The 72089-nt window shown below is 31.9% G+C and overlaps 4 protein-coding genes and 1 pseudogene across 27 annotated transcripts; 3 read left to right on the top strand and 2 right to left on the bottom strand.

The window, feature by feature from the left end:
• The first annotated feature begins 28138 nt into the window (after window positions 1-28138).
• On the top strand, window positions 28139-29741 carry LOC112289498 (PLAT domain-containing protein 1). Of its 6 annotated transcripts, none has more exons than XM_024534745.2 (3): window positions 28139-28467; window positions 28648-28811; window positions 29169-29741. In XM_024534745.2, the coding sequence occupies exons 1-3, from the start codon at window positions 28272-28274 to the stop codon at window positions 29535-29537; spliced, it is 729 nt and encodes a 242-aa protein (XP_024390513.1). In that variant the 5' UTR covers window positions 28139-28271; the 3' UTR covers window positions 29538-29741. The 6 variants fall into 6 exon arrangements, with proteins under 6 accessions (XP_024390513.1, XP_073394036.1, XP_024390511.1 ...); XM_073537935.1 differs by having other exon boundaries at window positions 28648-28829; XM_024534743.2 differs by having other exon boundaries at window positions 28139-28482.
• A 2433-nt stretch (window positions 29742-32174) lies between these two features.
• On the top strand, window positions 32175-36443 carry LOC112289622 (elongation factor G, chloroplastic). 2 transcript variants are annotated; one of them, XM_024534975.3, is made up of 8 exons: window positions 32175-32276; window positions 32607-32903; window positions 33099-33262; window positions 33404-33727; window positions 33960-34105; window positions 34336-34838; window positions 35089-35771; window positions 35913-36443. In XM_024534975.3, the coding sequence occupies exons 2-8, from the start codon at window positions 32636-32638 to the stop codon at window positions 36183-36185; spliced, it is 2361 nt and encodes a 786-aa protein (XP_024390743.1). In that variant the 5' UTR covers window positions 32175-32276; window positions 32607-32635; the 3' UTR covers window positions 36186-36443. The 2 variants fall into 2 exon arrangements, with proteins under 2 accessions (XP_024390743.1, XP_024390742.1); XM_024534974.3 differs by having other exon boundaries at window positions 32175-32305.
• A 6638-nt stretch (window positions 36444-43081) lies between these two features.
• On the bottom strand, window positions 43082-48021 carry LOC112290060 (uncharacterized). Of its 11 annotated transcripts, none has more exons than XM_090254775.1 (5): window positions 46758-47744; window positions 46307-46544; window positions 45984-46119; window positions 45693-45868; window positions 43082-45181 (listed from the first exon to the last, which is right to left on the bottom strand). In XM_090254775.1, the coding sequence occupies exons 3-5, from the start codon at window positions 46048-46050 to the stop codon at window positions 45170-45172; spliced, it is 255 nt and encodes an 84-aa protein (XP_090110901.1). In that variant the 5' UTR covers window positions 46051-46119; window positions 46307-46544; window positions 46758-47744; the 3' UTR covers window positions 43082-45169. The 11 variants fall into 11 exon arrangements, 10 of the variants coding, with proteins under 10 accessions (XP_090110901.1, XP_090110900.1, XP_090110897.1 ...); XM_090254774.1 differs by having other exon boundaries at window positions 45587-45868; window positions 45984-46544; window positions 46758-46871; window positions 47192-47744; XM_090254771.1 differs by adding an exon at window positions 47778-48021 and having other exon boundaries at window positions 45587-45868; window positions 45984-46871.
• LOC112290059 (ammonium transporter 3 member 2 pseudogene) lies at window positions 43728-45271 on the top strand (annotated as a pseudogene).
• Window positions 48022-65041: 17020 nt separating the features above from the next.
• LOC112289922 (uric acid-xanthine permease) lies at window positions 65042-69292 on the bottom strand. 8 transcript variants are annotated; one of them, XM_024535662.3, is made up of 8 exons: window positions 69061-69292; window positions 67992-68277; window positions 67767-67833; window positions 67263-67546; window positions 66754-67157; window positions 65937-66586; window positions 65711-65822; window positions 65042-65555 (listed from the first exon to the last, which is right to left on the bottom strand). In XM_024535662.3, the coding sequence occupies exons 2-8, from the start codon at window positions 68166-68168 to the stop codon at window positions 65498-65500; spliced, it is 1752 nt and encodes a 583-aa protein (XP_024391430.1). In that variant the 5' UTR covers window positions 68169-68277; window positions 69061-69292; the 3' UTR covers window positions 65042-65497. The 8 variants fall into 8 exon arrangements, with proteins under 8 accessions (XP_024391430.1, XP_024391432.1, XP_024391433.1 ...); XM_024535664.3 differs by having other exon boundaries at window positions 67992-68274; XM_024535665.3 differs by having other exon boundaries at window positions 69258-69292.
• Between the last annotated feature and the right edge of the window lie 2797 nt (window positions 69293-72089).

Below are 72089 nucleotides of genomic sequence, written 5' to 3'. Positions count from 1 at the left end.
CTCAAGAAAGAATACGTGAAATATGAGGTGGATCTTTATAGATTTTAATAGATATAATCAATAAGTAACGTAATTGATTTATTCACTAATAGAAAAAGATTCAAACTTGCAATAGTCTAACTTGTTACAAAGATGAGTAGTCTTCATATTGCAACAAAGTAATCATACCATATCACTTACATTAAATTGTGGTTGTTTCTTGCAATAGGCATCTGCAATAATTTTTTGTTGTTCTTGAGCTTCTTTTAATTGTGCCTTTGTTGTTGCATATAGCTCTGATAAATAATTTGCCAAATCTTTCATCTTAGGATTATCAACTTTTGAAAAGTTAAAAGTATCAAGTCATAGATGATAATCATAGTTGACAAGAAAATGTATTTATTGAGTAGAAGAATGTACCAAATTATTGTACATAAATTCTACCAATGGTAAAATAGTTATATAATCATCTTGATGATAGTTGATGGTACACATTAAGTATTGCTCCAAAACTTGATTCATCCATTTTTTTCATCTATCAATTTAAAGATGAAAAGCTGAAGAGAGCTTTATATCCACCTTTAAAATCTTAAATTTTTTTTTTCTAAAATCTTGATATAAATTGAATCCTCCTATCCAATATAATATCTTTAGGCAATCTGTGATAATGATAGATGTTATTGAAAAAAAAACTTAGCCATTTCTTTACTTGTGATAGATTTTGTACATGGTACAAAATGTATAATTTTAATAAAATAATTTGCTACTACAAATATAGAATCATATAAACGAGAGACTTGAAGATCTATGATAAAATCCATAGAAATAAAAGACCATGATTGCTTTGAAATAGATAAAGATTGAAGAATCCCATAAGGTCAATGGTGAGGAGTTTTGAATCTTAAAAAAATATCACATGATTGTACAAAGTCTTTGGCTATTTTTTATATTTGATATTTGCTCCAGAGTCTTGTTGTATCCAAAATATCCAATTATTGGAAAGTCATGACAAGTTTGAAGAATATGTAATTATGCCCCATCTTTTGGAATATATGATCATTTCTTGAAATAAAGTAGGTTGTTTCTGAACTCAAACCACAAAGTCTCATGAGATTTAGAAGAATTATTCTTAATATCATGGACAAGAAAATCAGAGGACATACTTGATTGAATTTTCTTGATAAAGTTGAATCAACAATCAATATTAATTTTGTTACTCAAAGATGAAAAGTCTTTGGCTTCAAGAAATTTTTTCTTTATTAATCAAAAGATGTATTTTTTTTTTTGGTATAAGACAAGAACATTGTCGTATTACATGTTGTCTTGTTTAGAAATGCACTAGGTACCTTATTATAGAAGGTGAAGTAGTATTTCACAAGTATTTAAGAAATTCTAATAGGTTTCATATATATGAAAAGAATATAATCCAAATTTTAATTCAAAAGTCCTAAAAAAGATTCTTTTTAGTAGCTTTAATTACACATAAATCCCAATTATCTTATTATTTTCATATTTAAGCAATTTAGATTTTTGGTGTAAGCCCTAATTCTAATTAGTGAGCTTTGACAAGCTATAACTTCTAATTTAATTGTATACTTGACGTGAAATTTTGCATGCAATTGGCAATATAAGTCTTCTATACACTCAAGAACTTTTAATTTAATCCAACTTACAAATTATAAAAAAAATTCCAAAAACTAAACTGATGTAACTTGGCTGCCAACTTGAAAGGTGATGTAGAAGTTCCAGTGGTGATTTTTCCTTTTCAAACCATTAACTTTAATTCAAAACTAGTATATAGCTTGATCTTCAAGTCTTCCAACACCATGTAAAATTTTACCTTGATCTGACAAATAGATCTCTAGATATCATAGAAATCCTACTAAATCCCAAATTGCCAACTTCTAATATGTTCTTGTATCAAAACCTAGATATCTCTCAATTACACCATTGAATTATTATAAAATTTTATATAAATTTTAAAAACCTAATTAATCAAGCATTATCAAAATTTGGACTATCGATGTGATACCAATTGTACGAACTAGCTGAGAGTCCTAGCCCTAATTTCATTGCATAAATCCCAAGTTGCCAATAAAAATATTGATTTTCAACAATAATTGCCAAGTTCCAACAAATCATACCAAAACTAGCCTTATGTCTTTGAAAGAAGCTCTAATCTACTTATCAAATCTTAATCTCTAATCTTCAAATAAAAACCTATTTTATCCTAGGCTATCATTTTAGTGGCTAGAGATCTAATTTCAACCTTGGCTCACAAATGGTCGATCTTTGAATATCAATTTAACCTATTCTAAGGATTTTTTAGTCCAATCCTATCCTTAACTTAATTCTAGTATCAATCAAACTAATTATTTATTTCTTCTAATATGATTTTATCAATTTATGGTCTTTCTAATGTAGTAAAAGAGTCTCTATAGCCTAAAAGATAAAAGTATTAACTGACCTTCAATCTATTAACTATTAAGATAAGAAAATAACCTAAGAGAATTTTATAAAAGCCATGTTTAGATACCTTGAATTATTATTGAATGAAGATAATTAGATATCAATTAAAAATTTAATTTTGATTATAATTTTATTATATAATCATATTACATTACAACAACATCTAAAAAAGGTGTTTAACAAACCTTATTATTTTTGAGATCAATTAGTAATCTTAAAATCAAATTTTCATAAAGACATGCTCTAATGAACTTGGCAACAATTTAAAACACATGCTGACATGAAATATTTAAGGTTCTTGTCATTTATATATATGGTAATTGGATTCAAGATGCTTTCTAAATAATAATACCATTCTTGAAATAAATCCATGATTACAAAGATTTTTTTTTTATGGATCTCATAATTAATCTTTGCTGTTGAATTGTTTTGAAATGAAAGCTATTAGATGGAATTTTTTATCTATTCTCATTAGTGATAATACTATACTTAAGACAAAGTTTGATGCATTAGTTTCCATAAACAATGCCTTAGAAAATTTAAAACGATATAAGATTGGTGTAGAAGTAAACTCTTTTTTTAAAGCATCAAATGATGTTTTAGCTTCTATACTCCACTCAAGTTAGTTTTTACTAGTCAAATGTATAAGTGGAGGTGCAACTTAAAAATAATTTTTAATAAATATCTAATAATAATTAGTAAAGTCTAAAAAGTATTCCATGTCTCTTACTATTCTTTAAATCTTCCAATCCATGATTGGCTAGATCTTCTTTGGATCCATTATTAGTCTTTCATTGAAAATGATGTATAATAGGAAGTCAATTTAAGTAATGTAGAATACACACTTTTCTAACTTGCCATGTACTTTGATATCTCTAAGTTTTTGTAATTCATGTCAAACATGAACTTCATATTATTTTGTATTCTTGGAATAGATTAAGATGTTGTCTAAATAATAGATAACAAATTTATCAAGAAACTCATAAAAGACATCATTTATTAGATGTTGAAAAGTAGCTGGTGCATTTGTGAGTCCAAGAAGCATGACATTATATTCAAAAAGCCCACATGTGGTTCAAAATGTAGTTTTTTATTCATCTCTTTCTTTAATTCGTACTAGATTATATGTTCTTCATAGATCTATTTTTATATAGATCTTTGCTTGATTGAATTAATCAATAAGTTCTAAAATCAAAGGTAGAAGATACCTATTCTTGATGGTGATCTTGTTGAGTCCTTCATAGTCTACATATATCCGCAAAGATTTGTCTTTTTTCTTCAAAAATAAGATAGGAGCTCTGATTGGAGATTTAGAATGACATTGTCGGGATAGATAGAATTTGCCTCATAAATACACTAGGCTTTTGGTTGCCACTAATTGTTCAATCAAGCTCCAAAATAAGGAAAGCCCTAATTTTATATATAATTTTTTTTTTGAGTAATTATACCAAATACATAAGCCTCAAGTAACCAACAACACTCAAAATATGATAAAATATTCTAAAACCTTGTGTATCCTTATATGGAAGTTTTTTCAAACTTCAACACTTCATATTTTCTAATTCGACCGTCCAAACAAACTCAAATTTTATATGAAGTATTGGTGTATTTTTATTAACTTTTACAACAAATTTCAATGGCAAATTTGTTGCGGATCTTTAGATATCTTGAAAATCCTAACAGATGCTTTAAACCCTTATCTTTAAATAGTTATGCCCAATTTTCTTCATATCTCACAAAATATAAGTTTAAATGCTACGAAATTTATATGTTTAGCTTTTTAACACAAAATGTTATATTTTCTAAAAAATTTGATCCAAAAATTCGTCCAAAAACTCAAGTTATGGCTCCAACCATTACTATAAACAAAACCACTCATTTACTGCCTTCGATTTGGAAGCGCCATCTTCAACTTCCTATAACTTCTTTATATGAACTCCAAAAGCAACAATTCTTTCATAAAAGATGTAGGTCTTAAAATTAGTATTCCAGTCGCATCTTTTGATCTTCAAAAGCTACTGTACAATTCTTTGTATTCTCAAAAGAGTAACAATATGTCTTAAATTAATACCTTAACTTCAAATGGCTATAACTTCTTCACTTTAAGTCCAAATCCTCTAATTTTTATATATAAATTATAATCCAAATCTTAAACTTTATAATTCTAGCTTCTAATTTTTAAATGCTTTTTTTTAAGTTGCCAAAATCCTTGTTAAGGTTGGGCAGCCTCCTCAAAGCCCATTCACCATGGTATTTGACCAATTGGGATGAAATTCTCCATTCTTTACCTTTATCTCACCATGCCTTGGTTTCATCCCTTCCAATTAACTTTCTACTAGTTTAGATTTTCATCCTAAGGCTTCCACCTTCTCCCAAGGCTTCATACTAAATATTTAGGTCATATTTCTTTTTAATGCCAAAATCAAAATAAGTAAAAAAAACAAAGTAAATTTTCTTATACCAACTCTTTTTAATTTAATCTACTAATCACTCTAATACACATCTAGCTTTATTAATATATAATATATTTTAGCTAATTTTTACATAATATAAGTATTTATAATATGATAACATATGTAATTTTTAGCCAAGTTTTCATTATTGTATTTTTTGAATGCAACTAATTCATTTTGTGATAGGCTATAGATTGGTCCAATTTTTGGTTAAGCTCATTGATGAAGATTGACGGCAAGGATGATATTCTAAAAGAATATTTATATTTTTTTTTAAAAAAAATATCTAAAAAATCTTCATATTGGCTAAGAATATCACTTGATATCTTATCACCATCAAAAATGAGATTGGTATATAAAGCTAAAGATAATCCTTCTTTTGCGACATACATAAAAACTCTCACATCTACCAGTAAGGATTTGGATGTATCAAACTTATGTATTTTTATTTGATTAATGGAATTTTGGATTAAACTATAAAAAAAAAATTAAGATTACAAGAAATTCAATCTATTTGAGAATTATACTTTTACAACTATAATAATGTAAGATAAAGTAGTTGGATTAGATAGAGATCTTATTATGTTAAATATTTCTATGCTATTATGATCTTTAATTGCTACATCTAAAAGAATAGTCTCATGTCTAACATCCGTAGAAGATAGCAAAAAACCATCTATGATTTCTACATGTATATATTTAGTTTTTTTACTAATGATATCTCTTATTTTTTGACAAAACCTTCATCTATGAAAGAGGTTGAAACTCTTGAATCTAACAAATCTGAGACCTCGTGATTTTTTAGTCCTAAATAAACTTCTATTATAAAACAAGGTAAAGGATTTGAAGAAAAAATAAGACCTTTATTAGGAGTTATACAAGATTCGAGCCGCACACTCCCTATTATACTTGAAGAAACTTATTTTTTCACACCTCTTCTTCTTTGGCAACCTTGCTTTTCATTTTAAGATTGCATTGTTTCTTTGGACAATATTGAGTAGTGTATTTAGCTTCTCTACAATATAAGTATAAGCCTTTTTGATATCATTGAGTCTTTTCTTGCTTTGTAAGGAGTTTAAAATATATTGTATCAATTTGCATTGGTTCTAGCCTCAATTAATAAGTTTCTAAAAACTTAGGAGCTTCTATCATTATTTGATTTGTTTCCTTCAGTCGAATCTTTCTTGATGATGTCCTTCAAATAATTAGTTATTGCATGTAATCTCTTGAGCAATAAATTATTCTAAAGATTTTGCCTTTGACATCGTTGATAACAAATCTTTAATATTATCCTTCAACTCATATCAAAATTGATTGATAAGGGCTTTATCATTCTAATCCAGGTTTTGGAATTCAGCAGCATATATGGTGGTTGATTGTGATCCTTGCTAAAAAGATTAAAGCTTGGTCTTTGCTATTCTTTCTTGATTACTTTCTCCAAATGTGGCTATAAACCTTTCTAAGAATGATTTCAAACCATAAAAGAGTTGTGAATCTTTTTCCATTATAGGATAAACTAAGAGAGAACACTTCATGATAGAAATGTGTTTATGAATTCAACTTGAGTAAATCCATCCAGATATCAAAAATGATGCAACTTTAAATAGAGCTTAACTTGTTACAAAAATCCTCAAAATTTTGATCTTATTCTATCAAACTTCTTAGACATAGCAATTCTTGTGTCTATCATACTTTTTGAAACAAAATTCATTGGATTTAGTTGTAAGGTTGATATACTTGCTTCCTTCAACTATACAACATCTTGTCGTTGTCATATAATGTGTTGTCTTATTTAAGAATGCACTAGGTACCTAGCTGTGGAAGGTGAGGTTGTGTTTCACAAATATCTAATAAACCCTAATAGGTTTCACCCATATGAGAAGAATATAATCCAAAATTCAATTCAAAAGTGCTAAAAAATACTCTTCTTAGTAGCCTCAATCACACATAAATCTCAATTACCTTGTTACTTTCATATTTAAGAAATTTAGATTTTTCTTATAAGCTCTAATTCTAATCAGTGAGCTTTAACAAGCTGTAACATCGAATCTGACCGTCACCTTGATGTAAAATTTTGAATGAAATTGTCAATGTAAGACTTCTATATGCTCAAGAATTTTCAGCCCAATCCAACTTACAAGTTGTGACAAAACCTCCAAAAATTGCATTGATGTTACTCGTTTGTCAACTTGAAAAGTGAAGCAAAAATCCCAGGAGTAATTTCTCCTTCTTCAATTATTAAATTTGACTCAAAATTGGTTTGCAGCTTGATCTTCAAGTCCTTTGACACCGTGCCAAATTTCATCTTGATCCAACTAATAGATCTTTAGATATCACAAAAACTCTACTCAACTCCAAATTGCCAACTTCCAAAATCTTCTTGTACTACAAACTAGATATCTCTAAAGTACATCGTTAGATTATCACAAATTTTTTTTTATACTTAGCACATCCAATAATCCAAACAATAAATTTTTTTGAACCGTAGATGTTGCATCAATTGCATGAATTAGCCAAAATTTCTAGCCTTAATTATATTATATAAAATCCAAATCACCAATACAAACCTTGACTTTAAACAACAATTGCTAAGTCTTCAAAAAACCTACAAAAACCACCTTTGTGTTTTTGAAAAGAACTTGAAGCTATCTTTCAAAATCTAATCTCCAATCTTCAAATAAAACCCTAATTTTTCCTAGGCGGTCGTTTTAGTGACCAAAGGTCTGATTTCAACCATGTTTCACAAATGGTCGACCCCTCAATATCAATCTAATCTATCCTAAGGATTTTTTTGCCCAATCCTATCCTCAACTTGATCCTAGTATCAACTATACTAACCATTTATCTCTTCTACTTTGATTTTATTAATTTATGGCCTTTCTAAGGCTTTAAAAGAGTTTTTATATCCTAGAAGATAAAAATAGTGACTAACTTTTATCTACTTGCTATTAAGACAAGAAAATATGCTCAGAAGCTTTCATAAAAGTCTTATTAAAATGTTTTTAATTCTTATTGAATTAATATAATAGAGTATTAATTAAAAAAATCATTTTTAGTCATATTTTTATCATATAATCGTATCACAACATGACATTGTAGACTTTGAACTTCTTCTTTAGGCGTTGTCATGTTGTAACATAATTATATGGTAAAAATATGACTAAAAATTATTTTTTTATTTAATACTCTATTATATTAGTTCAATTAGAATTCAAAATATTTTAATAAGGCTTTTATGAAAGCTTCTTTGCCTATTTTCTTGTCTTAATAGCAAGTAGATAAAAGTTAATTAGTATTTTTACCTTCTAAGATATAAAAACTCTTTTAAAGTCTTAGAAAGGCCATTAATATCATGGACATATATATTACCTCAATAGTTACTTATATGATTAAATAGAAGTAGATAAAATAGAATAATTTCATAAAGTCTTTTAGAAAAGCTTCGTAGAAGCTTTATAGACGCGGTTTTGACTTTAGATGTGTTTGTAGATTAGAAACTTGGCCAAAAAGCTAACAATGTATTGGTAGCTTGTGGAACAAGTTATCTCCATATAGTAGCTTGTGGAACAAGCCAACTACGTGGTATACACATAGATAACTTACCTTGCAAGATAAGACATGTGGCTAGCAAAGTCAACACATTGGAAGTCCTATAGGACATCGCCACATAGCTCTTAGTTAGATAGTATATATGGAGACAAGAGACTTTGGGAGACTTTTTAGTTGTCTTCAGTGATAGAAGAGTATATTGAGGATTTTCTTTCTTTGAGATTCATGTCCTTAACAATTAATTAATAAAATAAAGTTAGAAGAGGTAAATAGTTAGTATAGTTGATACTAGGATTAAATTGAGGATAGAATTGGACTAAAAAATCCTTAGGATAGGTTAGATTGATACCTGGGGATTGACTGTTTGTAAGAGAGGGTCGAAATCAAACCTCTAGCCACTAAAACAACCGCCTAGGATAAAATGGGATTTCATTTGAAGATCGGAGATTAGTATTTGAGAGCTAAGTTAGAGTTTGTTCTAAGGACATAAGGTTGATTTTGGTAGGGTTTGAGAACAGTTAGCAATTGTTATTAGAAGTTAAGATTTATATTGGCAACTTAGGATTTATGCAATGAAATTAGGGTTAGTACTCTCAGCTAGTTTGTAAAATTAGTATTACATCTAGAATTCAAATTTTGGTAGTACTTGGATAATTAGGTGTTCTAAGTGTATGTAAAATTTTGTGGTAATCCAATAGTGCAATTGAGAGATATCTGGATTTTGGTATAAGTACATATCAGAATTTGGCAGTTTTGAATTGAGTAGTATTTGTATGATATCTGGAGATCTATCAATCAGATCAAGGTGAAATTTGGCATAGTGTTGAAAGACTTGAAGATCAAGCTATAAACCAATTTTGAGTCAAAGTTCATGGTTGAAAAAGGAGAAATCATTGCTGGAATTTTTGCTTCACCTTTTAATTTGGTGGCCAAGTGACATTAGGCAGTTTTTTGAGGTTTTCTCATAGTTTGTAAGTTGGATTGGACTAAAAATTCTTGTGCATATAGAAGACTTACATTGACAATTACATGCAAAATTTCACATCATGTGGACATTCAGATTAGAACTTACAGTTTGTCAAAGCTCATTGATTAAGGTTGGGACTTACAAGAAAAATCTAAATTTCTTAAATATAAAAGTAACAAGGTAATTGAGGTTTATGTATAAATGAGGGTACTAAAAAGAGTGTTTTTTAGCATTTTTGAATCACTATTTGGATTATATTCTTCTTGTATGGATGAAACCTATTAGGATTTCTTAGATATTTGTGAAACTCAACCTCATCTTCCATAGCTAGATACCCGATGCATTTCCAAGCAAGACAAAAAGTAATACGACACCATAGGCATAATACTTCTATGATTCACATTAGCAATATGTGGGATTTTTCACTCTTAGAGTGTTGATAAGCTCATGAAGATGTACAATAGTTGCAAATCTATTCTTACTACGAGTGAAAGTAGCATCCATAATCTTTCCTTCCATAGATAATTCAAAAAAATTCAAAAAATTAAATTAAAAGAAAATAATCTACAATCTTTAATACCAAATAAAATTTTCTACAAAGAGAGATAATCTACTTTTTTTAAAGAAAAGATCAGTGTTAAAAAATAAGATTTTTTATTTAAAGATAGATAGTCTGCAACCTTTAAAATACAAAAATAGAAATAAAATAATTCATTCATTTTTAAAATAAAGATAAAATAATAAGTTAGCACTCTTGTTAAATTTTCAAGGATATAAAACTTGAAGAAAAAAATCCTCTATATACTCTTGTGTCACTAAAAGGAACTAAAAAGTTACTAAAAGATGATATAATATTGAACTAGAATGGCTATTGATAAAAATAAGAAGACTAGAAAGTCTTCAAATAAGACTATGGACTAAAAAGGCATTCACAAGAGTAAAGAAGACTTCACTCTTGCCTCCATATATATTCCTAACTAGAAGCTGTGTAGCGATGTCCTATAAGACCTCTAAAATATATTGAATTTGCAAGACATGTATCTTAATTTGCAAGATAAGTTGTCTACATGTGCACCACATAATAAGCTTATTCTGTAAGCTATCAACACATGGTTAACTTGTTGACTAAGTTTCGAGCCTATCAATCATCTACAAATATATGTTAAGTCAAAGTAGTATTTATAAAGCTTCTAGGAAGCTTTTTTTAGAAGGTATTATAAAATTGACCTACTTTTATCTATTTTTATATATTTTTATTTAAACATATAGGTATTTATTAGAATATATTATCATGGTAGAGAGAATTTACCTTAAAAAAGCTTTGGCTTCTAGCTATCACTAATTGCTCAATCAAGGCTTTTAATAAAAAAAATATTAAGTCTACATATAAAATTGTTCCTATAGGAGAATTTATATCAATATATAAGTCCTAAATACCAAAGGTCACCAAAAATGTGATAAAAATATTATAAAACCTTATATATCCTTAAGGTGAATTTTTTTTCAAACTTCAACAACTCATATCTCATGATTGGACTGTCAGGCCAAATCAAAAATTTATATGAAGTATTGATGTATTTTTAACAACTAGCACAACAAATTTAACTACAAATTTTTTACAAATCTTGAGATATTTCTTAAATCCTAATAGTATCTTCAAACCTTTGCTTACATATATCCTTATGTAAATTTCTTCATATCTCATAAATTAAGTATTTTGTATACAGCTTTTTAACCTAATAACATACTTTTAAAAATTTTGAGTTAAAAGTTCATCTAGAAATTTAAGATATGGCTTTCAATATGACTATCAACAAAATGACTTACTTACTGCTTTTGAATTACATATGTTCAATCATGTATGTCTTCCAATTTTCTTATTTATGATATTGAAAATAATCTATTTAAATTTTATAATACTTCAAAATTTAAATTTTAAAAAAAACTACTTTATTTTGAGGGATGCCTATATATTCTAAAAAATAAAACTCAATTATATACTATTCCTACTTGTTATGACTTTCTAATTGTAGAAACTTTTAGATACAATAAGACCTTAAAATTAACCTTGAGAAATCTTTGGTGGCCTCAAATAAAGAATATATTTAAAGACATTGTACAATTATGTGATATTTTTTTAAAATCAAAAATTCCTTGACATTGATCTTACAGACTTCTCTAAGCATTACCAATACTACAATAATCATGGTCTTTTGTTTCTATACATTTTATTATGGATCTCCAAATTTTAAGTTATTATGATTTTATTTTTTTAATAGTAAATTTTTTTACTGGAATAGTATATTTTATTAAAGCTTCATGTAATAATAAAGGCATAGTTAAAAGAAGTTTTAAAATAACAAAATATCAATGGAGATGCCTATTTTAAAGAACAATATTAATTCTATGTTAGAAATAAAGTATAATTATTTTATTATAATATCTAGACTAATCGCCCTAATGACAAGTTGAATTATTATAGATTTTGACTATTTCTTATTTAAAAATAGATTAATCTATTTGCTTATTAATTTCAATTACTAAAGTCTTTAAAGTTCTACCTTGTATTCTAAGTATTTCTTTTTAAGCCATACAAGATTGTAAATATCTTTGAAAGAAGAAAAATACCACCTCTTTTTACAAAAATATATAATAATTAAGAATTTGAGATTAAAGAAGTCTTAGACTTGATTCAATACCAATTTAGGTTTAATTATCTTAATTATTGGTATAGATATGACATTAATGAATCTATATAGGATTCAACTAAAAATCTTGCTAATGTAGCAAAGAAGATCAAAGCTTTTTATTAATAACATCTATTAAAACCAAAAAAAAAATTAAGCAATTATTTACTATAAAAAAATGAATTTCAATAAAAATTGTATTCCATCCTTTATCTTTGAATATGATTTTTTTACATTTGTAATGCTAAGAAGATGAAAAATCAATAATTAGTTGATTCAATTGAAGAACTATCATTTATTGGATTATCAAATGAAATAATTCAATTTTCACAATCTTCAAGACAACGTTTTAGAAATGAAGACTTTTAGAAATGATATATTCTTTTTTAAATACATGATAAGTTATAATGCATTTGATATCACAACCTTAGAAGAAACTTTCAATATTTAATGATATTATTGGATGTAAGAATTATTTTTGATAGTTTTTTAAATGTTTTATTTGAAAGAAGTTATAAATACTTTAATTATGATAACATATTAAGGTGGTTTTTTTATCTTAACATAAAATATTATTGGTGGTTGAGAGAACCTATTAACTACCTTTAAAAGATATAAAGATCTAAATATATAGCAAATACAACTTATTATATATTGGACTTACTCAATATATAATTAATACTTGAAATAATATAAATTTTTTTTCTAAAAGAAGAATTAATATTACAAATATCCATATTTATTACTATAATTATCTAAATAATATGAATAGATGTCAAGGACAAGAACTGGATGAAAATAAATAAATAAATGAGATTTTTTTAAAGTAGTATAACAAAATAGAAATGAAGAAGTATGTATATTAAAAAGAAACTATAATGGCTATTGCTAAATGATAAGAAAACTAGAGACTTCTTGAAACTAGACTAGAAGTAAGAAAGGAATTAATAAGAGTAAAAAAGGCTTTACTTTTGCTTTTATATATACTATCTACTTAGGAGCTACTTGGTGATATTTTATAGGACCTCCAAAATATGTTGACTTTGCACAATACATATATTAACTTACAAGGCAAGTTTTCTATATGGGTGCTATATAATAGCTTGTTTTGTAAGCTACCAACATGTGAGGCATGTGGTTAACTTGTTGACTAAGTTTTTAATCTAGCAATCAACTATAAATACATATAAAATCAAAGCAACATCTATGAAGCTTTTAAGAAGCTTTTCTATAAGATATTATAAAATTAATCTATTCTTATTTATTCTTATCTATTTATATTATATAAATAATAATTATAATAAATATATATTCATAAAATTATCTCTTTTTTTATAAACGAGTTTTACAAGAAGAAGTGATGACATGTGGAGATAGTCTAAGATGCAACAAATCATATTTGTCACATACTCTAATCTTTGTTTCTTCCAAAAGTAGTTAATAAGTCCCTTCAACTATTAGTAATGTTTTATTTTAGGATAAGAAGACCACCTTGTTATTTGATTATTGTTAAGACCTTTATATCTTCCTTCAAACAAAATATTTGTAACATAATTAAGTATTTTTCTTACCTATAATAAAATCACCAAACATTAATACTTTCTTCTAAGGTCATGATATCTAATGCATTGTATCTCGCCATCTATTTGAAGAAGAACATGTCACTTTTGAAGGTCTTCATTTCTATTATGTCGTCTATAAGGGTGTGATAATTGCACTGTCTTGTTTGATAAGTCAAACAAATGATGGTTCTTAAGTTGAATTTGTTGGTTATTAGTTCTCTATCTTTTTAATTCCATAATTATATAAAAATTAGAATAGAAGGTAGAATGAAATATTTTTTAAATTATATTTCTTTTTAATAACAATGGTATTTGTCTTTTTTTTGGGGTATTTATTACCTTATATGGCTCATAAAGAGATATAAGAAATATAGGATGGATTTTCATAGGTTTCAGCAAATATAATCAATAAGTGACTAGATTGACTTGTTCACAAGTAGGAAATGGTTCAAATCTATAATAATCTAATTTATCATAATGGCAAATAATTTTAATATTATGATAAAATAATCATATTGTATCAAAAACATAGAAATGAGATTGTTGCTTGTGATAAGCATCCACATTGTTCTTTTGTTATTCTTAAGCCTCTTTTAATTGCACTTTTATTATTCTATATAACTCAAATAAATAATTTATCAAATCTTCTGCCGCAAGATTATCAACTTTTAAAAAATCAAAAGCATCAAGGTATGGAAAATAACTATAATTAATAAAAAAAAGTATTTATTGCATAGAAGAATATATCATATTATTATAAGCAAAATTTTCCAATAGAAAAAGAATTGTCCAATCATCTTATTGATAGTTTATGGTACACCTCAAATACTGCTTTAAAACTTGATTTACATGCTCTATTTGTCCATCAGTATGAGGATAGAAAGCTAAAAGTAGTTTTATGTCTACCTTTAGAATTTTGAAAAGAATTCTCCAAAATCTTGATAGAAACTTAGTTCTTCTATTTGATATAATATCCTTGGATAATCTATGATAATGATAGATATTATCAAGAAAAAGCTTAGTTGTTTCTTCACTTATGATAGATTTTATATATGATACAAAATATGCCATTTATGCAAAATGATATACTATTACAAATATCGAATCATAAGAACATGAGATTAAAAGATTTGTGATAAAATTCATAGAACTAAAAGACTATGATTGTTTTAGAGTAGATAATGGCTAAAAACTTTTGTAATATTGATGATGAGGAGTTTTTCATTTTGAGCAAACATCACATTATTATACTAAATCTTTGACTGCCTTCCATATTTGGAGCCACCAAAAATCCTTAGATATTAGTTCCAAAGTCTTATTGTACCAAAAATGTCATGCTTTTGAAAAGTCATGATGAATTTAAAGAACCTATAATTGAGCTTTGTCTTCTACAGTATATAAGTTTTCTTTAAAATATAATAGATTATTTTTGAATTCAAACGTAGAAGTATCATAAGATTTTGAAGGATTTTTCTTAATGTAACAAATAAGAAGATCAAAAGACATACTTCATTGAATTTGCTTAATGAAAGTTGAATCAATAGTTAGTGTTGATTTTATTACTCAAAGATGAAGATGCTTTGACTTAAAGAAAATTATCTAATATTAATAAAAAATATCTTTTTCTTCTTTTGGTATAAGATAAGATTTTTTAGAGAGTGTGTTTGACAAATCTTTTTTTTTCTTAGTCAACAAGTAATCTTGGATTTGAATCTTGATAGAAACGTGCTTTAGTAAACTTGAAAAAAATTTAAATTCCATGCTAATATAAAATATTCAAGGTTCTTATAATATATATATATATATATATATATATATATATATAATGACTAGACTAGAAGCACCTTATAGATAATAATACCATTCTTGAAACCAATCCACGATTGTAAAAAATTCTTTGTTGTGGATCTTATAATTAATCTTAATTGCTAAAAAAAAATTTAGAATGTAAAGCTATTGGATGAAGTTTACCATTGATTTCTATTTGTGACAATATGGCATCCAATATAAAGTCTAATGTATTTAGTTTTATAAAAAATGGCTTAGAAAAGTTGATACAATACAAGATTGATATAAAAATAAAAGATTTCTTTATAGCTTTAAATATTACTTCGACTTGTTGATTCTATTGAAGTTTGTCTTTACAAGTCAAATGTATTAGTGGAGCTATAACTTGAGAGAAATCCTTGATGAAAATCTGATAGTAGTTAGTAAATTTTAAAAAGCATTAAACATCTTTTACTGTTTTTGAGATCTTTCAATCTATAATAGTTTGAACTTTCTTAAAATCCATCATAAGTCCATTATTTGAAATGGTGTATTTTAAAAAAATTATTTGAATAGTGTGAAATACATACTTTTTTTAATCTAGGCATAGAGTCTTCCATCTCTTAGTTTTTATAACATATAACAAACATAAAGTTTATGTTTTTTTTTATTCTTAGAATTGATTAAAATATCATTTAGATAACATACAAAAATTATCCAAAAACTCTTAAAAAATATCATTCATTAGATATTGAAAAGACATGACATTATATTCAAAATATCCATATCTAATTTAAAATACAATCTTCCATTCATTTCTTTTTTTGATGTACACTAAATTATATGTCCTTTGTAGATCTATTTTTATATAAATCTTAGCTTGATTTAATTAATCAAGAAGCCTAGATATCAAAGGTATCAAGTATGTATTCTTAATAGTGATCTTATTGTGTCCTCAACAATTGACATGCATCCATAATGATCTATCATTTTTCTTTATAAATAAAATTGGAGCTCTTTTTAAAGATTATGTATATAAAAGTCAAAGAATGAAAGTTATTTGATAGGATAGCAACCACAAACTTTAAGTATTAGGTATTGGAAGTGAGAGACATCTTATTCCATACTCTCTTTGTGTTCAATCTTACTGATACTATGTATTGTGACTTCAAAGTTCTATTTTTTCAACACATTTTGTAATAAACTATAAATTGGTCTAAATGGTAATTGAGCTCTTTCTTAAAAGTCAATTGAGTAATCATAGAAATGATATTCTAGAAGAGTATTTATATTTTTCTTCTCAAATATATCTTAAAAATATTGATATTAGCTAGAAATACTATTTAAAGTCTTTTTACTATTAAAAATAGGTGTGGCATAAATGACACAAGGTGATTCTTATTTTGCAATATGCAAAAAAGCTCTTGTATCTACAAATATAGATTTGGTTATATTAGACTTATGACTTTCTATTTAATTAATTATATTCTTAGCTATACTTTCAAAAAAATCAAATAAATTAAATATTAGTTTTTTTATCTCATATTGTAATCCATAAAGAAATTGGCTAATGAATGCAACATCATTCTACTTGATATCAATCAAAATTTGTCTAAATTATGAAGCATACAATATTATAGATTGATTTCTTTGTTCCAAAATATAAATCTTATTTGTTACAATAAGAATTGTATTATATTCTCTATATATATATTGAAACTCCTCTAAGAAAGCTTTCAAATTATCTAATATTAGATCACGTTATTCAAGAAAAGATAAAAAAATATGATGATGCAAAACTAAAAAGTAGTGTTTTAATAAACTTGACTCATGATCTTGGAATTAAATAGCTTTGAAATTGAAATTCAATTGCTACTTGTACTTGATTCATGAATCTTCAAAACTTTGATTTTGTACTATCAAACTTCTCAAATAAGGCCATTCTTAGTTTTTTAGTGCTTAAATGATGTTCCACCATTTGAGAAGAGATATGATTTGGTACAAATATTGAAGCAGTTCCAATCATTTCTATATCTCGATTTTTTGTCATTCTTATTTTTTTTAAGGTAATAAATTAAATTGATACAGTATAAATATTAATATTTTATTTTAATAAGCTTTATTATACTAATACTTAAAAAATAAATAAATAAATAAAAATAATATCTAATATTACTGAAGACAAGTAAAAGAAAGAACTTGAGAATAAAAAAAATATTTAAAATAATATCAATTTAAAAGTGGATAATTTGTAATTTTTAATACACTTATATCTTATGAAAAAAAATAATTAACCTACTTTTAATCAAGAAAAGACAAAACTTTGATACGTATACACTTGTCAATCTATCAAGGATAAGAACTTAATAAAAACAAATAAATAAGTAAGACTTTCTCAAAGAAGTATAATAAAATAGAAATAAAAAAGTATGTATATTAAAAAGAAACTAGAATGGCTATTGCCAAAAGATAAAAAAAAACTAGAAACTTCTTAAAAATAGACTAGAAGCAAGAAAAGAATTGACAAGAGTAAAGAAGGCTTCACTCTTACTTCTATATATACTATCTATCTAAGAGCTATGTGGTGAGGTTTTATAGGATCTTCAAAATGTGTTGACTTTACACAACACATATATTAACTTGTAAGGCAAGTTTTCTATATGGATGACACACATTTAACTTGTTTTGCAAGCTGCCTATATATATGGTATGTGATTAACTTATTAACCAAGTTTTTAATCTATCAATCAACTACAAATACATGTAAAGTCAAAGTATCATCTATAAAGTTTTTAGAAATCTTTTCTAAAAGATATTATGAAATTAATCTATTTTTATTTATTTCTACTTATTCATATTATTTGGATAATAATTATAATAAATATATATATTTGTGATAGTAGACAAAATTAAAAATAAATAAATAAATTTGATAATGTCTTATAGGATAGCTTCTTGGAAGCTTTATAGATGCAACTTTACCTTCATAAATGATTGGTAGGTTGAAAACTTGGCCAACAAGTTGGCCATATATCATATATGTTGACTACTAATGATATAAGTTGGACATATAAGAAACTTATTTTACAAATTAGACATGTGTTTTATAAGTTAGAAATATGTTGGAGGTCCTATAAAATATTGCTATATAGCTCTTAGTTGAATAGTATATATAGAGGCAAAAGTGAGGCCTTCTTTACTCTTGTCAATTCTTTTCTTGCTTCTAGTTTAGTTTCAAGAGTCTTTAGTTTTCTTATTATTTTGCAATAGCCATTTCTAATTAAATTAATATAAAAAATATCTCACTTGATTATTTGTATTTATTTAGTCCTTATCTTTGATATTTAAGTAATATTTTATGATTGAGTATTATACAATCAAAGTAAGTAGAGGCTATAAGAAGCGACTTCTTAATATTGGCATGAGATTTAAGAAATTATGATTAGCCAACATGTTAGTAACATACATAATTTTTAATATCAATAAAGAAGAAAAGAGCAGTAGTCAAGTTGTGAAGAATTGAGCAATAAAAGTCGGAATAATAGATATAAGATGAACAGGAGGATTTTAATATAATAGCAGCTTCTAGCTTTCATATATCACAATGCCATTTAAGGTAGCATGTACATAGAATTAAGAGGTATAAAGAAAGTAGTGCAATAAAGAAACATTATTGTAGAATGTCTTTTATTAATAGATGTAAGTAATGAAGTTAGGATAGAAAATAGTTTGAATGAAAAATATAATAGTGATTGGAAGTAATGTATTTAGTTGTGAGAGCAGGAAATAAAATGAATTACTTAAGAAGAATTTATTAACTATCAACATTAGGAATCTTTTCTAATATTGGTATTGATACATGTTGATATTCATACAATATCAATTTTTGTAATTTTAATTTAATATTTTATAATTTTTTTTATTAAAAAGTTCTTTAATTTTTTTTATTAAAAATTTCTTTAATTTTTTTATATTTAATACAATTTTTTTAATAATATCTTTTAGTTTTACAATAGCTATTCAACTTAGTATTAAAAGCATACCTTTTACATGTTTTTTTTAAATAAAATCTTACAGTGACAAAGGTTTTACAAATATATTTGCATATTATACAAGAAAAGAAATATATACTTTATGAATGGTTCTATCTTCATCTTTTTCTTTAATGTAGTAGATGTGTAGATTTATTCATTTTGTTTAAGCATGCATAATATCGTTTTTTCACCAACTTAATATTAATATTGTCACATTATCACAAAAGATTAAGGTGGGATTTTTTGAGTTCATTCATAGTTTTTAATGTAAGCTCTAAAGATATGTGATGTTTTTAGTGGTTTATATAATGCTTTGTATATTTTACTATTGTAGATGATAAGCAAAAAAGGTTTGTAATTTTCTTGACTAACATATAAGGATTTAATCAAATTTGTATAGAATTTGGAGAATTGATTATTTAGGATCGACATTCTCATTGCAATTTGCATTTGGAAAGATAAGTAATTCTCTTAAATTATGAATAGGATATAATATACCATGATTTAGGATTCTTTTTAGATATCTTAGTACATTTTTAGTAGCACTAAAGTATTTTTCTTGAGGATTGATTAAGTAGCAAAAAATACATCCAACAATATATTAAGTATTTTTTCTACTTTTATAGCGTGAAGTAATCCTCCAATAAGGCTATAATAACTTTATAAATCTCTAGGTCCTACTTCAGAGTATTTTAAGAGTTTTGTACAAGGATTTATTGATACATTGAGTGGAATATAATTTTTTATTTTAAATCTGTTAAATAATTTTATTATGTATCATATTTGATATAAATAGATATAATAGGAATTATTCTTTAATTTAACTTATAAATAATATTATGTATTTTCAAGATCAATCATATAGAAGGTATGTATCAATGCTCTTTTGATTTATTCTATTGTTTGATGATCATCTCCAATGTCATTAATATATAAAAGAGTAATTATATAATTTCTTTATTTTTAATAATAAAAATATAAGTTTGGATCCTCTTTGCTTTTTTGGAGGCTTAATTTTCTTAAAAAGTGATCAATTCTTTTGTATTAAGCATACAAAGCTTATTGTAGACCATATAATGTACAAATTAGTTTATAAGTTTATCTTGTATTTAAGAATCAAGGAGATATGAATATATAAACTTCCTTTATAAGTAGTATATTTAAGAATGTTGTTGTTATATCTAAATTTTTTAGATTCTAGCACTTTCTTGGTGCTATTGCCACAATACCTTTGATAGTGTTCCATTTCACCATTAGAACAAATGTTTTATGAAAGCTTATCTTTTCTTATTACTTATTACTTTTTTTGACTATCCTAACTTTGAATTTTTTTTATTTTTCCAAATAATCTTATTTTAACTTTAATTATCTATATGTCATTAATAGACTTATTCTTTATAAATATTTTATCAATTATATCATGTATTATTTTTTAATACTAATTCTACTTCTTTTTTTTAGATGTATATCATTCAAATGATTTATAGCCTTGTAGAAGTGTGAAGATTTAATTATAAATCTAATAATAGATTTAGTATTTTTTATAGAAAATAAGTAGTAATTCTTAAATCTAATACTTAGTTGCCTTTTTTTGTGGATCTTCTCTCACTTTTATTTAGATTGTAATAATTCTTAAAATTATGAAGTTAATTTTTTATGAGTTTTTAATAGATAATTTTAAGTATATTCTAGAGTTTCTAAAGATGGATCAAATTTTTGGTATTCATGATCTAAATGTGGATCATGTGGGATCAAAAAACCTAGGCTTTTTAGTTGATGAACTTAGAGAAGATTCAAATTATTGATTTATGGATTGATTATCTTTAATCCAATTAAAAAGAGTCATTAGATCATCTTAGAGTAAATTAACTTCATTGGTTAGATCATATGTATTTTATTTTTTGTCAAATATTATATCTATGCTTAGATGAATTTGTCTTGTTATGAGCTCATAAACTTGGTATACTCTACTTTTGTTATTATACCTAAAAAAGAAATATTTTATATTCTTTCTTTCTAATTTTAATCATTTTTTTAAACACATGAAGATAGCAAATTAATTCAAAAATCATGAGATGATCCACATGCAGTTTTTCTTTTTAGTACTTATAGATTGATGTAATGCATTGATTAGCTAATAAATGTAAAAATTCTTAAAAAATATATTTTTTTTTCTTGTCCATTTGTAATGCGGTAATCTTTTGGCAAGTCTCATTTTCTATTCTTTCTTTGAATTTTCAATTTTTTTCAAAAGTTTCAAGTTTATTTTTTATAAAATATATCCAATTATTTTGGAGGTAGTTTTCTATGAATACAACAAAGAATCTTCATCTACTTAATAAAGATATATGAATTGTTTAAACTAAATCAAAATATATGATTTTAAGTATCTTAGTAGCTAAATTTTTTAATAATTGTTGGAAGCGCTCTTTGATTTATTGTCCTACTAAGCATGGTAGACAAACCTCTTTTGTTGTTCTAAATAAAAATAGTTCACATACTCTATTTTTTCTTGATAGATGTTATAATCATCCATAGTATAAATAACCAAATTTAGAATTTTATAGATATATGTTGCTAATATTGGCATAATAATTTGGTAAAATTCAAAAGGTTTATCTTAGAAATTGAAGTATGTTGCATTTCTTACTCTCATAATGATTTTTTCAAATAATGGTGTTTATAGCTCATTTACTCGATTTTTGTTTGAACTTGTATAATTAATTTTGTAAATTATTATTTTTAGCTATAAGAATTTTTTTTTTATTTATATCAATATCTAGAATTAGGCATTCCAATTTTATAAAGATGATAATGTGTCTATCATCAAGTAATGACATTTTTAATACAAGGCTTCTTTATAATGTTGGCACATAAAAAAATAGTTGTTTAGGTTTATTTCCTTGTATTTAAATGATATGCATGAGTAATCAATAGCTCCAACTCTAAAACATGTATTGTTAACTATGATAACATTATGTCTTTGTGGATTTTGATTTATTAGTATTATGTTTTATCTCTGTCCAGTGACATAACCTGTGGTTTTTAAATCCATGTACCAATTTGTATCATAGTAATCAACAAAGGCTCCTGCTGTACTTGTATCTACAAAGTTTACATGATATTGTTCTTTATAAAGGTTATTACCTTCAATGTAGTTTGATGTATAATTGAATTGAGAGCTTGGATAATCTGTAGCAATGTGGCTAAGTTGTCTACAACCATAACAAGTGATGGAACTAGTAGATCTTGTTCTAGAATAATAAAAAAATCCTAAAAAATAAGTTGGTTTGTAAATTTGAACTTGATTTGATTTATGTTTAGTGTAGTGTTGTGTGAGTCACTGAATTGACTCACTTGTATTTAGTACAAAAAAATGCACTTATCTTGCATCGAGTGTGCATCGATTGTATAGTGCTGTCTGCGAAAGGAGGAGTTGTTTTATGACGGTAGAAAGGCTGGTGTCAAGTGGCAGCAGCGCTGGTGGTGTCGGCTGAGTTTTTTTTTTTTTTTCTTCGTCCCGTTGAGGTGCGTCGGTGCAGCGTCCATTTTTTATTTTTTATTTTTTTCGATGATCAGTTATCTTCTTCCTTGTTTACTTGTGCTGGGTAGAGCTCCGAAGACTGGGAGAGGCTCTGACCGTTGAGCTGTGTTCTTGCCACTAGCGAGGCAATGTGCTTGACGTGCTGCTCATCTTGCGACTTAGATTCGCCAAGGTCGTGAGGCCATCGGTCTTTGCAGACTTGCCTTGTCAGCGCTGGTTCTTATAGTCGGCATGGTTGCAGTCGGAATTCCAACGGCACTGGCACATCCTGGCTTGTGAGGAGTTCACTTCATTAAATCCATCGTGTGAGCTGTCGATTTTAGTTCAAGATATCTGTACGTTTTGCTGAGGCTGCTCATAAACTTGTCGATCAAGCAGTGCTCTGAATTTTTAGTCTAAAAAGCAAGGGTCTTCATGATACCCCCAGAAAGATTGAGATCCAAGCTGGTTGGTAGCTACGTTGAGTTTCGTGACTTGTTCACATCTGGTTATATGTTCGCTACGAAATAGTGGAGCAACCAATTCATTTGCCAATCGAGACCTCAGATTCCGGCGTTTAGTTCAACTCAAGCTTGCGAGTGAAGTTGTGGCTTGAGAGACATCTAAGCCGAATCGGGGGTTTTATGATTGAGAGCAAAGGCGACGAGGTTTCAAAAAAACAGTTGAACCAGATTCCCTCTCTTTCTTTTCCCGCCTTGATTTGCGTAGACAAGTCGCCTTCCGTGGTGGGCAGCCACAGCCAAGTTGAGTAGGTGTTGAAGGTAGCGTGGTCGTTATGGTTGGTGTTCTGGATTGCCTGCGACAATGGTAACTGGATTCATTGCTGCGCTTACAGATTCAGCCCGACGCGGTGGGGGTGCGCAAGATAAGGAGACCGGGAGTAATTAGATCCTCAATGTGTTAGTCGCATTTTTTATAGCTCTCGTGTTGAAGTTGCATCTGAGGTTCACACAAATTTGGCTGTAAGAAAGAGAGAGCGTTCTGTAGTTGTGAAGTTGCCGACAAGCATCCAAGCAAGGAGAGAAATCGGTGTAATGAGACAGTGAGAGGTTTATTGTTGGGTTAAACTGGTAGTGCGGGCTTTCGCAATCACTGTACTTGTTTCTTTGTTTGAATTCTTTGACCGTGGATTCGATTCAGACGTCTCGATCATCAAACAAGCGCATTCTCTTTTCGGATCGAGTAGAGCAATACTGCAGTTATGTGACTCTTTGAAGAGGTCTTGCATCAGGAATGGTTGCCTACATACAGGAACAATGAGCCTTTTGAAGTTGGTTAGTGGTAAAAGGTGGTCTTCAAGGTTGTTGGTGTAGATCAGCTCTGAGAATAGGGCACATCAGGGAAAATGTGAGGACCTTACGCCTCGCCTTCTTTTTGGTTCCTCGTGCATTATATCTGGAGATCCAGGAGCTGCAGATTGCTCGTTGATTCAGCAAAGTTTCCAGGATGAATTTAAATCATGCATGAAATATCATGAAAGGATGAATTTAGGTAGATGAATGAATATTAATTTAACATTATAAAATAAAATAAAAAAGTAGTAATACTAATTTCTTTAATTGCATGGAATTTTTGGAGTGACTTATTAATATAAGTGTGAGTTGGTAGTAGAGATTTTGCTTGACTACTTGTGTGATTTAAAGAGTTTTAAGAGTGAATTAATTCATATTGAACAAGAGCTACAAATTCTAAAATTCACGTAGTTAATTCACTTGTTGTGAACTAAAATAAACTTCCAACTAGTGGAGGTTTATTTTAGCTCATTTGTTGGCATATGTTAGTCCATGAAATAGAGATGGTTCCATTGGTTGCAATGTTAGACTTTGACAAATGGCAAATTAAATGAGGAATATGCATGCGTATATCTCCTTCCATGCCTACCTCCATGGTAATAGTTCCCACCTCAATTGTTGTAGTTTTGCCATAGTCATGATGTTTGAATTGTAATAATTATTGCTTTTGTTTGTACTCCCAATTTAATCTTTTATTGGATCTTGTTTCCAAATAATAAACCTTATTAGCTTATTAAAAACAAACAAAATGAGTATAGATCAAACTCTTGCCTTTGCTTCATTCAACTTATCAAGGTTGTTATATATTATTCCTTCTAAGATTAAAAAAAAAAACTCAATGAGAATTTGTTTAATATGGACTAATTCCTATAGCCATTCTTTCTTTAAGATTGCCTCTATCATGATGCACTATATATGATAGTCAGCAAATCCCTATAGCTTGTTAGATTCTTAAACTTCACAATTACTCTTATTGATATGGTGTGACATTTTATATAATTGTAGTTCTAATTCTGAAATCTGATCTCTCAATGACTTCTCTTCTATCTCCTTTGTTAGTATCAACTCTATGATGTAGTTTCTTCAAGATCTTTCTTTTCAACAATTTTTCTACCTTTCTTTCTCTCCAAGTCTCTCATGTTTGATATTTTCCTATTTAACTCTTTTCAAGAGCAAGGCTACACTATATTAATCTTGGATCAAGCTGCAGAAGTCCTTCCTCTACCCAAAAATACTCAAGCTCTAACACCATGTTGTGAATAGGTCATTCAAGTATCCATAATCTACTACAATCAAAAGAGGAGGTCATCTTTGATCTTGCAAGTATTAGTACTCTCAAATGTACATGTAGAACTTAGGGATGAATGTAATTCATTAGGTTTTGTCTACAATACAAGAGTGGGGTTTGACCTAATATTACAACAGTCGCGACCCGAAAAGTCTTAGTAGCTTGTTAGGTATTGCATTCTGAAAACCGGAAGAGTCGTCACTTACCAATTCATGTTTTATTGCGAATACAGGGCTCAGTTATATATTCAAATCCGAGAGTGATTAATGTACCAGTCATGGATTTGGAGCTGCCGATGACAGGGAATAGGAACGGCTCACATTCTCCCACGTTGTCCAGTGCAATTCTGGGCTTCCGCAGTTCTCTTGCGTGATGAAACTCGTACCCTTAGTCAAATTTTTGGACTGCAATGCGGTGGGTTTTGTATAGACTCGATAATATTCTTCATTATCTGCTCTTTTTGTTAATGGTGCGTTTCTACGTGCATCAGCGCTTGCTTTGACACTTTTCTTCACCATTCCGTAAAGCGACCAACTCAGCGTATCAGTCCTAGAATTGCCAATTCTTCAAATATCACATGTGGGACAACTCGTCGAATGCAATGCTTTGATGTAATTCCTCATAGCTTTGAGAGGCTTTCTACATGATCATTTCGCAGATGACATCTCTTTAAGAACAGGAGGTTCTTTGCTTTTCTCCAGCCCGACCGTGAAATTCAGCATCCACCTTGTGAGGTGCATGGTGTGTTAGGCAGGAAATCAAAATGGCTCCTCGCACCAGAACATTTTCATAAACTCTAAACCCTTAACCCTATCTAACCCTGCACCCTGCACCCTTAACCTTTAGGGACTCCTAAAAATTGGTTGCTCATCAGTGAGCTGGTCTCAAAATCTAATGCAGCTACTCCACATCTATGTGTGTAGACATGCATGGATGATGGACGGATGAAGTAAAAAGGTCAGAGTGCGAGCTGGGTACCTGTTCTTCGAAATCGGAACGATTTGGGAATCCATGTGAAAGTAATTACATTTGTCACCGTAGTTCCCCTGTCTACTGTGTGACTTCATCTGAGTTAGGTCTAAGAGTCCACACTCCACATTTTTGCGAAGCTTTCATGGACTTCTGCATCAGGATGGATGCATTTGTGCTTGGTCACACTTTATGTGGTGTTTAGTTTTAGAAAGTCACAATGCGGTTTCATGTGAACTTTGTGCAAAGAAATTTATGAATGCTGTGTCAATCGCGGTCTGTTAATTGTGACCTAGCCAGGACAGGAAGTTGAGGTGCACAATCCTTGACAAACTTTTGCTTCCTCTTCGTCGTTCACTTCATCGTGGGAATTCACTTTCGTATGGCAAGCGATACTGCAGGCTTTAGGAAAGAGGCTCTTTTTCATCAGTTGTAAGATAATAAGACTAAATTATATGCCAGGAACATGAAACTTTCAAGCGAATGCCTGAAATGTGAGATCAATGAATCTATGACGTTTACGACTTCGGTTTCGGATGTGACATAGATGCTAAAATTGGCATCATGACTTCGGAACACTTCTAAAGTGCGGCATGATTGGGGATCGTCAGTACATATTTGGTCACGTGTGGAATTTCTGTGTGAGGAATTTTATGATGAGACTTTTGAGCCCTAGCGGATGTTTAACGCATGTGAGAGTCGAGGTTGGTTGTCATATGATTGCATGAAATTCTGGTGTCGTTCAAGGCTGAAGGATGCAAATTTTGGACACGAGGAAGACGAGGTATGGAGCATGGTAATGTGGCAAAGTCTCATGCTATATATGCAGAGCGTTATAGCATCATTCAACATGTGCATGGTACACAAAATTTCCATCCTTACTCACGTTACTTCCACTGTGAAAACGGAGGATGTGAATCTCCCTGTTGCTACAGCAGCAGATGTATCAATTCCTGTAGGCCTGTGCCCTGGACAGGAATTTCTTACCCTGTAAAAGCCATGCCACAGCTAAGTTACATTGTCATGACAATTCTACACCAGTTTAGTCTGGAGAAGCCTCCAGTAATACCACCTTGATCTATCAATTTCCAGTAGTACCCAAATTCTGTCAAGTTTATCCATCAAGTAAGCCAGATTTCTGCTTCAGTTAAGTTTTACCGAATTTTGTAGTGAAAGCATGAGGTACTTTAGCTTCTTCTCATTCTGGTTATATTTTGAATGTCTGGATGAAGCTTCTTTCTTCATGGATTGCAGGATTCGACTGAAAATTTGCTTCCTAGGTCTCAAATATTTACTGCTCAATTCTTAACAGACTTTGATTTCAAGCATCGCAGTCCAGGCATTACATCACTGACCGAGGACTCCTTATCATATTGAACCGTGGTTTTTTCTCTATCCCAATGGTATTTGAAAATGGGTATATATTCGTGTCCATCGTACTGAACCTCGACTGCACAAGGACGTTACGAGATGGTACATTTCGCCTCCCTTCCAATCTTTGGATTCTTTTTGGTACTATCGCTGTAAAATTTGCCCCAAGGTTTGTGTATAAAAAGGATTCATTCGGTTTGTCATTCTCACTCTCACCATTCACAATTTATTCTTGTATTAGATTCTCTTCCCTTAAATCCGGTTAGGTCCACTTTCCTCTCATTATATTCCTCGGGAAGCGCCTCCAGCTTCTTTGAGGACTGTCTTGTGCTTCGTGAGTATGACTACCTCAAGCAATGGTTTCTCCCAGAGAGAAGGAAAGCTGGTGGTTACAGCACTGGCGCTGGCTGTGATGTTTCTAATGTGTGGTTCAGTGGAAGCCTCTAGGCTCTTGGGATCTCTTGCTTCAGCTGCTGCCAATATTTCTTCGACACCTCCACCTCCGGATTCCAACACGTCAAAGGTTCCCATTGAAGGTAGATTGTTGGGTGGTGAGCACATTGCCGATCCCAAGTACTCTTCGCAGCAGCATAGATCTGAAAGAAATCGGGTCTTGACAGAGACCGATTCATCACTAGAAAAATGTGCCAATCAGTTTACTGGCGCGCCTGCGTCTAGTATACCATATGCCTCTTACAGTGGATACCTTTCTCCAGCTGGTGCTCCGCATGCAAACCGTGAGTCGGACGTGCTGACTCTTGCGCCAGCACCCTCGGTTGCCCCTGACGCTGATGATCTCTACAGCTACCAGCCAACACCGCAACCGGAATCCGGTGATGACAGCTTTATGGTGCACAGCACCACTGTGAGTGCCATGCAGGTAGGTCTTGGGGAGGGGGTAAGTTAATCATTTCTGTGGTATAGATCACTTTGTGTTTGTTAATCTAGGAGCTTCTATTCTAGACGTTGGACGAACTACTCATGAGCGTGTGGGTATAATACTACATACGGGCATTTCGCTTGCTGATTTGCCTAATACCGTCATATCAATCCCTGAATGCTTGTACATATTAAAGAAATGAATGCAATTTTAAGAACCGGTGGTATATTGCGTGAGTCATTCTGCGCTGCATAATTCACATTTCATCGAATGTTTCATTAGACACTCCCCGTATCACTTCCTGGATGCAAGCAGACTCATTAACGGTGATCATCGTGACTGTTGCCGACAATGCAGAGCAACCAGTGCACGTACACGATCATAACGAGCACGGGGGACATCGAAGGAGCCGGCACGCAAGCGGACGTGAATGTAGAATTCTTCGACAGGTTCGGCGCTTCTGTTCTCTTCGTTGGCCTCAAGAGTCAGAACCGCAACTTCAACCGCGGAGCCACCGACACGTTCACTGTCCTCGGAGACTGCCTCCAAAACATATGCCGCATGCGTCTATCCCACGATGACGCTGGCCACAATCCTAGCTGGTTCGTAAACACCGTCACCATCTCCGTCCAGTACCAGACTCGTGTGTTCAATGTGTACGAGTGGCTGGCCAAGGATGAGCCTCCTCGCTCACTCTCTCGCACCATCAACTCATGTCCAGCTTGAGATTAGTGCTGCAAACATGTTGCAACACCTTCCGAGGTGATCTCCCAGACCATGCATTGTGCTTCATCTAACTTCCTAGAGCTGCAACAACAGCTGGTCTGCGTGGTTACATTTTGCACTCTGTGGAAGACAAGCTGCCTAGTTCCATTTTGTCACTAAAGTTCTGTGTAATAAAGACGAGACTTTCGGGTCCAATTCTGGCCACTTCGTTGATCTGTTCATGTGACCCAGTTTCTGGTGCGAGGTGGTTTCACCGACTTGAGGGCTGGGTTCTGCCGAAAGCTGCTTTGCATAAGAGCCACACACTTGTCATATTGTGATTTGAAGGCATCCTATGAGTCTCAATTTAACTAACCAAACTCGTTTTTTCTTTTAATGACGAGGTGTACATACGAATTCTCATTTTTACAGCGGTTTTAATAGAAAGTGAAGAAATGAACTTGGTGCTTGACATTGTTGAACTGAGCTTCTGAGCTTCAAGACAAACAAGGAAATAAGTGATGATGATGTTGATGATGATAAGAATAGTAATAATGATGAATGGGTAAATAAAATGTTGTACCTAACATTTCATAAAAAATGAACATGAATCAACTCTAAATAGTTGTGTATGTAGATATAAAAAAAAAATCATATATTTGAAAATGATTTTTCATGTTGGAAGAATATTTGAGTAGCATTGATAGCTTCTAATATCTGTTTACCTCTTATTAATATAATATTTACAATTTCTAAAGAAAAAAGGATAAACTTTAGTTTGTAAGTATATAACAATATGTATGTATGTGTATATATATTCATATATATATATATATATATATATATATGATTATTTAGAGTCTGAATACACAAATGTAATTCTTATTAGACATTAACAAACAATTAGTTAAACAGATATCCAATACTGCAAACTTTGTATTAAATTTGAAATTGGTTTTATTTTGTTTTACATGTTTTTTAATTTTTTTTTCTTGTTAGAATTCAACACATTTTAATACTACCCAACAAAGTGGTTATATAATCCAACAAGATGATTGTATGTATGTGAATTGGACCTTGGTAGATGGACAAGCTGTTATTATCTTTACATTATAATATTTACAAAATTAGACTATGAACATACTTGCTAAGAAGTAAAAATTTAACATTACTTTGAATCACATGTTTCCTTGAATTTAGAGTAATTAGTCAATGAAATCCTCATTACTGATATCATTCACATTCTAATGTAACTTTTCTTAAATTTTTCATTTTTTATTTTATGGTTTTTAGTAACTTTATAGCTTGGTTTATTGGTTTAAATTTTTGGATGAAACACTTGTACCACATTGCTTTGCAATACACAACCTTTTGACAATTTTTGAAAGAATATTTGAGAACTTGAAGCTTGCAAATTTCAATCTGGAAGCTAACAAAGGTCAACAGCTACAATTCAAACCAATTAGAAAGCTTAATAATACATGAAAAAATTGTTATAAATGATGATTGTTTGAATATCCTGGTGGTATAAAAATTAATAAATAATCTTTCATTCAGTATAATAACATGATAAATCAAGTTTCAATCATGATAAATCAAGTGTCAAAAAGCCTTTGGATATATTAAGCCTTAAGTCAATGTATTTGCATATATATATATATTGCTTTTTGACTCAATCAATGAATTGGTGATGCACTAGGGTATAGAGGCAATTTCCTTTTCTGTAACATCCTCTTAACTTGTTGGTCTATGGAAGCCTGTTTCAGTTTCAAACACCCACTTCCTCCCTCCCCCATCATGCATTGTATTGATGGGTAGCAAAGGAGACAGGATTGGTGGTGGACCTGGAATTGCAAGGTTAATCATATTTAAAAACATGTCTTTTTTAATACAAACCATTATTCAGTATGTATATATATATATATATATATATATATCATATACACATAGATATGAAGGGTTGTAAAACATTTCCCATTACACAAGTGCACATTAATATCCTCATTGTACTTGTTATGCTCAATCTCATTTATCTTTTCGTTAAAATTATACACCTTTCCATCATATTTTGCTCACGATTAGAAACCACTATGTTCCACTCACTAAATTTAATTAAATAAACTTCAAAACACAAAATTGGGACAACCTTTGAAAACCTCAAAATGTGTATGAGTGTATATATATATATATATATATATGCATAGATTGAAGGGACAACCTCAAATGTAGTACCATTATACACATCTGCACTAAATATAAAAATTCCCACTTTTCCTCCTACTTACGTGACCAGTGATTTCCCTTTTTTCTTTCCCATGTACTTGAAAATGCAAATCAAACCATGCATATATATATATATATATATATATCGTGCACTGCACCTCACCTTATCATGTTGCCTGAAGTGGTGTCTGCCGCCATTCACCGCAAGGAGACGAGGACCCAAAGCCGAGGACGGGGAGGTGGTAGGGAAAGCCACGGTGAAGGGAGGAGGGAGGGGGGGGGGGTCCCTTATCCTGTCTGGGATGTGGAAAAGGAGGAGGTGCCTGGATTTGTGTTTGTGGTGAGAGGATTGTGGAGCGGCAATTGCTCCATCGTGGCTGTTCTGTCGCCCTCAAATTTCCCTTCTCTCCCCTCGCCCTCTTCACTACCTGTTTGGTCTTTTCTGCCTCTACAAGACCCTTTCTCCCCAAATCCGGTTTCCTCAGTCATCCCGGACTTTCCTGGATTCAGTGTTCGGTACAGCCCCACATTCTCAAGGTTACTCCTCGTTTCTTCTTCTTCTTGAGGTATGTGAGAGGTTCATGGTGTGTGTCTGTTGGAATTACGGGCTGAGGATAGCGTTTGTGCAAGTCGATAGGCTTATCCAATGTGATAGTGATTGTATTGGTGTAGAAAAGCTGCATTGAGAGTTTTGTGATGTAATGAGGGTCTCTATTTGTACACCCAAGCAGCTGATTGTTGCCGTGGCATTGGTTGTGATCTGTCCTGTGGGTGTCTAGTGTTGAGCTCTCTGTTGGGTTGTGGCGAATTTTAAGAAATTGGGTGTAATTTGGCATTTGTGAGATAAATGTGTTTTTTCGGTTGTAGGAGTGCGAGGTGAAGAGTAAGACAGAGAGATGGCGGCGTCAGTGGCGCAGGCCAGTCACTTGGGTGCCTCGGCTCTGGCTCAGTCCTGCTCCTGCCGCGATGTTGAGGGCACCGCGAAGAGGGCCACAGGCAGCGTGTCATCGTTTACCGGGCTGAAGAAAAATGCCAGGGGTATGCCTCTGTGTGCGTCGTCGAGTGACTGTGCGTTCCAGAGGGATGCTCTCCGCCGCTCCGCGTTCGGAAGTTCCTCTGTCGCTGGTGGTGGTCGCAAGGCGGTCGTTTGCATGGCTGCTGAAGGTCAGTCGAGCTTTTGTGCGTTGTCACATTTATGACGGACGGGAATAGTTGCTTAGGGTTCTGGGTTTTAGATTCAGTTTGTGTTTAATGGCAATGACCACAATGTGTTTTTGGATAATCTTCTGTGCCCTCTTTCAATTTCGTGAATGCAAGGTGAATTGGGGAACTTAAGAGTAGGATTTTCGTTGATTGCAGAGAAAAGGGAATTTCCTCTATCCGACTACCGTAACATCGGCATCATGGCTCACATCGATGCTGGAAAGACCACAACAACTGAGCGTATCCTGTTCTACACGGGGAAAAATTACAAGATTGGTGAAGTTCACGAAGGGACAGCCACCATGGACTGGATGGAACAGGTGCGGATTGTTTTTCGTTTTATTCACGGGGATGGAATGAATTAGGGTCGCTGCAGCTGGCTCTATAACCATCTTCAGTACGCTTCACCATTAAGCAGTGCCTTATGTCTAATTTGGTGTGTGTGCATGGGATTTTTACAGGAGCAAGAAAGAGGTATCACAATCACCTCGGCTGCCACTACTGCGAAGTGGAAGGATCACCGAATCAACATCATCGACACTCCTGGACACGTAGACTTCACCTTGGAGGTGGAGCGTGCGCTGCGAGTTCTGGATGGAGCAATTTGCCTATTCGACAGTGTGGCCGGAGTGGAGCCGCAATCGGAAACCGTCTGGCGTCAGGCCGATAAGTATGGTGTTCCGCGTATCTGCTTCGTGAACAAGATGGATCGGCTGGGTGCCAATTTCTTCCGAACCAGGGACATGATTGTGAGCAACTTGGGTGCCAAACCCCTAGTCCTTCAGGTACACACTTGAAAGCGGTACCAAAGTGCCCTGTGAAACGTGTTCTGCAAATCTTGTGTAGAAATGAATATCTGCTGTGTGGGTCCTATCACATTGACCTAATTCGGGACTTGTGGGATCATTTCATTACGGTGCATGTTGCTGCATTAAGGCCCTTCATTGTCAGCGGACATTGATAATACGACTTGCTGCATATAAGATGTGCTAACACACGATGACTTCATGATCACAGATTCCTATTGGAGCCGAGGACCAGTTTTTAGGGATCGTGGATCTTGTCAGGATGAAGGCCGTGGTTTGGAACGGAGAGCAGCTTGGGGCAGCCTTCGAGGACAGAGAGATCCCTGAGGATTTACTCGAACTGGCGGAAGAGTACAGGTCAGATTACGAAACTCTATATCCTCCGGTTCCTGTTAGATTTGGCACATATTTCTCCCGCACTATATGTTTATAGATTTCACTGTTGGAAACACTGAGCTATGATTTAATGAGTATACTGAGGATGTTTTGAAAATTTAAAGGTATTTAAGGGATATATTGCTGTTCATGGCTGTGGTCTATCGGTGGACATACAAAGAGTGGGCCCTGACGCAGTTTCATCGTTTCAGGGCGTTGATGATTGAGACCATCGTGGATCAAGATGACGCCGCCATGGAAGCATACCTGGAAGGCATTGAACCTGACGAAGAGACAATCAAAATGATGATCAGGAAGGGGACAATTTCTTTGTCGTTTGTCCCTGTTCTCTGTGGGTCCGCCTTCAAGAACAAGGGTGTTCAGCCCTTGCTAGACGCAGTGGTTGCGTACCTTCCTTCACCCTTGGACTTGCCTCCGATGAAGGGATGTGACGTGGATAATCCCGACATTCCAGTGGACAGGAAGCCCAGCGACGATGAGCCTTTCTCTGGGCTAGCTTTCAAGATCATGAACGATTCCTTTGTCGGTTCTTTGACCTTTGTACGTATTTACTCCGGAACGCTTGCGGCGGGCACGTATGTGCTGAACTCAAACAAGGGTAAGAAGGAGCGTATCGGTCGGCTTCTGGAGATGCATGCCAACAGTAGGGAGGATTTGAAGGTTGCTCGCGCAGGAGATATTATTGCCCTCGCAGGTACGTTCTGGTTAACACCAGGGTTTTTTCATGTGCAATCGTTCAGAGACCGTTTTTCCCTTCCATGGGAAAGATATTTTAAAAAAAAAAATAGTCTCTTGTACATAGCAGTGACTGCAGTAATACGACCTTTATGCAGTAGTCAATCTGCAGTGGTAGCATGCATGCAGTGGAAAGGTCGGATGGTGTCGATGACGATACTAAAGCTACCTTAACGCTCTTTTAACTGACCTTCCGCTCTTCCCTGCAGGTCTGAAGGATACCGTGACCGGGGAGACTCTGTGCGACTCCGACAAACCTGTGGTGTTGGAGCGTATGGATTTCCCTGACCCTGTGATCAAGGTGGCCATCGAGCCGAAGACCAAGGCAGATGTGGACAGAATGTCTGTTGGACTGATCAAGCTCGCCCAGGAGGATCCATCTTTCCATTTCTCTAGAGATGAGGAGACGAACCAGACGGTGATTGAGGGGATGGGAGAGCTGCATCTGGAGATCATTGTAGATCGGCTGAAGCGTGAGTTCAAGGTGGAAGCAAATGTGGGCGCACCCCAGGTGAACTACAGGGAGAGTATTTCAAAGCCTGCGACTGTTAAGTACACTCACAAGAAGCAGTCCGGAGGCCAAGGGCAATTCGCTGAGATCGAAGTCCGTTTTGAGCCATTGGAAGCTGGAAGTGGATACGAGTTCAAGAGCGAGATCAAGGGTGGATCCGTGCCCCGTGAGTACGTGCCTGGTGTGGTGAAGGGCCTGGAGGACATGATGAACAACGGTGTGCTGGCCGGTTACCCAGTGGTGGATGTTCGCGCTGTGTTGTTGGATGGTTCATACCACGAAGTGGATTCCAGTGTTCTAGCCTTCCAGCTGGCTGCCCGAGGTGCATTCAAGGAGGGTATCTCTAAGGCCGGCCCCAAGCTGCTGGAGCCCATCATGAAGGTGAGTTCGTTGTCTTCCTAGCCATAACCTCTTTGGAAGCAATTGATGCCTGCTGCAGTCGTGGTGTAGACTTTGTGAAGTGTGAGGGTGTGGTATTTTGTATGAGTTGAGAGGATGAGTCTTCTGTGTTGTTGACTGTAGGTGGAGGTGGTGACTCCGGAGGAACACATGGGTGATGTTATTGGTAACCTAAACTCCCGACGTGGACAAATTGAGACGCTTGGTGACAAGCCCGGCGGCATGAAGCTGATTACTGCTTCTGTACCGCTGTCGGAGATGTTCAACTACGTGAGTACCTTGCGGGGCATGACGAAGGGCAGAGCTCAGTACACGATGCAACTGTCCAAGTTTGATGTTGTACCCACAAACATCCAGATGGAAATCACATCGAAGAAGATGGAGACTACAGCTTAGAGTAACTTACGCTATAAATCTAGATACTATCACTTAGAGTAAGATGATTGTCATGTGGAGCCTTTCATGAATGATATATCTCGAAGGCTAAAGGTGTGGTGTAGAAGACAGTTTGTAGAATGAATCCTGTAGGTTATTTTTGTTCCTGCCAATGAGCTCTGTACAGCTCCTCATGGAACGGTTTTGTATTTGATCATCCATATTGCGGGCCTTCTCTGGCTGGCTGTTAAGCAAACAAGTCAAAGATGATTGCGGAAACGACTTGTTTTGTTCAGTGTTTGATTGCTGAAAACTCACAACGTTCTATGATTCTCATCATCCGACGTCTCTAATGTAAAACACGTTCTTAAAATTCACTTAATGATTTCAGTTTCCTTAGCGAAATCTTTTCTAATTGCAGTAAGCTTGATGGTCTTGTGCATAAACTTGTTGTCCCCTACAGTAGGCACCGCTGAAGCAATACTTTAATGCGTAAACATAACTGTCGAGTAATCTACGACGCATGAAAGGCACATGTATTTTATCGTGGCAAGCAGACATGTACAAGAGTAGAGTAAAGTTTTCCTTTGCACACACATTTTTCAACAAGTTGCAAACTCTTTAAATAGGATGAGAATGATCGATCTTGTTTTCTAACATTATTCTTAACTCATCTGTGTACAAAGTGTAGACAGTTTAAAATTTCAAATTGGATTAAACCCGCAATTCCTAATGGGATATTTTAAATCATAGAAAATATCAGTTTGAACGGAAATGTATTCTTTGAACTATGCATTCACCAGTGCCCCAGGTTTAGGAAATTCAACAAACACAGAAAGTGACAGTGGAAAAAAAAAACAAATCATTGCGGTCGAGTGTACCAATGTCTTACTTCCTTTTAGGATAAGCAATTCAAATGCAGAAATCATTGTGCAATGTATTTTAATAAAAAAAGTATTACGAATTACATAAAATAAGTTATTTTAATTTTTTTAAATATTATATTGCAATTGAAAAATATTTGATTTGACAAAATTTTATTTAAAATTTTAAAGGTACAACTACTGGTTTATACATCAATTATCCAAAAAGTTACACATAATTAAACATTTTTTGTTGGTAACAAATCTTGTGTGTCGAATGCAACTGTGACATTTGCAATTACAATCTACACGTGCATTAATTACAAAATTCCATATTAAATGCATATAAAATGCATATAATATGCATTTGTTACACTGTATAAAAAATATTAAAAAACACTTTGCACACTAAAAAGTATAGAGATAATTTCCATTATTATTTTTTAAATGCATCTATAACATATAGCTTATAATACCAACATTGTGGAATATGTAGTGACCTAAATTGATTATGCATTATGATTGTAGTATTGGATGATCATTATGTTACGAAAATCATGCTTCTTCTTGCCATAAAAATATTTTATCAAATGAGAGATAATTGTTTGAACTGGAGTTTTTATCACCATAATTAATGTCTTTATAATTGTTCCAATCTTTGTTGTTATAATTATAAAGTGTTTTACTGTTCAATTTACATATATTGGTATCTACAATACAAATCATTAGTACCTCTAACAGCATTTGTAAATCCTTTAAACTTTGGGATTTTTTTTCAATGTTCATATGCAATGCTGTTTCTCCATTCTCATAAATATAGGAAGTATGTTGAAAATTACTATCTTTGTTTATACAGCTTAAAGATGCTGTACGGAGTTATAGAAATTTTAAAAAATAAAAATGTCCTATTTCCAAGTAGATACTCATTATTCATGGAGTAATTTGTCTGATTCTTTGATTATTTTATGATATAAACTGTGCATAAATCATCGTTGAAACTTAGAAATCTTACATGCATAAATAGATTTATACACAGTTAGAATTGGAAGTATATAAATTTGAATTTGACAATGATGATTTTTAGGTCTATATACTAATACAACATAAATATCATTTATGATACATATAATGTAATTTTTTAAACTTATTTTCTTGTTAATTATTAAAGAAATGAAATATCTTTTGGTTCAAAAAGCTCATTCCTCTACTTACAGCTCAATAAACAGGAAAGAAATATACATGAACTTGTGAATTGTATAATATTGTATACTCTAATCCTAATTTTGTTGGCAATTTCTATTACTAATTTGTTTCTTTTTAAAATTTTAAAATAGTACAAATAAAGTACAAATTTTACTTTAATTAGAATTTCTTTAAATTACCATAATGTTTTATATGAAAATTATAATTAGTAAGTTTCCTATGAAAATTGTATGAAAAAATTATAAAACCATAAAATTTCTTTAGAAACCTTTCTTTTAAGTTAATTTTAAAGATAAATAAATAAAATAAAGACATTAGAATTTGAGCCCTTAGCACAACAAATCAATCACTTTTAATTGATAGATAGAAGAAATTTATAATTGGATTATTTTCCTCTTTGGTAAATATTTTTTTGAACTAAAATTATTAGAATTTTGTAGTCAGTAATAAAAATGTTTTCTTTTTTGATGATAAATATAAAAATGTTACTTTTATGATTTAGCTTATCAAAGCTTTTCATGTTGAAAATACTCTATATTATTAGAATTCCCAATAAACTATTCTAATTATACATGGAATTATGTTATAATATTTGAATTATATCATATACAAAAATAAAATAAAATAAAAATATTTATTTTTTTGTAAAGGTATCTATATATTGAAATTGCTTAAAGAGACAAGTGGTGGCTCTCATTCACTACATGGATTGGTCTTTGTTTTCATCAAAAAGGTTCATATTTTGTGGAGTTTACAATACATTTTACAGTTCATTACTGGGGTTTGCAATTGATTGGAGAGTTCCACTAGGTTCTAGTAGTTTTTAATGGTTGCATGGATGGATCTTTGTTTTCATCAAAAAAAATTGGCTTCTTTGAAGTTCACAGGGCATTTCATAAGGCATTTTATAAATAATCATAGCATTCTATAAGGCATTTCACAAGGGATCATAAATCATGAAAAAGGGCTCGAAGCTCTGAGAGACGCTTTGATTGATGAGCAACAATAGCTTTTGATTCACATGGCCTTAGAGTCTCTCTAAATATTGCCAAAATAAAAAGTATTTAACAAAGAATGGATCTATCAAGCACTTGATCATTTTAAACTCAAGGCTTATAATACAAGTAGCATTATGCAATACAAATTCAAGATAAATTGCCAAGACAAGTAGTGGTTCTCATTCCCTGTATGGATCCATCATTGTTAAATTTTAATTGAACACGAAATACTAGAGTTTAACTGAATGTGGAGATTTTTAGTAATGTGTTGTTTGTTGCATGCACGCAATGCAATTAATGGTGAAATTTGATCCTTGACAGAAAAAAAGACATAATTGCAATTTTTTTGTGTTTTCTTGAAGTTGCAGTCTATAATTGCAATAGATATCTGAAAATTTTTTAAAATTTTCATACCTTGGGTATTTGTGCATTGTTTTTGAGCTTTAGTTAAAGAATTTGTTAAAGAATTTGTCAATGAGAGTATAGAATGAGGATAAATTTACCATCTAATTTGAGAGAAAAACTTGACAAAACTTCAAAGATTTCAAAAACCATACTCTCCATTCTTTTTAAATCATATTATCAAGCTTTGCTTTGCAAAGTGAGTGTATTTTTAGATATTTCAAAAGATTCAAAAATGTATATGTATTTGCATTGTATTGCATTTCAAAATTTTCATTGTACTTTGCATTACAAAATATTATACAAAAATTAAACATTTTTTTTTTTTTTTTTTTTTTTTTTTTTTTTGTGTAATTTTTGAAATGTAAAAAAAATTCATTGTGCTTTGCATTGCAAAGTGAGTGTATTTCTAAAAATTTCAGAGTGAAAGTATTAAGATGAAATGGTTTGAGTGTTGTTTGCTTTGTCATTTTGTTAGTTAAATGTTCAGATTTAGAAACAATGTATGAACAATCAAGTGAAAGCTAATTGTTGAGAGTCACTATGGTATTATATATTATTGTGGCATTGCCGAGAGTTTGAAAATTATTTGATTCTTAATTCAAGGTCTTTTATTTGAGGTGTTCAAAGTAGCTTGAAGTTGTGTATCTTTTTGTATTAATTGGCTTATATGAGAAGTACAAGGTTAGAGGCATTTTAAAGCATTATGTATAGAAAAAATAACAATGGGTTTTACCATTGGAAACTTACAATTTTTCAACAATTGAAGAAGAAAGGGCTTGATAGTTGAAGAGCAAAGCTTGATTTTTTTTTTATTTTATTTTATTTTTTCTTTTTTCACTTCAACTTTTGTGTCATCCTTGTAGAATTGATTGCAAGCTAAAGGAATTCATTGTCTTGCTCTTGTAAGTAATAGACTATTATTCAAAAGTGAGGCAATTAACTTTGTTGGAAGTGGGCCAATGCAAGAGACATCATGCAACTCATTCAATTTTGAAGGCACTTTTATTACCCTTGGTAATAACAAAGTGAGGTGCAATAGAATAAGGAATTATCTGAAATTGCACCAAAGAGCTGTGGTGAAGAAAGTATTATTTTTTGGCTTGAATTCAATCAAGTTTACTTGAATATATAGCATTCACACCAACTAGATATTACTTTTACAAAGGCAAACTGGTTTGCAAACTCCTACATGTTTTCAAACTATTGTGAATTATTCTTCAAGAACCATGAAATCTAATTGCTTATTTTTGAGGTGGACTCTATGGATAAAGAGACTCTCTCTATATATATACATATATATGTATATATTCAATCTTTATAGTTTTATAGTTTATATTTTTATAGTATTGTAGTTTTATCAAATATCTAGATAGTTTTATAGTTTTATAGTTTTATATCTTTATATTTTTATATTTATAATTTTATATTTCTAGAATAAATTTATGTAATGAAGTGATTTATTAAAGTCATTTTAATAAACTACTTCATATCTTTTAAATTTGACTTTAATACATCTTTGAATGTCTTAACAAACTTTTATGATTTTTTAATGTAATTTAATGTTTTTTTTATTATTTTTATAAGAAGTTCCTTGAACAAAATTCACTACTTTTTTTGCATATTATTTGTGATAATGGCACAAATGTAGCTATCCTACTTTGAAGCCGAAAACTCCATTAAGAATTTTATTTATTTCTTTTCTAAAAAAAAATAAAAAATATTCATTGGCTCACAAACATATATTTCAAAAAAATACTTCATTTGAGTCAAATTTTTTGTGACAACAACATGGATTCATCTAGTATTTCAATAAAGGCAATGTTAATTTAAGAACTATTGTGTACCACATTATTTAAAGAAAAAAATATTATAGTTTCAAAATTTGTTTGTTTTAACTTTCAAAATCTCTTCAAACCTAGATGAAATATTTGCTTTAGCAAAATTTAGATATTTATATACATAAGATCTTTAAATCTAATTTGTATAAAATTACTCTATCTTTAGAATAGTTACAATTATTACTTATTACTTAATATATTGCTAATACATAGTTTAGTAACATTTAAAAAAATTCCACAATTACAATTTATATTTCTATTGAATAGATCTATTTTATTTTCTATGCACAAATAAATTAATATATCTCAAATTATATTTATTTTTATAAATTAATAAACAAATATTTTATAATTTATAAAAATTAATATTTTAAAAGATGAAAAAAGAGCTTTAATAAATATTGCAACTATTCTACATTAATGTTATATCTCAAAAGCATTTAGTGTACTTTCAAAAGCATTTTATTAATTACAGAATGCAACAATTCATCTGTATTTATATATTGAGATTCTATTCTCTTACATGTAGGTTAAATAATAAACATAGAAAATTAATGTGAATGTTCTGTAGGTTATTGTAACAGTGCATTAATTTTATGATTTTTCCCTTCACATTTACTGTTCATAAGCATAAGTTTGGTACTTTTTCAACCAAATTTTGGTTCCAGTTTATTCTAAAATCAAAAAATCCTTAATTTAAAATCCCAAACAATCAATGAAAAATGTGAAATTAATTTTTTTTAAGCAAAGAAAACCAAATCTCTCATCAATGATACCTTCAGAATTACACCTACAACTCCAGTGAGCCACACTATCAAACCTAATTCTTAGTACAAAATCCAAAACAAATGATTGAAATTGGGAAAAAGTTTATCAAACTTAGTAACTAACTCTCGTATTAACGAATTAATTAACTAACTAACTCACTCACTAAGTTGACTACTAATATTACGGATTCAGAGTTGACTGGAACACTACAAGTCAGCGCGAAGCTGCGGGACGTTGACTTCATTCATCCTGTGGGACCTACGAAATTTCGGCGTCATGTCGAAGAATCGAGCAGCGTCCATCGATCGATCCACGATCCCCCCCCCCCCATCATCTTCGTGCTCCTGTGATTTGATTCAACCTGGTCTGCCCAGAAAACGATGTTTCAAGGCATGGATCTGGTGACTCAACACTAATATATATGTATATACTGTCATTTGTTGTCGTTAGTTGACTTAGCCGAGATCCTCATGTAGCTGAGAGAATTTGATGTCGTCGCAATGTGTGTCAGATGTCCTGCTAATCTCGGCAAGTGACGAAGTTGCGAGGAGAGGCTCAGTTTCTGTACAGAAACTCAGGTTATGCTTTGCTGCGCATGAGCTGGACCCTACCCCTTGATAATCCCACACATTCTATTCAGAAAGTGGCGTGGTTAAATTACCATTCAATTTCCATCTAGTGGTGTGGAAACAAACTGACTGCACGCAGCAATATGTGCTGTTCAAAATTAAACTGATACATAATACTGCGTGATGCTATGCCGTCTAATTATAGGGGTAGTCCTAGCCAGCCGGTTGGTGGCATCCAAACAAGAATCTGAGCAATGTTAGAGATGAACAATGTGGGTAAAATTAAAATTTTATAATGCAAAATGTGCGCTGCCTGTCCCGTAAGGACCTTGATAGTTGCTCTGGGTTTGCACGACAGTACCCGCCCACTGCATCTTTTGACGGGGCTGGTGGTGACGTTGTCCTTGGAGCGGTACACACACCATCGCGGTGGATGCCCTGATCTATGTCTGCTACATCTGCAGGCCCTGATTATATCTATTCGGCTGATCCGGAACTTCCACCCCTTGGACAAGTTGATCCATAGTGAGGTCGCGGTTAGCTAGGTGACGGCTGAGCCTGGTTTGCGATCGATCTACTTGAAGGAGGAAGAAAGTTTGGGATAAGTAGGTAGAACTCTTTTTTGAGAAAAGTACCCCTAAATTGAGTAGTAAAATCCATACAGCTGATTTCTCACACAATCTCGAGTATGTGTCTGAAGCTTCAAGGCAAACTCCAGCGGTGCCTTGCCGATGATGCCGTTTTATCACTTCGGCAAGTAGCCGACGCATTTCGTGCGAAGGTTTTCACATATTCCAGTTCAGAACACGACAATGCATTAAAGAATGAAACGGTAGAAATTATGGAATACTGAATCTGTCGAACAGATTTATTTTTGCACTGAACGACGACCTCTCTACCTGTGCAGATTGTTGAAGCGATGGCGGTTCCATCTGCTTACAACAACACGGGGGGTGTAACACCAGACTGGCTGAACAAGGGCGACAATGCGTGGCAGCTGACCGCGGGCACACTCGTCGGACTACAGTCTGTGCCGGGCCTGGTGATCTTATACGGCAGCATTGTAAAGAAAAAATGCGCCGTCAACTCGGCCTTCATGGCGTTCTATGCTTTCGCAGCTGTGCTACTGTGTTGGGTCATTTGGGCGTACAAGATGTCGTTCGGGGAGAAGCTGCTGCCGTTTTGGGGCAAAGGGGGGACGATACTCACATATAAATCGCTTCTGAAGCAAGCGCAGCTCCCTGCAACGGCGCACTATCACAAGAATGGGACGCTGGAAACGGCCGCGTTGGCGCCCTTGTACCCCATGGTGTACTTCCAGTTCGTGTTCGCTGCCATCACGTTGATCCTGCTTGCGGGATCACTTCTCGGCCGAATGAACTTCCGGGCATGGATGCTGTTTGTGCCGCTGTGGCTCACATTTTCCTACACGGTTGGCGCTTTCAGCCTCTGGGGCGGCGGATTCTAGTTTCAGTGGGGCGTGATCGACTACTCGGGTGGCTATATTATCCATCTCTCCTCCGGCGTGGGAGGCTTCACAGCAGCCTACTGGGTTGGGCCAAGATTGACTAGGGACCGGGAGCGCTTCCCCCCTAACAATGTCCTGCTTATGTTGGCGGGCGCGGGGCTTTTGTGGTTGGGGTGGGCAGGGTTCAACGGAGGAGATCCTTACTCGGCCAACATCGATGCCTCCATAGCCGTGCTCAATACGAATGTGTGAGATCATTAAATCAGTCATGCTGTCAATATTGATTAGCTTTACAGCGTTTGGCAGGTGTGATACAGTGCTGGGTTGCGATTGTGATCGGAGTTTGCGCGGGCAGTATCCCCTGGTTCACGATGATGGTTGTCCACAAACGCTGGCCATTGTTGCAGAGAGTCGACGATACGTTGGGCGTTTTCCACAATCATGCCGTTGCCGGTTTATTGGGAGGATGCCTCACAGGCTTGTTTGCCGAGCCACATCTCTGCAACTACTTCCGCTCCGTCACAAATGAACAAGGTGCAATTTACGGCGGGGTGGGAGGAGTACAGCTAGGGAAGCAAATCGCTGGAGCTTTCTTCGTCATTGGTTGGAACGTGGTGGTAACGAGCATCATCATGGTAGTCATCAGATTGATCGCGCCGCTTCGCATGACGGAGGAGCTTCTGATGATTGGAGACGATGCAGCGCATGGAGAGGAAGCGTATGCGTTGTGGGGCGATGGTGAGAAGTATAACATGACGAAGCATGGCGTGACGGATTTCGACGTTTCCAATCATGGTCTAGGCGCCGGCTCCCGACGCCCCACTGTCAGTCTTTGAGGCCGTTCTTCCTCTCTAATCATGTTCCTCTATGTCGAAACTCTGCTTTGTTTTGTACTATAGCCACATCTGTACAGACCGGCTTTGTGTTAGAGCTTAACCATAGCCACACATTGTATCAAGGCGATATTTCAGTAATATTTCACAAACTAACTAGGATTTTTTATTTATTTAGGTGTCTAATCTCTGCTGCTCTGTTCCGACTGATCACTGATCGCTAAGAAGAAGCTCAGCCATGTTATGCATTGTTTCGTTTGAGATGAAAATAAGTTAGTGAATCGGTGAAAGATCTGTTACGTCTCCACACCTGTCCACCATCATCATCAACTAAGTGGTTCAGATTGTTTCGTTCGTTACAAAGGAGGTTACAAGAAAGATCTTGCTGCATTGTTCGTCAAGGTCTGAAACACCAGGAATATTCACTAAGCTCACATGAAAGATGATTGGACTACTGGGAGGTACTCTGAGTCTTACCTCCCCAGCGCCGAGTCCCTTTAGGAAAGTCAACTGCAAAAAGCAACACACAAAACTTGCCGTAAGCCAAAGTTTGAAGGGAGGGGCTTTCTAATATAAGATGTACCTCAGCTGGTGTTTTACGTAATGGAAGGACCCATATAGACAGCCCAAGGATTCGGCATAAGCCCGTCATCGTGGAGGCAGCTCCGGAAAGAGTGTGTATACCCCGCCAGGAATATACAATCGACCCTTGCCGCCCACCTTCGTGCACATGATACTCTCGATCAATCTCCTGATGGACTGCACAGACAATCAGTAAGACGAAACATAAGCGCCGCTTACCCTGGATGAAAATTTCAGACTAACGACTACGATGCAGGTAGAACTAGCAGCTTGACATACAGGGAGGACTTACCTGATAGGATCCAACTCGGAAGATATAAGGCGCTCATGTCTCCAGAGAATTGGCACGTTGCCAACATTACCAGATGAGTTTTAGTACTGTCGGCGTGGACTCGAAATTCTCATGTTTTTTCAAAGGAAACCCTCCCCTATCCCGAACAAGTAAAGGAATTTAGTTACTTCACTTTTCAAATGACGATTAAGAAATCGGTTTTCTTAAGAATTAGTAGAATGAGTAAATTAAAAAATCTAAAAAAATTGCATAGCATTTGTGAAAAAGTTTGAACAGAATTCGAGTTCGTTGTACGAAGGAATATAAATTGGCTGTCAAAAAACCTGCCACTGGGTAAGATGGCCACGTAGTTTGCCGCAACGTGATTCAGCAGATACGTTAACATTAGAGACCAGATGCTGAAAAGTTTACGATGATCTTGTCCGATAGATCGAACTTGACGAGCCACGAAGAGAATGACGTGCATCGAAAAACCTAGAATCCAACAGGCTGACTGTCCCCTGTTGCAATAACATTGTCTTTGTATTGAAGACCTGATGGTGCTGTCGTCATTGAGATCTGCTGAAGGTATAACAAGCCCAACGAAGACTCCTCAGCCGACTGCAGATCGCCATAAATACAACACTTACCAGGAGCAATGTAATCAAGCGTTGTAGTCATGCACCGATTACTATGTGGAACAAATCCATAGAGGACGCAAACTCTAATGCTGTACAATATCCATCCCTCGAGCTCTTATTCACAAGCTACATCAGGGGGGACGGGGTGTCAAACCCGCAGCGTCAGCAGTTTCGCTGGATAGCAAGGACAGAGCTCAACCCAAGGCGATGGCTTCCAAAGCTTCAATACGCGGCAACTTAACTTGTACCATATCCCCATTCTTGCGAACTGCACACGCAATAACTGATACTTGTCAGGAGTTTGACCCTGTTTCAGCTGCTGGACACGTCCGGATGGCTGCTCATGTGCACAAAAGCGATGCACCAACGCTATGACGAGGTCACAGTACCCTAATCCTGAAGGCATTACTGGAATGAGCAATACCAAACTGACATCAACATATATTTTGCCGCAACTTCAGAAACAGAAGCGCATGAGGAAGCAGTCTACACGTAAAGAAAAGCCTTGCAGAAGTGTTGTAATAGTTATCTCCCTGTTTCTAAATTTCTCCGAACCCTAAACTCAATCTGCAAACCATACTGCCTTGCCTTGTGCGCGGATTCCAGTCTCGGGAGAACTTTCAGCATAGGCAAGCTAATCCGGAGACTGCTCAGTCGCGCTGGGACACATAAACCAGTGAAACACAGTTTTCGCTCTAAAGGAATCAACCCAAAACTGGAAATGGGTACTCGCAGATAGCATTTTCCAAGTGGATGAGCTAAAGAAAACTGTCGCGACTTCAGCAATGTACACGACTTCCAAGAACAAGGTGCACAAACCTCCTACACACGAAGTAGAAGACCACATAAAACTAGGTTAGCAAACTCTACTACAAGCGAATTCAGCTGCGACGCAAATGTTGTATCCCCACGAATCGGACATCGACGAAACCAAGCTGTGGGGTGTATACAAGAATGCGCCATTTTGATAAAAACATTCCGTTTAACTTTAACGCGTTGAAATATTTCATTGTACATGTACTCTGGTTATTTAAGTTGTTATTTCTAAAGAATAATTCCTCTGGTATTGAAATAAACACATACATTCGCAAGAACCATTAAGATTAACCAGGTCAGTATTTTGATCTATCTAGGTATACAGTGGCTCATCACACAGTGGCTCATCACACAATACCTTCGGTCAACCTCAATCACAAACATGAATGGTTACTATGTCTTGACTTGGCCTCAAGTGTGAGGTCTTCACATCAAACTTAAGTTCGACTGGTTTTACTTCAATTCTTCAAAACATTGCCTCCTCAGACCAAAGACTGAAATGATGTCTCATACATTGCTTCAGTGTAACACTCGAGTTGATGTGCCGGATTGTAAATTTGTCACTTTTCAAAGGAATCAGCAGTCCTTTCCAATCTCAAAAATAACGAAAGAGCCTATTTTAATGTGAGAAGACTATTGTTCCAGGAATGTTTTTACATATATATAAACTCATTCCGCATACATTGGATGGTATCAATCACTGACGCAGCTAGAGGTGCAGGGCACACAGGTACATTTGTACATCAGTCCTCTCTCAGTCATTTCATGTTTCAAACTTGTCTGCTTCAACTGCAGCGTAGAGTTAGAAGACTGTTCAGAACTGGAAGACCCTGATCTTCGCACACACTCTGGTTGGGTTAGTTAACTACATGATTGATACTTAGGTTCTCCATATTTCTGAATTAGACCACCCTTGACCAATCTAGATGATTATAGCTACTCTGGGTCGTTCGCTTCGATCAACAGCAGGACCACATAATTGCTTTCCTTTTTAAAATTTCACTGAGTAAACCGAATCTTTTTCAATGATTGTATGTTACATATATTTAAGCTTGTTGTGAAATACTCTCATTCATTTCAATCTCAGTTTGTCCGGGATGAGACGTTCGGCGATTGGACGACTTGCTTTTCAAGTATAGCTCAGACTCCGCAAAGTGTCATTAATTATCCATTGAAAAACAGATGAGTGGAACACACCCAAGTCACAATGCAGCAATTCTATGTTCTTGCGACAAAGTAGATTCAAACTTCCGCTTTTGATATCTTCTTTAAGTGAAACTTGATAATGCCTAACAATTACATTGACGAAAGAGTACAAAAACCCAAAAATCAATGGTCTCTAATATCTAGTCTTACAATGTATTGCAGAAGTTCGTATTTCAGGACATTGGATGTGCATACACACACGACTGTAAGACTTGCACAAGGTAGTAATCATAGCTCCGAATCATTTTCATCGTCTGAAATGGACAAATCGAGCAGGCGTGTTCGTGACTTTTTAACTATCCGTCTCGTTTGTCTCCCAAGCTTATCCATCCCTCATTTCACACTTGTGTTTTTGTTTGTTCATTAATATGTATGTGTAAGTATGTGTATGTATTCTGACATATTGAGAATTATTCTAAGAGAATTGATGAAAAATACACATCAATTGAATAAAGGAGCAGTTTGTTTCAAAATTGATTTTTTTTTTTTGGAAAAAAAAACCCCCTCTTAGCTCTTTTGATAAATTGAAGGGGCAATTAGAAAAAGCCATAGGTGAACATGTTCAATTAGGAATAAATCCAACTAAAGATTACTTCTATTTACAATCAAATTTTAGAGAAACTATTAAAATTTCTCTTTAACTCTCTTCTTATTAAACTTCCTATTGATTCATGCACTTTTTAAGACTATGATCCAATTTCAACCCTAAGATTATTTATAACTACAACATATCAGATGGTCTAGGGTTCATTAAAGTCTTTACATAAATAATACTAAAGGAAGTATAAGATGAGATTAAAAATAGCCCTACATTTGGCAACTTGTTTCAACAAAGTTCTTATACAGTATTAAAAACCATAAGATCCATGAGCTTAGATTCTATGTAGCCTGAAATTCTAGAGAGGGATGGAAGTTTAAATTTTAAGTAATAAACTTAATGATTGACAAGATAGTATTTATTGTGATTAACTTTAATAAATTATCTATCAAATGTAGATTCTCTCTTAGTACAAGGTACAAATTCAAGGAGTATCTCAAGATAAAACAACCTAAGAAAAAATCTTCTAAAAACTTAGACAAAGTCAAAGGTAGTCAAAAAGTAAATAGAGATATAGAAGACCTTCTAAAAAAATTGCTATCGAAGACCACAAAAGATCAAAGCAAGACCTTGATACATATATGCTATAAAGAAAACTTGGCTATCATAAATCAAAAAATATCTTTACATAAGATAGAATAAAATAACACTACAACCTAACAAGAATCAAAGATAAATTTGAATGCCAAAGAGATAAAAAAAAACAAAAAAATCAAAAAAAAACAAAAAAAAATTAAAAAAATTAAAAAAATCAAATAATAATAATAATAATAATAATAAATGGAGGAACTCCAAACAAATAATTTCTATTAATTCTACAAATATAAAGAACTCTCTTATATAACACATCTTTGCTTGTAGCCATAAATAATATATGATATAAGGAGTAAAGTGGTAAATCAAATTTAGCTAATATAGCTATAACCAAAATCTTAACTAGTATGGAAATGGCTTCAAAGCTTGACAAGATCCATAAATCTAGAGACCTTCTAAAAACTCATATTATTCTTGTGTTGGCAAGCATTATCTTGATTGAATTCATAAGGGAGGTTAATTCTCAAAACAATCTTTCTTAAGAAGATTTATTACAAAAAATAGACTTTCTCTTCTATAGCTAATCAATTTTGACTCAACTTCTTAAGCTAGACAATTGATTCAATAGTAAAAGAAATTTTGTAGAATATGAAGTTAAGACGTACTTGACTATCATGGATTCTAGTGGGGTATAATTGTAATATATTCTTCACCATTCTACTACCAAAAGAAACATTAATTTTTAGTGCAAGAAATTCAACTAAAAACCAAAAACAAGCATCTAATACTAATATATTTATTAATAATATAAGAGGCCCAAATAAGGATGCAAGCAAAGTATGTTCTAATTTAAGTACAATATGTTTCTAATGTAACTTTTTATTCACTTCAAAGTAAAAAAGATGAAAAGAAAAAAAAAAGTTCCTTTATACTTAATAAAATGTTCAATGCCTCAATAATCTAATTGCAATACAATACCTTTTAATACAACAAAGAATAATCTAATCAAAAAATAAAAATGAAATGTAAGATATTTAGAGAGCAAGTTGAAAATAACTTCATTAATATTTTAGTCTATACTAAGGTTAATTAAAATCTTTCTTTGTTTCTTATATTTACTAAAATAAATTTGATATCTTTGCAAAGGCTCATTGTATTGCTAACAATTACTTTGTTTTCTTTTGAAAAATAGTACAAAGATAGTAGTATAAAATCTCATTTTTCTCACATCCAACCAAAAAAAGTTGTATTAATCTTGACCTTGATTGATTTTTCCTTTCAACTCCAAGAATCAATTGTATTAGACCACAAGAATTCCCTCAGATGTACTTGCAATGCCTTTATAAAGGATCAAGCCCAAAGTAGAAATCCTAAGATAGTAAGTAAGATAAATAAAGTCAAAGCTATCTTTCTTTCTTCAACCAAAATCTAAGATAATATTTAAAGGCCCTTAAATAGTCCAAAGGGGCCACTTCAATCTTTGAACTATCTTAGAACGTCTATAACCTTCATCAACTTAAATATATCTCTTAACTTAAATATTTTTCTTAAATTCATGAAGCATAGAAGAAGAAGTCACTTCTCTCATTCAATCCATGTGTTTGAAAAATGTAAGAAACTATTGGCAATTAAAATTTTGAAAAGCTCTAATCCAAAAATTTAATATAAAATAATTTTTTAATCTTTTTCAAATCATTTTTATAAAAATAAATATCTTATTATATAATATAAGTTGACTTAATGATCTTCCTAAAGTACTTAAGTTAAGAAGTTCTATCTAAAGTATATTATTAAAGTATAATATTTTATTATTACAAGAGTAAAAATTTTGTGGTATTAGGGCCCAAGAATTGAGCAAAACTCTTTGGTCCAATGCAAGTTTTTACATCTTAGAAGCAACTCCAAGTATGTAAATAATTCTATTAAAGCAAGGGCAAGAAGGACATGTATTTTAATTGTCCCTTCTATTAAAAATTTAATTATCAATGTAAATTCTCTTATGAGTAGCAATACTTTATAGATAATAATTAATGATATTTATAAAAATATATTAGAAATAGCAAAAAATTATACTTCCAATAGGTTCAAAAAAGAAGCCAAATGAAGTTTGATTTAGCAAATAAACTACTATCTAATACACCTTCATCTTAAGAAGAGATTACAATATGGTCGAAAGACCAAGAAATATATTTTTATTTTGTAAGAGACTAATTTCATGTAATAAAGAGAATTCTTGGAATTATTTCAAATCTAGACTTCTTCTTTAAAATTATCTAAAAATAAAAGGTTTTTCAATTACTTATGGAATAAAAAAAGAGATGGCTTTAGAATTCTAGCTATTTTTGATAAAATTTATATCAACTATTTTTTTAAAGTAATAATTTTAAATAAAAAACTAAAAAAAATGTAATTCTATCAAATAATTTACATACATATTTTTTTCTTTAACTTAATCTTATGTGTTTTCAAAAATAAAGCTTCAAATTCAACACTCATTAGTTCAAAGATTCAAGAATTCAAGACCAAGTAGAAAAATTTTAGACTTTAGTAAAAAAACAAGCACTTTTTAAAATAGAGTTAAATAATCTATAAGATTCTACAAGCAATTTTTCAAAGATTAAGCTCACTTGAGAACAAGAAAAAATTAGCATACAAAAAAAATTAGTACAAGTTTAAATTAATTAAAAATATAATTTTGAATATTTTTTAATTCAACATAATTTAAATTCAGTTTTAAAAACTTTAAAAATAACTCAAAAGAATTAAGAAAAAATAAAATATTAGAAATAAGAAGGTATAAAAATTAGATCTCACATTAAATGTAAAAATTTAGTGAAAGGTACTTCAAAGATTTTTTTAAGAGAGATAAAGAAAGAAATGCAAGGCTAAAGATAATAAGTATTGTTGATAGCTAAGGTCTAAAAGCTTAAGATTAAAACCAAATAAAAAAATCATGTTAAAATTATTAATGTCAACTATAAAATTACTATTTCTGTACCTATAGAATAAGTCAATAAAAAAATTCAATCTCTAAGCCAAAAAATTGTGTAATTAAGAGAAGTAAGTAGATCAATCTTATAATTAAATCCAAGAAGTTTTGTTCCTATAAATATGAAAGAAGCAAGGATTAGTATGTCAAAAAAATTTGATGGAATAAGATCAATATTTTGATGATTTTTATAACAAGTCAAGCTCCATCTAAAGTTACATCTATTCCAATACATTAATGGATTTATTTAAGTTGGATTTATAAATTCAATTCTATCTAGAATTTTTTTTTATTATTTGTATATTTGATGGAAAAAGATTCATAACTCTTCTATGATCTAGATTAATTCTTGAAAGTATTTATGGTCATATTTAAAAAATAATTTGAAGAAGGTAGTAGAGACAAAATTCTAATCTTTATAATTAAGTTTATGATTGGCTATTATATATACTACTAAACTCCAAAACAAAAATCGCAATGTAGATTGGAATGATAAAGCCCTTATCAATTAATTTTGATATGGATTAAAAGATAATATGAAAGAATTCTTATTAATAATAACAAAAATAGACTTATTTGAATAATTTATTGTTTAAGCCATTGCATATAAAAATTGATTTGTTAAAAGATGCCAAAAAAAAATGGTTGAAAAAGAAGAAATGGAGTGATGAAAATAATTCCAAAGCTTTTAGAAAATTATTTATTATAGAAAAAAATTTACAAATTAATGTAGTATATTTTAAATCTCTCTTTTAGCAAGAAAAAACTTAATTTTGGTAAGAAGAATAGATTGTGAAAAATTACTTAATATTGTTATATGTTCAAAAATTATGTATATTTTTATAATTAATTTTTCACAATATATGTTAAAAGATTATGTATATTGTTATAAAATTACTTAATATTATTCAAAGAAGCAATATAAACACAAAATGATGAGTACAATTACCAAAGAAGATGATATATTAGAAAAAAAGTTTGTTCAACTATAATAAAGAGTATTAGACTAAAATTTTGTATAATATTTAATAAAGATCATATTTTCTTTTCAAATCTCTTATCTTATTTTATAATAGATGATTATTTAGGATTAAATTATAATAAAGTATTTTCCTTGTTAGATTCAAGAACTTCAAATTGTTTTATAAATAAAGAGTTTTTTAAAAAACAAGAAATATCTTTAATCAAGAAAACTAAGTCTATATGTGTAAAGTCATAGATAGTTGTTTATTATCTTTTGAAAGTGTTACCTATAACACTATTCCTTTAGATGTAGAAATTAATGGTTTTAATAATTTAATATAATTTAATATTATTAGATCTTCCTCTAATCTAGTTATTTTAGTTTGATTGTAAGTAAAGAAGTATAATCCTTAAATAGATTTGATTTCTTATAATCTTAATTTTTTTTGTAATATAATTTAGGTTTTTGTTATTTAAGTAGAAATTTATAAGTCTAGTATAACCGAATTCTTATTAATAGGTATAAGAGCTTTATATATGCAAAAAAAAGAAGGCCATCTTTTATTATTTATGCCACATTTATTTTTGATGGTAAAAAGACTTCAAGCATTATTTGAAGTGAATATAAGGATTATCAAAATATTTTTGAAAACAAAATGTAAATATTTTTTTGGAGTATTAACATTATAGTTGCTCAATTGATCTTTAAAAAAAAGTTCAACTATCATTTGGACCAATCTACAGCTTATCACAAAACAAGTTGGCTACATTCAAAGAATATATCAACAAAAATCTGACTAAGATTTTCATATATTATTTCAAATTTCTAACAAGAGCTCTTATCTTATTTGCAAAGAAAAATGATAGATCACTACAAATGAACATGGACTATTAAAGATTCAATACTATTACCATTAAAAATAGATATCTTTTATTTTTGATATTATGACTTTTTAATCAATTAAATCAAACAAAGATTTGTACAAAAATAGATCTATAAAAAGCATATAAGTTGATATGCATCAAAGAAGGAGATAAATAAAAGATTATATTTCAAACTAAGTAGGAAATTTTAAATATAATGGCATGCTTTTTGAATTCATAAATACATTAGATACTTTTCAACATCTAATACATGATATTTTATGAGAGTTTTAAGATGATTTTTTTATTTGATATTTATATAATATTTTAATATATTTTAAGAATAAAAAATATAAAGTTTATATTTATTGTAAGTTACAAAAACTTAGAGATGTAATATTATATGAAAAGATAGAGAAGTATGTATTCTACACAACTGAAATTGACTTCTTAAAATACATCATTTTAAATGATGGCCATATAATGGATTTAGAGAAAGTTCAAACTATCATAGATTAAAAGATTCTAACTACAATAAGAAATTTATAATATTTTTTGAGATTTACCAATTCTTATTAAATCTTTAGAAAAAACTTTTTTCAAGTTGTAATTCTACTAATATATTTGATTTGTAAACAAAAACTTGAATAGAATAAAGAAGCTAAAACAACATTTGAAGATTTGAAGATAACTTTTACTAATTTCCAATCTTGTATCACATTGATTTTTTTGAAGCATTTTTTATGAAAATAGAAGTATTGAATTGTACCTACAATATAATATTATCACAAATGGATGCAAATGAAAATTTTAATTTAGTAGCTTTTTATTCAAGAATATTTTAAAAATTTAAGATCAATTATAAGATTCATATTAAAAAAATTCTTTCAATTTTGGATTCATTTCATGAATAGCACCAATATTTGGAAGATAATTTTAATCTCGCCATTATTTATACAGATGAAAAGAACCTCATGTATTTTGTATCAAAATATATTTTAAATTTTTGCCAAACCCATTAGAACATGTCTTTGATAAAATTTGAATTCAATATTATATATCTATCAAAAAAAACATAATTTATAAAAAAATCTTTTTAAGTACTTTTAACTTGCATCAAAAGAAAGAAATATGTATTTTGATCAACAAAAAAATTATTCTTCTAAAGCCAAAGTAATTTTATCTTTGAATTATAAAATTAATATTAATTATTGGTTTAATTTTTTAAAGTAAATTCAATGAAGTATATCCTAAGATCATCTTGTTTATGATATTAAAAATGATTTTTTAAAAATTTATGATACTTCTAAGTTAGAATTCAAAAATAATCTTCTCTATTTAGATAGATGCATATATATTCCAAAAGGTAAAGCATAACTACATATTTTTCAAAGTCATCATAATTTTTTAATTACACAATATTTTGAATACAACTAGACTTTAGAATCAATATCTAAAGATTTTTTGTGGTCTCAAATATAGAAGGCAATTAAAGACTTTGTATAATCATATGATATTTGTTTAATATCAAAACTCCTTATTAATAATCTTATGGACTTTTCAAACTACTATTTATACCAAAACAACCATAGTCTTTTGTTTGTATAGATTTTATTACAAATCTCCTTATTTCAAGTTTTTATGACTCTATATTTATGATCACAAAGATAGCACATTTTGTATTATGTTCAAAATCTATCACAAGTAAAAAAATCGCCAAATTTAATTTTTAAAATATTTATTACTATTATTGATTACCAAATTAAATTATATTTAATAAAAAAACTCAATTTGTATGAAGGTTTTAAATAACCTTTTTCAAAATATTAATGATAAACATAAAATTATCTTTGGCTTTCTATCTTCAAATTGATAAACAAAAAAAAAAAAAAAAAAAAAAAAAAAATAGACTAATATTTAAGATATATTATTAACTACCATTAAGATAATTAGATAAATTCATTATTATTGAAAAAAATTTCCTAAAATAATATGATATATTTTTTCATTTAATAAATATTTTTTATGTTAATTAAGATTATTATGCTTAATTTTATATTTTTGAATTTGTAAAATTTCATAATTTTGCAATGATATATTTGAAAAATTATTTATTAGAGCTGCATGCAATAATAAAGGTACAATTTTAAAAAGCTCAAGATAGACAAAGAATCAATATAAATACTTATTGCAAGAAATAACCTTAATTTTATATTTGTGATAAGGTATAATTATTTTTTTATAATATCAAGATTAGTGGCCTTTGTAACAAGCTAGATTATAATAGATTTAGACTATTTTTTATTTTTTAAAAAATAAATTTAGTTTCATATTAATTATATTTACTAGAATCTTTGAAAATCCATTATATGTTCTATATGTTTTTTCTTGAGCCATATAAGGCAATGGATATACCGGATAGAAGATAAATGCAATATCTTCTTATAAAAATGGATAATAAACAAGAATTTGAGGTTGAAGAAATCTTAGATATAAGGTAGTGTCAAAATAGGTTAGAATATCTTTTACATTGGCATGGATATGATATTAGTGAATGTACATAGAAGCTAAGCTATCCAAGAATCTTGCAAATGTAGCAAACAAGACTGATATTTTTCATCAATAACATTTAATAAAATCAAGATGTACATTGTTAAGGATAAGAACTTGATAAAAGTAAATAAACAAGTGAAATTTTCTTAAAGAAAGATGACAAAAAAGAAAAAAAAAAGTATGTATATTAAAAAAAACTACAATAGTTATTATTAAAAGTCAAGAAAACTAAAAAATCCTTGAAACTAGACTAGAAGTAAAAATAAAATTAATAAGAGTGAAGAAGGCTTTATTCTTGCTTTTAAATATTCTATTTATCTAAAAACTATGTAATGACATTCTATAGGATTTCTAATACTTGTCCAATTTATAAGACACATGTCTTAACTTATAAGATAAATTTCCTATATATGTGCTATATAGTTAGCTAATATTACAAGCAATCAATGCATACAACACATGAATAACTTGTTGGCCAAGTTTCTAACCTATTAATCACCTATAAACATTTATAAAGATGAAACCACATCTATGAAGCTTTTAGAAATCTTTTCTAAAAGATATTATCAAATTAATCTATTTTTATCTATTTTTATCTATTCATATTATCTAGATAATTATTAAATTAAATATATATTTTTTTGATATTATTCTTCCTTCTGAGAACAAATTCCACAAAGAGCCATAGTTACATGTTGAGAAAGTCCAAAATGCAATGAATTATATTTGGTAAATATTTTAAACTTTATTTCTTTTAAAGGTAGTTGATAGGTCTTCTTAGACATTGATAATATATCATTTTAACAAAAGAAGACCACCCTATTATTTGATCATTATTGAGGCCTTTGTAACTTCTTTCAAACAAAGTATTTGTAATACCATCAAAAGCTGTTTCTACCATCAATAAAATTACCAAGCATTTGAAGTTTCTTCTAAGGTTATAATATCAAATGTAATGTATCTCTCTTTCTATTCAAGAAAGATCATATTATTTTTGAAGGTATTTGTTTCTATTATATCATCTTAAAAGCTATAAAAATCTTAATATCTTTTTTGATAAGTCAAAAAATAATAGCTCTTTAGTTGAATATTCTTGCTATTAATTCTCTATCTTATTAGTGCAACTAATATAAAAAAAAGTAAAATAAAGGATAGAAAATGGAATGAAATCTATATTGAACATGCTTTCTTTTATAGAAAAGATTTGTTTGACTCTTTATCTTGGTTTTGATAGATATTATTGATAAAAAGCTTTGACCTTCTTTGTTGCATTTGCAAGATTCTTTATTGGCTCCTATAAGCATTTACAAATATCGTATCTAGTCAATACCGCATCAAGTCTAAGACTTCTTCTACATCAAACTCTTGATTATTATTCACTTGTATATGAGATATTGTTGTATTACGTATATTCTTATTTAAAAATTCACTAAGTACCTACTTGTAGAAGGTAAGTAAAAATGCAATAAAAATCCTATCAAGTCTAATCAAGTCTTAAATAAACTTTAAGTAATTATCAATAATTTTAATTAAATTTTAATTAATTCAAAGTAAATTTAAAAGAAATTACAAAAAAAATATAAAAAGTGATAATTTAATCTCAAAGAAAAATAACAAAGAAATTCTAAAGAACTATAAAAATAAACCTTAAAAAAATAATAATAATCCTAAAGAAATAATAAAAATAAGAATCCTAAATAAATCCTAATCCAATCCTATTTTAATCTTAATTGAAATTCCAATGAACTTTAGTCAAATCCTAGATAAAATCCTAATTAAATCTTAATCAAAATCTTAATTAAAATCTTAATGAATCTTAAAATACTACATTAAATTCTAATGAAATACGTAATTCCAATCTTAAATCAAATTCTAATGAAATTCTAAATCCTAATCAAATCTTAATAAAATCCTAAAAAAATCTTAATTAAATTTTAGATAAATTTTAATCAAATCTTAATTAAATTCTAACAAAATTCTAATAAAATTCTAATAAAATTCTAATCAAATCTAGACAAAATCTTAAATCCTAACCAAATCTTAGACAAATCCTAAATCTTAATCAAGTCCTAAATCAAATCCTAAATCTTAAATTAATTCTAATCAAATTTTAAACAAATCTTAATCAAATCTTAGTCAAATTCTAGTAAAATCTTACTAAAATTTTAATCAAATCTAGATAAAACCATGGATTCTAAACCAAAACTAATCAATTTTTAATCAAATCCTAAATCCTAAACAGCTCTTAATAAATCCTACAGTAAATTAAAAATTCAATAATTCATGATTGGATTGTTGATTTTTATTTAAAATTTTCAAACTTTGCAACAATTAAATTAAAAATAAGCACAAAAATATTTAAATAAAATTAATCATATCAAATAGATAATAATCTCTAAATTCCGCTTGGATATTAATCAACCTCTTTCTCAAACACTAACATTAGTATTTCTAAGCTACAATCTCTTATTTTCACAATTTCATTAATTTCAAACTTTTCACATTTGTTGCAAGTCAAGCTAGCTACCTTTGAAAAAAAAATTATATTTCAATCCAACTAGCAAATTAACAGATATCTTAAAAATATTTATTAATTCTCTTAACTCCAATTTCTAAGATCATAATCTACAAAAACTCTCATATATTTCAATCTAACTATTTAATTAATTTAAAATTTCTCACATATTGAAAACAAACATACCAACAAATTTTTAAGGTTTTACTTATAAATATCCTATAAAATTCACAAAATTATCAAATTTTCAAACTTATTTTTATTTTTAAAAATCTAAATCCACTAAGTACATTATTAACTTTGAAAATCCTTCAAAACCTCAATATTAATCCAAATGACATGAAATTAATTCTAAAAAAATTTCTTCTCAAGTCTCCTCTCAAATTCCACTCTTTGATTTATAAAAGAACTATAGAGTCACCATAGGTGCACAGTTTTATGCCTTTGGATCTGATTTTGATCTAAGTTGATAATCGGTCCTCTTTGGATATCAATTTTTGATAATTTGAAGAAATTTATGCTAAAAATCTATTATAAATTCACTCTTAAAGATGAATATATTATTTAATTATCTTATTTACTATGAATTGAAGTATTTATGTTCTTACAAAGTAAATAGAAATTTGTTCTATAAAAAGTAATATTAAGACTAAATTTCTTACTACCTTTCTATCATTTATCTTTATTTTTTTATTATATATTTTTATTAGTTCTTTCTATAATAACATCCATATTTTTATTTTTCATCATATAGTCATGTTACTACACAACAACATAGTCTTCTATTCATCTCATTTTTTGATGTATATTAGAGTATTTACTTTTTATAGTTCAATTTTTACATAGATCTTGATTTAATTTAGTTGATCAAAAAATTGAGATATCAAAGGTAGTTGGTACCTATTTTTAATTAGTAATCTTATTAAGTCTTCAATAATCCACAAGCATCCACAATAATCCATTTTTTTTCTTCACAAACAAGATAGGAGCTCATATTGGAGATTTTGAATGGTGTATGAAATTCTTAGCCAAGTTTTCTTTAAAATATTCCTTGAATTCAACTAACTCATTTTGTAATAAATTTTAGATTGGTCCAAATGTCTACTAAGTTCTTTCTTGAAAGTCAATTAAACAATCATAAAAATGATGTTTTGAAAGAGTATCTACATTCTTCTTCTCAAAGGCATCTTAATAGTTTTAATATTGGCTTAGAATGCCACTTGAATACTTTCTACTATTAAAAATAGGTATAGCATAAATAACATAAGTTGATGTTTTTTTATAACATGAAAGAAAGCTTGTGCACCTATAAATGCAGATTTAGATGCATTAGATTTATGACTTTGTACTTAGTTAACAATTTTTTTTATTATATTCTCAAAAAAGTTTAAATTACAAAAAATCCTATTTATTCTAGGATTATATTTTTTTAGCCACAATAAATCTAAAATGACTTGATTAGAGGAAAATAAAATAATATTAAATATTATAAAATTACTATGATCATTAATTGCTATTTCTATAAGAATAGTTTCATGAATAATATCTTTAAAAGACAATAGACGACCATCTATGACTTCTACATGATTAAATTTAATTTTCTTTATTAAGGATATGCTATTTTTTTAACAAATGCTTCATTTATGAAATAAATTGAGGCTCATAAATCTAATAAGATAAAAGCTTTATAATGTTTAAGTCTTAAGCTAACATCTATTGTAAAACAAAGAGAGGGTACTAAGGAGAGAATATAAACTTTATAAAGTGTTGTACAAGGTTTTAGTTGCATGATCCCTATTATAGTTGGAAAATTATTTCTTTCAACATATTATCTTTTTTGATAGCCATATTCTTTATTTTATTATTGTGTTGCTTCTTTGGATAATATTGAGTAGTATGCTTAAGTTTTTTATAATATAAGCATATTTCTTTTTGACAATAACAAGTCTTTTCTTATTTTGTAAGAGGTTTGAAATATATTACATTAATTTATATATCCTTAATTTTCAAATATATGTATTAAAAAAATGTAGATGGTACTATGAATTATAATAATATTTAGGCCTATTTGTACAACTTTTAGATCAAAATTTTAAAAGTCAATGATACATTTCATAATAAAATAAATCACTCGACTCAATGTTTGAGAATCAAGTAAGTTGAGCATCAATTTCTTTACCTCATATTATAATTTGTGAAAAAAATTTCTAATGAGTGCAACATTATTCTACTTAATATTAATTGAAAGTTAATAAAATTATAAAGCATATAACATTATAAATTAATTTTTTTAACACAAAATAAAGATCTTATTGGTTGAAATATGAATTGCATCATGTTTTCCATATATGAATTAAAACTCTATCAAGAATGCCTTTAAATTATCTAATATTAGATCACGTCATTTAAAAAAGGATAAAAATCATGATAAAGTAAAACTTAAAAATAATTTTCTAATAAACTTGACTTAGGATCTTGGAGTTGAATAGCTTTAAAATTGAAGTTCAATTGCCAATTATACTTGATTGATAAATCCTTGAAATTTTGATCTTATACCATCAAACTTCTCAAGAAAGGAAATTCTTGGTTCTCTAATGCTTAAATAGTGTTCTGTTATAGAATGAATAATATAATTTGGTGTAAATGTTGACATAGCTCCAATCATTTCTATATCTTCACTTTCTACCAATCTTATTGTTTCTTGTCTTGATAAATTGAGTTGATGCATTACAAACATTAATGCATTAAAAGCAATGAATAACTTGCAACTTCTAATATGCTTATGTCTTGTCAAGAAAAAGAGATAATCCACTCTTAATCAAGAAAAGACAAATCTCTGATATTATAAATATATTCTTATCATTTTTTCAAGAACAAAAACTTAATGAAAGCAAATAAAAAAGTGATACTTTTTTCAAAGAAAGATGACAAAATAAAAATGACGAAGTGTATATATTAAAAAAATTATAATGGCTATTTCCAAAAAATAAGAAAACTAAAGATCCTTGATATTAGACTAAAATAAATTAAAAAATTGACAAAAATAAAAAAAAAAAATGCTTCACTTTTGTTTCTATATATACTATCTACCTATGAGCTATATTTTATAAAGCTTTTAAGAATCTTTTCTATAAAATATTATCAAATTACCCTATTATTATTTATTTCTATCTATTCATATTATTTAGATAATATTAGAATAAATATGTATGTCTGTAATACAGATTCAACGTAAAATAGTTGTTTCTTATAGAACTTATATCTAAAAAGAGAAATAATATTATAGATATAACCAACACTATGAATTTTTTAGATAAGGGGAGTTAGGTAGAAATAAGTAAAAGTATATAAATATAATAATATATTGTAAAAAAAATATATTAAAAGCTTAATAGATGTGGATTTTATTTTATATAGATCTATAGCTTATTAGTAGGTTGAAAACTTTGCGAACAAGTTGGCAACATACTACATATGTTGGCCTTTTGTAGTAAAAATTTGTCATGTGGTACACATATAAGAAATTTACTTCATAAATTAAACACACGTCCTATAAATTAATATGAGTGTAAAATTCACTACTCAATCCAAATTACAAAATGGCCACAATTAAAAAAATTTTGTAATTGGTGGTGTGAAGTGGAAGAAGCAAGAACAAAAACAAAAGGAAAACAACACAAAAAAAAGTGAAAAAAGTGCAATCAAGCAATTGTATACTACAAAACTAATTATAGTCTATTCATTGAGTTTTTATCTAGTTTAAAATAAAAAATAAAAGTAAAAAATATATTTTTTAAAATTTAATTTTTTTTATCTTTCCAATGGTATAATAAATATATAAATCCGAGTTACCATGAATAAGATATGAAGGTTTAAAAATAAAAAGTAAATAAATAATTAATTAAATAAATAATTTTTATGTCAATGATAACTTATTTAAGAGATTAAGAGTTCAAAAATCTCAACAAATGGAATTTGGACTGTGCATGGTCATTATTTTCTAAATAGATATGAGTAGGGGATCCAAAATTTGGTTGCGTATAAATAGAACATGGACCAAAAAGATCTCGCAACTTCAATCTAAATTTCTAATTTCTTTCTTAGAAGTTTTATGTAACTCTTATAATGGTAAAAGACTTCTTTTTTATTAATGAATACATCACTTCGACTAGAATAAATATTTTGTATAAACAAAGATTACAAAGAAACAATCAATTACTTTAAATCTTTTAAGGAAACTTTCCAAGAATTCAACTTAGCTTCTAATAATAAATCATTTGAAATATATTTATTAGATTAACACTTGAAAAGAGTTATATTTGGCATTGACTATCAAAGATATAATTCAATGATTGATAGGCCTTTATTATTCAAAAGAAGTCCTTTCAAATTATATCTTTCAATTATAATCCTCCAACTTTAATATATACACCAACAACTAATTCATCATGCCACAAAATCTTGCATCAAAAAAATATAGTGAAAAACTAAAAGAGAATTATAAATTCAAATGGAAAAATATTTGATTTGATTTATGAGCTTTGAAAAAAGCCATGTTAAAATAATTCATATATTACAAAGGTATAGAAATTATACCTTTGTAATATATGAATTTTAAATAGTGAAATTTGGAACAATCAAAGAATATGTTATAAAATTTGGTCAAGCCTTGTGGACTATGGTAGAATAAAATAGAAATTCACAAAAACCAAACTAAAAAAGTAAGTAGAAAATGGCAAAGCCTTGCTTTATTATTAGGATATAATGAAGCAAATGATTGAAAACAATGGTGTAAAATTTAAAATTTCCTTACAATGATATTATTATACATACTAGAACTAATACTTACTCTTAGAAATACATAGATTTACTTCATTTACCACCCTATTCCTTGGGATTTAGGTGCTTGAATGTCTTGTACTTAATACTTACTAAGCAATGCATCAGATATACCCGGTTGTGTTTAAAATAAAAATGAAACTCTATAGAAGTGAATAACAAGTGACTTAAAAATATATATACTTAAATCCTTTCCATCGAACGTCTTGGAAGACATAACAGAATCTTGAATATACAGAAACATAAAATTGGCGCTTCGAAATTGTCGCAGTTTTTTTCTTGAAGTTTTTCTGCACTTCAATTTTGAAAATTTGTTCATGATGTATATTACTTTGAGTTACTGTATCAACAAATCGAACTTAGAGATCTATAGTTCAAAACGAATTACAATCATTTTTAGACAAATCTTCTCCATGGTCACGAGAATTATCTGTCCGCACAGTTCCAAACAGGATTCGTAATGCATCCTGCAATCAGGTTTGAATATTCAATCATATGGAGATGACTTGGAAGTTGAGGTCGACGCATTTGATAGTTTTAACGATCTTGTACACTTGTCGGTAAGCTATAGCACATAATTTTTTTTTAATGGAAACAGAATTCCCGTACAAAGGGAGTTCAGACAACGTCAAATTCGATCTGTCCACATCCTAATGACTTGTAGAAGATGCACACGCTAATGGATCTGGAGGCTGACTTGTCACCCTTCTCAATAGAGCTTCCGGAGATGGAATTCTAGCTCGCGCTCTAGGGGTCAGAGCCACCGACTGCTTCCGATCGACGAGAATTCTATGGCCTGTGAATGTCGTGAAGATCATGTTCACGGTGGCGTGACCGAAGGTGACAAACTAGTGGAAAGAAAGCAAGCGAAAAGCTCCAGTAATGCTCGTACCCAATGTACATACATGAGTTGAGGTATCAACCACTGGTCCAGTGCTCACAAACAGTCTACAGTTCACTCAACTTAAGTTATAACTCCAAGCAGTTGAAATCTCGTGTAGATGCAATCTGCAGAACCTAAAGTTCAACATGCTTCTTGTCCATGTAGTCTACCGGTGTCTTCTCCTCCTCAATTCTGCATCGCAAACATGACCACAAAATCCAAGAGAGCATGATCGAGGTCAGTGACTGGAAAAAGACGATCTTCTTGTAATAAAACAGACCGAATAGACCCATCGTTGCGGAACTTGGAATAAGTGTAGTATGGGCAGAAGAGTATGAATAACTCACCCGGACGGTGCATCGTTCCTATCGAAAGGTAAGATGAGGTTGAGGAAAACAGCAATGAATCCTCCTATGGAGAATCCATTGGACATGACAATGATGATTGAGTCCCTAAAACCTGCACATACGATTGGGATTAGCTTTCAGATTAGTACTAATCACGAAAAGAAAAGATTCGTTAACAGAGTAATGACAAACAGTTCGGCAGTGTCACTGTAGACGCTGTGCATACCTCGGAAGGCAGGAGACCATGAAGGATTGATAGGCCAGAAGTTTCCTTCAAAAGGATAATCCACGAACTGGCTGGTTATGTTCACCCAAGCAGGAACAAGAGTGACGCCCATTCCGACGCCGATAGACATGATGGCTATGAACCGATTACGGCGGTTGAGACCTTCTCTGAGATTCAGCACATGGATACCAGAAACAACCACCCCGGTGAAGAGGAACGTGGTCATGCCGCCCAAGACGCAGTTCGGAATGGTAAGGATGATGGCAGCAAACTTGCCCACAATTCCGAGTATCAGGAGCCAAACACAGCAAGCATATCCAGCGTACCGCGATGCGCATCGCGAGAGAGACAGAACGCCGTTGTTCTGAGCGTATGTTGTCACAGGTGTAATGGTTGCCAGCGCTGAGAAAAAGGAGTTGATGCCGTCGGCAAGCACAGCTCCCTGGATACTCTTCTCAAACTTTTCGCCAACAGGCTCCAGTTGGCTAGCCTCAGCGGTGGCGGTAATGTCGCCGATGCACTCCATTGTGGTCACCATGAAGGCGAATAAGATGGGAAGCACTGCAGGTCCGTAAAATCCCAGCGGAAACCGCTTCACCCATAAGAAGGTGATCCACTTGGCGTCCGAGATTTGCTGACCTGTTACGAACCTGCACAGCCATATCCCAGTCTTCTCACTGCCTCCTCAAAAAGTTTTCACGGCGCAATAGAACCAGCGAATCTACCATGTGGGACTTCTATCATGCAGTAACCGATCGTTACAGTAACCAAATCAAATGATCCACATGGCGGATGACGATTGATAAAAGGAGCACACCTCAATGATTTGCATGTACCCGTCTCATCGCAGGACGAGTAGTGCACACTCGACGCAACAATCATGCCCACGAGCAACCCGACGATGACCTCGATGTTTCGAATGAACGGGGATCCAAACAATTCAGCAAAGATGATAGCGAAGAAGACGACCAATCCAAGCCCCAGATAGACACGATGCCCGAAAGCCAGCACTACTTCTCCATTCCCGCTGCAGGGTATTTTGGTAGTCAACACCTGGCTGCTGCAGAAAATGCCTCCGCCCCAGTTCGCGAACCCGGCTCCAATGAGCGCACTTCCGAGAAGCACCAGGCAGGTTCCCGTCACAACTGGAGGAAACACCCGACGCAGGACACGCGACGGGACGAATGACACGAAAATCTGGTAGAAGCAGCATACCAAAACCTGCAGAGGAACCGTATTCGAGAACAGTTGATCAATGCCAAGTTTGGAGCGCATCAGAAGAATTTAGCTACTAAGGTAGTGTACAGAGTTCTCTGTAGTGCTTACGGTGCCAAGAACTTTTCCGTAGGCTGCTTCTGGAGTGAGGCATTCTCCGGTAAGTGGACCTGCACATGCCCCACACGTGCCTCCTACAGTGCAGGGCACCCCCGCACATGCACATTTACTAAGCGTTGATATAACTTGTTGTGAAATGGGGACAAATGAGAAGGATACGCCCATCACTGACAACATGCCTGACCCGATCACATAACGCGTTCCAGGAATCCTGAGTTGTACTATTTGAACGAACGAGGCCACGGCTGCGACGATGAGCGCCGCCGACACCAGGTCTGCATCAAGCACGTCACAATACCATGTCTAGTTCAGACGACATGTGTTTCTCGACTTCCTTCAAAACAATTCACAGGAAATCAACCGGAGAAGTTAAGAGCTCGGTGTAAGCATACGATCTTTCTGAGACTCTTGTTCTAACAGCTTCGAAGAGAGGATCATTAATATCTATGAAGATATTGCACAGGATACATGCAGAGCTCGAGTTCGCGATCTTACAGGCCTGGTTCTCCGGCTTGAACCCGAGCATTGCAATCAAGAGCGGCGCTGTAATGATTCCTCCGACCTGTTTCGGACGTCAATAGTACAGAGGTTAGGTCGAGACATTACAGAATAAAAACAACAGCGGGGAGTCGGTAATACTTCCGCCATATCTCGTAATTAGTGAAGAGCATACTTCTGTAGAAAATACCAAAACGCAGTAAGAGGTGGTGGAGAACTTGCCATGGCGAGAGCGTGTTGAAGGCCCATCACAACAGCCACTAGGACTGAGAGTTTTTCATCCTTGCCGAAGAAAGGAGGAAGAGAGCGGCCATCCTTCCACGGAGGGGTTGGCATGCACAACGAACCCCAATTGTAATTGCCAATTATCCGTCTTTTCCATGTCCCCCCTTTCTCCATTGTGGTAGCCTCTAGCGCCAAGTTGAACACCAACTTCGCTCAGTAGCAAGTGCCCAGATCTAGATCACCTTCATGGAGCGCTGTGCCACCTTGGTCTTCCCACGATCTGCTGGAATGCCCACAATGAAACCGAAGCTCGGTGTGAGATTAAGCGGAACATGCTTAATCGACATAGGGCTCCCCCAACCTTTACCGCCGCAATCTGCTACTTTCGCTTACCAGAGTCTCACATAGAGAGCTAAAACAAGTCACCGATAAAACGGTCTTTAGAAAGGATACACTCAAATGCCCTGTCAAAGGAGCACCAGATTTAGCTTCACTCAGACAATTGAGGAAGGCACAAAGCAAGTGATAGATTTCGGAGTGAATACACTGCGAGGCAGATAACATCTCTCCGATTCTATCCACCATTGACAAGAACCATACGGTCTCACACACGCCTCAAATTAGAGTAGAGAGTTGTCTACTCGAATGATCCAGGCCACCTTCCGACTCTTGCAAGTCATCACCTTCACCGTGTTGGAAAACGATACAAGGTGGAAGCGCTTACATAATGGGTGAAGAGAAAAGCGCAATACATCAAAGTCACATGGAAATGTTTTAACTTTGAAAACCTATCAAAAGATTCATTTCGAAACAACCAGAGAGACTTTCTCAACACAAGGAGGCTGGTTGAATCAGGCAAGCACGGCAAGCAAGAACTTTGAGTCGCAATGGACATTGTCAACCCCACCTAGCCGACGTCCCACGTTTACAGACGTAGTCCTCAAAATGAGACAATCCTGAGTCCGTTGCAATTCCCTACCAGCACCAGTTCTTGTGACGGCAAACGTTTGCTCGCCCTAGTGCACTTCATCTAAACTGAACTTCAACAATAAGTGAAAAGAGGTACCTCGACATGCACCTCTCAGCGCATTCAACCTTTACACAGACTGGCGATGTTCATATATAAATTCAAGCCCGCCGACAACACCGCTGGAACCAAACTTCCATTATTTTCCAAATCTACGTAGTTCGAATCCACCGACGAATCCATGACAACACCTTCCACAAGCCCTGCAGGAAAAACAAAAATACAGGGCGACGCACACTTACAAGACGTTGCAGACGGATCCCAGTGCAACGACGGCGAACTCGACCACCCTCGGGCACTGCTGTGCTTCTATATCCTGGTGACGAGATCCGTTGTCGACACAGTCACCGTCAATATAGGTGCACATCTCCACCGATGGCAGATGAGTCTAGGGAATTCCTTGGCCCACCCTAGGCTGACCAGACGAAAATCGAATCCCCAGCTAGTAGACCAAACTTAGCAACTTTGTTCTTTGTTTGGACTCCAGATTTGGTCGAGAAGCATGGTTGAGAGGGACGCTGACATGGGATGGATGTAAGGCGGTTGCTGGAGCTCGCACCCAGCATCTTCAATCGCCCAAATACATTCCTACGGCTTAATCCACGTTACAGTTCCCTTTTAATTACAGAAATAAACTTAATTAGATGTATAATTAGTCTCAGAACGGCACAGAGCTAGCTGGCAGAGGATGGTTTTATAAATTGGCGTTGTCTTTCTGAGGGCTTTCAGATAATCTTTGTACGTCCTATTACCCATCCAGATGGATATCTGTCGAGAATCTCTTCTTGTGACACGACTAGAGATTGCTTCATTGACAGAAATGAGTAAATCATAACTTAGAAATGGAAGCTGGATAGTACAGTAATTCACGACGCCCAGCTTCTAAATGACGTCGTCGGGCTTTGAAGTGGATATTGGGTGTTGTGGGCATAGTCGAGAACGTGAGAGTAGTCCACGTTGTTATCTGTATTTGTTTTTATCCCAAATTTCTTTGTATTCCTTCCTGACAATTACAAGACACTGTAATTGAAAGAGCAGTAGTATCTATGACATGAGTGGAATTCTTAAATGTTACGTTTACATTTGTATATATTATCTATACATATATGTATATCTTATAACTCAAGCATATATGATAAGTTCTGCCCTTAGAGAAGATATCGGAGCTGCCCGGAACTTTGACATGTGATGCACAGGCACGAATCCGGGTCGAGGAGAGCACGCCCCGCTCATCGGCGAGTCCTCCAGTAGGCGCTTTCCAGGTCTACCGAAGTGGGTCCTAAGCTAGTTCGTCATGCCGCGCACTTCGTCCCGTTTCCTTGGCTATTGAGCCGCATCTTTGCCTGATTTCTCTGCAATGTTCCCATTGCTGCAATCTTCTCTTTCCCACTGGTTTAGAATTGTTACTTGAGGGCATTCCCCTATAGCACCCGCAAATTGTTCGTTTCTCCGACAAGCAACAATTGCGGTGCAAACCCAGTGTGCATGTTCTCATACCAGACATCCCGAAAACTGAACACGTCATTCAGAAACTGGAAAGTCACTCTGGATCAGGCAACTTTAGCATTCATCATGCACCGAGAAATTATCTGTTGAATTCCCATTAAAAAACAAAACAAAACAAATTTACGAGTATTTTCAGCAAACCTTCGTTTGTTTGACTATGTGTTTGTGCAGTCACTTGAAAAAATCATCACAATTTGATAATATTAGCTCCTTTCTGAAACCTTTACATATTGTCGTTCACTGCAATCGGTTTTTCATTCTATTCCAATGAACATGGTATCTCAAAAAATTCTATCTTGAAGTGCATGTTAGTTGAGATTAAATGTAGAAAATTAAAAACTTAAACAACTCCGAGCTTTCAGTTTCACTGTGCAGTTGAGAAGATGTGTGGTGAAGTATTCGGGTTCGTGATGATTTTGCATAGATAGAAGGAGTTGATGGCTTTTCGTACGTAACTGTAACCCCTCCCGCTTCAATTATGTACACTCGTTCTTTTAATAGCATAGATGGAAAAGAAAATGTAAATGTAAATGTACAGTTCAGTTGAATGAAATGAAATATTTTTATTTCTTTTAATATTTTTTTAATGTTCTGTGATATCAACAACATGATCAATAATATCATCACGTTCATTCACATTGTTGTTGATTATATATATATAGTATATATATAGTACATAGATACAATAAATAGTACATATATGTATAGTTATATACAGCTATTCTCTGAGAACATGTTTTCAGTCATCAAATAACAACACGTGATTCAATCAAGTCTTTCAACAAGTAGTCTTTATGGATTAGGGCTGATTTCTGCAATCAGTTTGTCTAAACAAAAAGAAACGAGTAAGAAACAACAAGAAATAACATGTAATCAGTCATTTGTGATTGCAATAACTAATAATCACAATGTGAATGACAAACCACTCAAATGACCACTGAAGTAATGATCCAAGATTAATACGAGCTAGTACATAATGTAAGAAGCCCACGGTTCAACAATGCCCTCCGAACGATCACTGTAGCAGAACAGCGCATCAACCAAATGACAGAACAATTGGAGGCCACATGGAAAATGAAGAAACGGCAGCCGAATCCACGACGCAGCATCCGACATCGACTTTAAAATAGGTAATCCAGAACCCAAGTTGCGCAGGTCTCTGGGCTTCACATTCCGTCCAAGTGGGAATATGGAAGGCTACGTATCTCCTGCAGGTCGGAGGGCGAGATTCCTCGGCGCCTGCCAGGCAGGCGGCGGTGTGTGGGAGTCAGCGCTCCTGGATTCGGAACCTGGTTTCTCGCTCGGAATGCTGAAGTAACCTCGGCAACCAGCCGTCTCCGGCAGCTCATCCACGTTCCACCCACTTCAAAAAATAAGGGATCGGATGTGCCGATTCAGGATGGGCGTCAGCTGTGTCTAGAACTGACAAAGCGGCGACGATCCCAATGCACCGGGTATCTGGGTTGGCCAACTTTGGTGAACGCCTCCGTGGAACGATTCCTGACGGCAACTGGGTTTAGGAAAATAATAATAAAAGTAAAGAAGCACAGAGTGATGCAAAT

This window comes from Physcomitrium patens, chromosome 12, assembly GCF_059467195.1.
Source record: "Physcomitrium patens ecotype Gransden chromosome 12, ASM5946719v1, whole genome shotgun sequence".
NCBI lineage: Eukaryota > Viridiplantae > Streptophyta > Bryopsida > Funariales > Funariaceae > Physcomitrium > Physcomitrium patens.
The sequence above is the reverse complement of the archived record's forward strand: the minus strand, read 5'-3'. Positions and strand labels throughout refer to the sequence as shown.

Bases quoted from the DNA above. Each gene is read 5' to 3' on its own strand.
- LOC112289622 (XM_024534975.3), top strand. From the start codon at position 32,636: ATGGCGGCGTCAGTGGCGCAGGCCAGTCACTTGGGTGCCTCGGCTCTG. The intron at 33,728-33,959 runs GTACACACTTGA...TCATGATCACAG, and splicing joins CCAAACCCCTAGTCCTTCAG to ATTCCTATTGGAGCCGAGGA. The intron at 34,106-34,335 runs GTCAGATTACGA...TCATCGTTTCAG, and splicing joins GAACTGGCGGAAGAGTACAG to GGCGTTGATGATTGAGACCA.
- LOC112289498 (XM_073537933.1), top strand. From the start codon at position 28,272: ATGACTACCTCAAGCAATGGTTTCTCCCAGAGAGAAGGAAAGCTGGTG. The intron at 28,830-29,168 runs GTAAGTTAATCA...CCGACAATGCAG, and splicing joins AGGTAGGTCTTGGGGAGGGG to AGCAACCAGTGCACGTACAC.
- LOC112289922 (XM_024535662.3), bottom strand. From the start codon at position 68,168: ATGGAGAAAGGGGGGACATGGAAAAGACGGATAATTGGCAATTACAAT. The intron at 67,158-67,262 runs GTAAGCACTACA...GTTCCTCTGCAG, and splicing joins ACGGAAAAGTTCTTGGCACC to GTTTTGGTATGCTGCTTCTA. The intron at 65,556-65,710 runs GTGAGTTATTCA...TTTGCGATGCAG, and splicing joins AGGAACGATGCACCGTCCGG to AATTGAGGAGGAGAAGACAC.
- LOC112290060 (XM_090254771.1), bottom strand. From the start codon at position 46,050: ATGTTGGCAACGTGCCAATTCTCTGGAGACATGAGCGCCTTATATCTT. The intron at 45,869-45,983 runs GTAAGTCCTCCC...TTGTCTGTGCAG, and splicing joins TCCGAGTTGGATCCTATCAG to TCCATCAGGAGATTGATCGA. The intron at 45,182-45,586 runs GTAAGACTCAGA...CGGTCTGTACAG, and splicing joins AGGGACTCGGCGCTGGGGAG to ATGTGGCTATAGTACAAAAC.